Source organism: Trichomycterus rosablanca, chromosome 5 (genome assembly GCF_030014385.1).
Source record: "Trichomycterus rosablanca isolate fTriRos1 chromosome 5, fTriRos1.hap1, whole genome shotgun sequence".
In the NCBI taxonomy this organism is placed as follows: Eukaryota; Metazoa; Chordata; class Actinopteri; order Siluriformes; family Trichomycteridae; genus Trichomycterus; species Trichomycterus rosablanca.
In genome coordinates, this window is record NC_085992.1 from 40,781,198 (window position 1) to 40,847,204 (window position 66,007).

General features: G+C 37.6%; 3 protein-coding genes and 1 non-coding gene across 4 annotated transcripts; 2 read left to right on the forward strand and 2 right to left on the reverse strand.

The window, feature by feature from the left end:
- Positions 1–1,022: 1,022 nt before the first annotated feature.
- Positions 1,023–17,660, reverse strand: vstm4a (V-set and transmembrane domain containing 4a). The gene is made up of 8 exons (XM_062995209.1): positions 17,585–17,660; positions 15,690–16,085; positions 8,407–8,460; positions 6,210–6,317; positions 6,077–6,110; positions 5,869–5,987; positions 2,814–2,878; positions 1,023–1,294 (listed from the first exon to the last, which is right to left on the reverse strand). Exons 1-8 carry the CDS (start codon positions 17,634–17,636, stop codon positions 1,133–1,135), a joined length of 990 nt encoding a protein of 329 aa, XP_062851279.1. The 5' UTR covers positions 17,637–17,660; the 3' UTR covers positions 1,023–1,132.
- Positions 17,661–38,836: 21,176 nt separating this feature from the next.
- Positions 38,837–48,154, forward strand: LOC134315285 (uncharacterized). Its single transcript, XM_062996372.1, has 3 exons — positions 38,837–40,338; positions 43,519–43,591; positions 44,399–48,154. The coding sequence occupies exons 1-3, from the start codon at positions 38,837–38,839 to the stop codon at positions 47,870–47,872; spliced, it is 5,049 nt and encodes a 1,682-aa protein (XP_062852442.1). The 3' UTR covers positions 47,873–48,154.
- Positions 48,155–53,713: 5,559 nt separating this feature from the next.
- Positions 53,714–53,875, forward strand: LOC134315494 (U1 spliceosomal RNA). Its single transcript, XR_010012565.1, has one exon. It is a non-coding gene; the product is annotated as a U1 spliceosomal RNA (small nuclear RNA).
- A 3,283-nt stretch (positions 53,876–57,158) lies between these two features.
- Positions 57,159–65,292, reverse strand: drgx (dorsal root ganglia homeobox). Its single transcript, XM_062995210.1, has 6 exons — positions 65,235–65,292; positions 64,130–64,230; positions 63,045–63,146; positions 60,030–60,196; positions 59,811–59,923; positions 57,159–57,867 (listed from the first exon to the last, which is right to left on the reverse strand). The coding sequence occupies exons 1-6, from the start codon at positions 65,290–65,292 to the stop codon at positions 57,539–57,541; spliced, it is 870 nt and encodes a 289-aa protein (XP_062851280.1). The 3' UTR covers positions 57,159–57,538.
- Positions 65,293–66,007: the final 715 nt, after the last annotated feature.

Here is a 66,007-nt window from a genome sequence, read left to right on the forward strand (position 1 = left end):
TGCTGGATTATTCATTCTTTCTTTAATTGCCTGTTTTACCACCACTTTATTCTATTCAGGGTTTTGGTGGGTACAATTTACCCGCCGAAATGCAGGAAACACCCCAGACATGTGGCCAGTCCATCACAAAGGTTTTTAAACCAGCATTTTTGTGTTTTTCTTTGTAATGTCTTTCAATTAATAGTACATTTTTATGTTATCTTTGGGTTTTATTTTTTTCCCCATTTAGACTGACTATAGGTTGTGCTTATCACAGTGTGATAATGCAGGTGTGCAGGACAGCCATGCTGAGGAAGAATGCAACAGTGCTCTAGTTCCTCATTTCTAAACAATTATTATTATTATTATTATTTTTTTTTTTTATAGTTGATTTACGGCCAGGCTGGACAGAACACATCTCAGAAAACCTACACTTTTAATCACAGTTTATTACTTGGTAATACTTCGCCCAGAGGTTCAAACATTTTTCCAGCCTGAAATGTGCGTATATAATTCATATATTTAATTAAGACATTAAATTGCAATAGTTGGTGTGATATTAGCTTAGAAGGAATGTGTTTCTGTACTGGCAGTGGGCATGAAAATGTGTATATTGTACAAATTACATCAGCATGGGACTGTTACATCAGCATGGTGGCAGTAGTAAAACTGCTCTTCCAGTTGCAGTCGTCCCTCTATACAGCTTTAATACATATTCTACACCTAAGATATAATCACTTTAGTAATAGCTGCTGTCTCATTATAAATCAATAACTTAATGAAACCCTACTGCAGATCATTTACAGGACTCGAGGGGGCATAAAACTGCTTATAACAAAAATTACATATTTTTATTACACATATTACTATACACAATCATATAAACATAATTAAATACACACATTGGATTATTTCCAATGGTAATTTAGCTATTATTTTCTTTGTTAAAATTGGAAAAATATATAGACATATTTAAAATGTTCACAGGCACAATGATGATAGTACCTAATCAAAAAATGAAAAGCTTTAATGCCAGATGCCCTGAATAACGTTCTGTTATACTAGAAATAATGTTTTACAGATTCACAATACCAGATGCTTATAATCTCAATAATATTTTAAATAAATTTGATACAAACAGTTTTCACTTAAGTTATACTTGGTTTTCCACAAAGAGAATCTGGGCGTATACAGTTCCTGTGCAGTTTGCTGTGGTCTCCAGGTGTGCAGTTACTAAGTTGCCTTGTTTAACCTTAGGCGCTTGCTTGACCAGCTCCAGCTCGGCGTATGTCAGGCTGTCATCTGTCACCCGCGGCTTTGGGCAGAAAAACAAGAGAAATAAGTGGTTCAGTGTGGTGAAGGCTACTGTGTGTGGTCAGGAGTCTGGAAATGCTGGAAATACATTCGATAATTCGGGAATGCAATGGATGGATCAACATGAAATTACTCATTCAGTTTAGAGCTGGCTTTATTTAATATATATACACCGATCAGGCATAACATTATGACCACCTCCTTGTTTCTACACTCATTTTATCAGCTCCACTTACCATACAGAAGCACTTTGTAGTTCTACAATCACTGACTGTAGTCCATCTATTTATCTATATACTTTTTTAACCTGCTTTCACCCTGTTCTTCAATGGTCAGGACCACAGGACCACCACAGGGCAGGTATTATTTATGTGGTGGATCATTCTCAGCACTGCAGTGACACTGACATGGTGGTGGTGTGTTAGTGTGTGTTGTGCTGGTATGAGATGATAAGACACAGCAATGCTGATGGAGTTTTTAAACACAACACTGTCACTGCTGGACTGAGAATAGTTCACCAACCATCCTATGGCCCTTGATGAAGGTCTAGAAGATGACCAACTCAAACAGCAGCAATAGATGAGCGATCGTCACTCTGACTTTACATCTACAAGGTGGACCAACTAGGTAGGAGTGTCTAATAGAGTGGACAGTGAGTGGACACGGTATTTAAAAACTCCAGCAGCGCTGCTGTGTCTGATCCATTCATACCAGCACAACACACACTAACACACCACCACCATGTCAGTGTCACTGCAGTGCTGAGAATGATCCACCACCTAAATAATACCTGCTCTGTGGTGGTCCTGTGAGGGTCCTGACCACTGAAGAACAGCATGAAAGGGGGCTAACAAAGTATGTAGAGAAACAGATGGACTACAGTCAGTAATTGTAGAACTACAAAATGCTTTTATATGGTAAGTGGAGCTGATAAAATGGACACTGAGTGTAGAAACAAGGAGGTGATTTTAGCCACAGGTGCTAACAAAGGAATACAATCATAAAATAAACTTTACATTTTCAATTTTGTGACAACAGTTTAAGCAAAGCAATGTGCTCCTGTGTATAAAGCTAAAGTTAAAGTTAAAAAGACGTGGTTTGATTAGAAAATCAATTACATTCATTCATGTCTTTTAAAATACAGCTTTTCCTACAGATAAGGTTCAGTATTTCATAATATTTTTTTCCAGCACTGATGGCTTTCTGTAATCTTCCACTGAGTGGGGATATAATAAGAATATAGCTTGTTATAGAAATAATTGTGTTTCAAAAAGCAATAAAAGCAAATAAAATCATAAGTCACACAAATACTGAATAATACAGCAATATCAACAATATTTCTTCAAGTTATAATTTAGTTGACCAGAATTCATATGGGAGGTTTATTACAAAGTAAATATACAATTTGTGCAAATGTGATCATTCACTGTAAATTATGTTATTAATAAATGATCAGCTAAGAATAGCATATAGAAATATAACAATAATCTCATTACAACTGGCATAAAATAAAGACTTACCATGTGTGATTTTCTAGGTTGGACTTTTAAAAGTTTGGTTCTTCGAGGCTTATTTGGAATGGGAGCTGTAAAAATAAACAATAAAGAAATATTAACAAATATTAATAATATGTATTATAGTATATATTAGTGTGTACAATGGTACCTTGAAACTCAACATTAATTGGTTCTGGAAATGGCGTTGAGTTTAAAAGGCATTGAGTTTCAAGGTATTTTTTCCCATAAGGATGTATGGGGAAACCTGTTAATGTGCTCCATGGTCCTGTGGAACTGCATATATTTTAGGCTAATGTAAAATAATGGGTTTTTTTTTTTGACACTTATACACCAAAACTAACACAAATATAATATAAAAACACTGAAATACAACTGAAAACAGTTTTAAAAAAAATGAAAAATACAATAAAACCTGCACTTTACCTTTACTTCTTTATTGTTTCCTTATGCTTCTTAATCGTGAAGATGCCTGATTTTGGAATACCATATTCTGTGCTGGTGCACAAAGCTTAATGGACTTACTGTACTTAAATAAACTATGAATTTTTTAGTGGAGAGTGGGCAGCACGGTGGCTCGGTGGGTAGCACAGTCGCCTCACAGCAAGAAGGCCCTGGGTTCGATCCCCAGGTGGGCCGGTCCGGGTCCTTTCTGTGTGGAGTTTGCATGTTTCCCCCGTGTCTGCGTGGGTTTCCTCCGGGAGCTCCGGTTTCCTCCCACAGTCCAAAGACATGCAAGTGCGGTGAATTGGAGACACTAAATTGTCCAGGACTGTGTTCGATATAACCTTGTGAACTGATGAACCTTGTGTAATGAGTAACTACTGTTCCTGTCATGAATGTCACCAAAGTGTAAAACATGACGTTAAAATCCTAATAAACAAACAATTTTAGTGGAGAGAACTTATGAGCAGTAATAATTAAGAGAGGTCTAGTGTTTCTATGTCGTTCTTTTAATATATTAAGTCACGTTAAGCTTGTTTTTAGCGATAAGCGTTTTAGACTCTCTGAAAAGCTGATTCTTACAATTTCTCAGCACCCCAAGCTATAACACAAGTTTAAAAGTGAAACAGGAGGAAAATCCAGCTAAACACAGATACATGTGAATGCTTTTAGAGTGGATTTGATGGTTATTTCACACAAATGCAGATTCGTCTCATATGCGCACTTTGATGATGTTTTACCGCACTGCTCAACACTCAAGCCAAGCACTGAACAAAGCAGCTGTTCGTATACATATATAGTATATATAATAGTTTACGGCCTTTATTGGCTGCTGCTTGTTTTTACACTTCAGCTCAAGCAACCTCTCTGGGCAGATTAATGTGGCTTGAGGAAGGTACTAATTGCTCTCTTTATTAGTTGTAAACTCACCGACATTGAATACTGGCTTGTGTTAGTCTAAATAATAGTGGAAGCTATATTAACATTATTACCAGTTAGAAAAAAATGGCCAATTATGTTTTCTTGGACTCCCAACTGTGAATGGGATCTTAAAAAATTGAACTTTAGGGATTGATATTTTATTCTTTTTATAATATATCCTGCTTTGTGAACGGATCCCTGGTTTGTTTTAAATGCTGCTTTGACTTCATAAAGATTTTTTTTATTGCCTCTACCATATGGATAGGCATTTTCTTTAAATGATAAATTATGTCTTTTTTATTTTTAGAATATTTTTTTGCTAATCATGCACACTGTGTATTAACAAGACAATACTTTTAAGTATAAATTAATTTACATTTGCAAAATAACATTGGAAGCACTTGGGTGGTACAAAGTAATGATCCAGGAATTAAATCCCCAGCAGTGCTATCGGTCAGTTTGGCACCTACATACAGATATGATTGGCTGTGTCTGAGGGGGGATGGATGGCCAAGGTTCCATGATGATTTGACATTCTGTCTGGGGTGTTTAACTACATTGTGCCCAGTAATTCTACAGAAGCCAAACTGAATCCATTTCTAACCAGGATAAGGTGGTAGTAAAACATAAAACATCAATTACTATAGTGGACCAATAAAATATTCAGCAAACAAAAGTTTAGTGAAGATAACATGGAGAAAACCTACTTAAGGTAAAAACTAACTTTTTTACAAAATTAATTAGGTTAAAAAACAGAATGTTTTAAATTACAGTAGACCCTTGACTTACGAACGGTTTACCATACGAACATTTCGGGTTACGAACGATCTTTTTCAACTTAACGTACGAACAAATTTCGGATTACGAACCAAAATTCGTGAAACACGTGACGTCACGAACAAGTTAACTCCGACCGTCTCTCTCTCTATATATATATACAATGAGCGAACATTCGGACAGTGGACAGTGTTTTTCCGGTGTTTTCTTTATATTTTGTAAAATACTATATTAAAATGTCCACAAAGAATGTGCAGAAAAACCTTAGTGTTGAAAAATTAAAAAATCTATTACATTTGTTGTTGTACAGTATAATTACTCCTGCCAGTAGATATCATGGTGTATCAGACAGAGGGGCATCGAGTAAGAGAAAAGAAGGAAATCGCTGAGTAAAGTATTCTTTCTTTCATGCAGTTACACCTACAAAATACAACACTATTGAAATAAAGAAGGAAATAATAGAGAAATATGAGAGTTATTGTTGTTTCTGGTAGATACATTTTATATAAAAAGAAGGAAATTTAGTATGGCGTATAGTACAGCACACGTACTATACTGAAATGTGATGTGTGTTTATTTTATGTACAGTACTACAGTGTATTGTTGTTTATTATTGTTTATTACAGGAATGTCTATTCTATAATTTAAGATTAAGGGAAAATATACTTGTACTTATAACAAAAAAGACCATTTAAGACATTAGAAAAGTTAGGTAAGGGGGTGGTTTGGCGCGTCTGGCATGGATTAATTCTATTTACATTATTCCTTATGGGAAAAATAGGTTTAACTAACGAACATTTTGACTTAAGAACAGCCCCTCGGAATCAGTTAAATTTGTAAGTCAGGGGTCTACTGTATAGTACCTTTTAATGGTCTGTGTCATCTCTACCCATTTCATTCAAATGACAGGAAGCCCTACCTTTTACTGGTATCTCTGGTGCTTGTGTTGTGATGTGCTTGGATGGTGCTTTGTGTCTCTTCTCTTTCCTGTGAATTCCAGGAGAAGAGCTGGTCACACTGGTAACTGTTTCTCCAGAGCTACATTCAACCATACAAAGCACATCTAAAATTAGCCATCAAGTATATGCATGCAGTAATCTCAGAGGTTAGGTCTTTCCATAGCTTACCTGCTCTCAGGGCTCTTCACCAAATTGTAACTGGCTAAATAAATATAGAAAATGATATTTTCTATTAGACAAGGTATTTAAGTTATGCTTAACATTAAAATAGACTAAACAAAACTGATAGAAATCTCATCACCGTTCAGTCTTTGTTTCCGCTGTTTGTTTTTACATGCCATTATCACAAGGAAGATCAGCATTGATAGTAGACCAACAGAGCAGATTAGCACGGCACACAGATACAGGTCTAAAAAGTAAATACAGAAATTAGGGTCAGTATTGGTGTCGACTGAGGGTGGGCTAATTAGGAGCATACTCAACATTTAACAGTGACATATCATGACTTTTAATTGTTATGGTGGGCAGCGAGGTGGTACTGATGGTAAAGTGGCTGCCACACAGCAACATGAGTTAGAAATTTGAGATATTGCTATTGGTTAAACTTCATTGGCATTACAACAGGCATGAGTAATAGTAAGATTTTAGATGATTTTGGAAAAGCTAACCAAATTCTACATATTTATGGGCAGTGAGGGTATGGAGGAAATGGCAAGAACATGCAGTGGCAGTAACCCTAGGTAAGGATCAAACCCAGCTCCTCAGAACCTACGTTGCTTTGTGGCAGCAATATGAACTAGTCAAGAAACAGTTAGTTTGCATGTAAGCAGCCAGCTTGTTAGCTTTGGCTAACGGTTAGCTACTATGCATTTTTAATATATGTATATACACTGATCAGCCATAACATTAAAACCGCCTCCTGTCCATTTTATCAGCTCCACTGACCATATAGAAGCACTTTGTAGTTCTGCAATTACTGACTGTAGTTCATCTGTTTCTCTGCATGCTTTGTTAGCCCCCCTTCATGCTGTTCTTCAATGGTCAGGACTCTCACAGGACCATTATAAGGCAGATATTATTTGGGCGGTGGATCATTTTCAGCACTGCAGTGACACTTACATGATGGTGGTGTGTTAGTGTGTGTTGTGCTGGTATGAGTGGATAAGACAGTCGGGCACTGATGGAGTGCTGTCACTGCTGGACTGAGAATAGTCCACCAACCAAAAATATCCAGCCAACAGCACCCTGTGGGCAGCATCCTGTGACCACTGATAAAGGTCTAGAAGATGACCAACTCAAACAGCAGCAATAGATGAGCAATCGTCTCTGACTTTACATCTACAAGGTGGACCAACTAGGTAGGAGTGTCTAATAGAGGGGACAGTGAGTGGACACGGCATTTAAAAACTCCAGCAGCGCTGTTGTGTCTGATCCACTCATACCAGCACAGCACACACTAACACACCACCACCATGTCAGTGTCACTGCAGTGCTGAGAATGATCCAACACCTGAATAATACCTACTCTGTGGTGGTCCTGACCATTGAAGAACAGGGTGAAAGCAGGCTAAAAAAAGTATGTAGAGAAACAGATGTACTACAGTCAGTAATTGTAGAACTACAAAGTGCTTCTATATGGTAAGTGGAGCTGATAAAATGGACAGTGAGTGTAGAAACAAGGAGGTGGTCATAATGTTATGGCTGATCAATGAATAGGGACATTGGTACTAAAATGTAACTTTAGTGAACTTTTTGTGAACATGCGCCTCATAGCAAGAAGCTCCTGGGTTTGATCCCCAGTTGGGGCGGTCTGGGTCCTTTCTGTGTGGAGTTTGCATGTTCTCTCCGTGTCTGTGTGGGTTTCCTTCAGGAGCTCCAGTTTCCTCCCACAGTCCAGTGAGGTGTCCCTAACTGTGTATGGCATTGAACTTGTGAACTGATGAATCTTGTGTAACTAGTAACTACAGTTTCTGTCATGAATGTAACCAAAGTGTGTAAAACATGACTTTAAAATCCTAATAAATAAACAAATAGTTACTAATAAATCACTAAGAACATAGAAATATGGATCAAGACATAAATACTGAATCCTAATAGTTTCCACCTCTAAAAATATTGACACATGCAAACATAATTCAAGGGTTTTTTCTTAAATGTAATATAAATAATCTTTGACTGCATTGCTGTTATAAATAAATCAATAAGTAATACTGTGTTTTTGTTGGAACAGAAAGGAAACTGGAGAACACTCCGTGCTCCCCTGCAACCCCACAAGTGCTTTCATATAAGGGTGGATAGTGTTCTCATGGGAAAGGGTTGGCCAAAGAAATAGGCCAAAGAAGAGCTGCTTTTGGATATGTGTCATATTTTCCTAATAAAGCGCCTTTAAGGAACTGTCTCGCACTTTCCCAAGCTAGATAAATGTTCCCGACCAGAGAGCAGACTTCATATTCACTGTATTACAGTCTATGTAAATTAAAACCATATGCACTCCATACCTTGAATCCAGCGCCATATATAATCAGTGCTCTCAGAGACTTCTACGTAGTGCACTGGGATCATAAAGGGAGAAACAGGTTAATAACCATAAATAAAGCCACACCTACTAGTAATATCACATTGCTTTTGGTTGGCTACAGATGCTGAAGTTGCCTCCTAAGTGTACTAAAATAAAAACCCATCTCTCGCTCAAGCGCAAGCATTTTATTGAAAAATAATTTAGAACCTGCATTTTACAACAAACATTTCATATCTCATTACATTAATCTGTTAACCCCCCAAACACAGTAACTTAATAATGATTATACTGCGCACATAAACACATATTTAACTTTTTATTAGTACATTGAAGATGGCGCAGAGTATGGCTGCTGTGTAGTGAGCTTTCTCCAGTTTTTGTAGTTTGTTGTTAATTTTATGTATATACACTGATCAGCCATAACATTAAAACCACCTCCTTGTTTCTACACTCACTGTCCATTTTATCAGCTCCACTTACCATATAGAAGCACTTTGTTGTTCTACAATTACTTACTGTAGTCCATCTGTTTCTCTACATACTTTTTTAGCCTGCTTTCACCCTGTTCTTTAATGGTCAGGACCCCCACAGGACCACCACAGAGCAGGTATTATTTGGGTGGTGGATCATTCTCAGCCCTGCAGTGACACTGACATGGTGGTGGTGTGCTAGTGTGTGTTGTGCTGGTATGAGTGGATCAGACAAAGCAGCGCTGCTGGAGTTTTTATATACCGTGTCCACTTACTGTTCACTCTATTAGACCCTCCTACCTGGTTTGTTCACCTTGTAGATGGTCATTTTCTAGACCTTCATCAGTGGTCACAGGACACTGCCCATGGGGTGCTGTTGGCTGGATATTTTTGGTTGGTGGACTATTCTCAGTCCAGCAGTGACAGTGAGGTGTTTAAAAACTCCATCAGCACTGATGTATCTTATCCACTCATACCAGCACAACACACACTAACACACCACCACCATGTCAGTGTCACTGTAGTGCTGAGAATGATCCACCACCAAAATAATACCTGCTCTGTGGTGGTCCTGGGAGAGTCCTGACCATTGAAGAACAGCAGGAAAGAGGGCTAACAAAGCATGCAGAGAAACAGATGGACTACAGTCAGTAATTGTAGAACTACAAAGTGCTTCTATATGGTAAGTGGAGCTGATAAAATGGACAGTGAATATAAAAACAAGGAGGTGGTTTTAATGTTATGGCTGATCGGCGTACATTAAAACAGTTAATAAGACTTTTTTCTTTCTCATGACTAAAGCTTTTATTGGCTTCTGCTCTTGGCCCTAATAGAACGAGGTGTGCATCCCTGTTTATGACCCATGTGTTGTTCATTAGCAGTGGCTCCAGCTCAAATAAAGACCAGACCGGTGCTAATAACAATCTTTATTCGAAGCAGGTATATAAACTCACATGTGATCTGCACATGCTGTTTGAAGGGTAATGTAAAGCCAGCCAGACTGCGCTTTAATCTGCTTTTCCACTATGTCTGCGGAAAAGTACTGAAAGCACAGTTTAAAAGAATGTGGCAACATCAGTATGAAGTCTGATGTGATGGAACTGGATTTCTTTGTGTCCTGACTATGTTTGTGAGAAAAAAGAGAAAGCTTCTAAAAAATCCTTATTTCGATTAGATCAACACTAAACAATCTGAACTAGAAACCGTGCTCGGTATAATTATTCTAATAAAAAGCCAGAATTGCTAAACTACATTACATTATAGTGCTTACATAGTTTACTACTTTAGAGGCTATTGTGCTGTATTAAATGTAATCCATTTATGTAGATAGTAGGGAGCAATTGAGCAGCCCTCCTGAGGTAAACCAAAAATGCACACAAGCCATGCAACATGCAAAATGTTACCTGTTCTTTTTGTCTTAGTTCAAATAAAATGTGGAGAAAAATAGTTATTGTCAAATGTTACAGAGATTTCAAATCTGATTCTGAGATTAAAGATTAAAGCTTTGACATTCCAGGTCTCTCCCTATTTTAATCAATATCCTAGTCATGTATAGCTTTTTATTACTCTATGTTTGTCTCGTACAGAGCCCCTTAGGGGTCACTAACGAAAAAAAAAAATGTGAAGAGCAAAATCCGTACCCTCAGTTTAGTAATCCGTATGCACGGATTTGTAAACAGTAGCCATGGTTTAGTAATCCGTACCCACGGATTTGTAAACTGTACCCTCAGTTTTAAAATCCGACCGCAGTCACACTATCTGCACCAAAGGTTTTACTGTGCATCTAAACCCTGTTTTATGGTAATACAGTTGCGAAGCATTGAAAAGACTAAAGCATCTCTTTACAGTTTCATATACAAAACTTACCAAGTTTTGATGCATAAAAATGTACCAAAAAGAAAAGTTACAATCTATATGTAGATCTAAAATAAAGGATGTATAACGAGTAGGTAGGAAAGTGATTTTTAAAAATGCATAGATTTTATTAAAAACAGAGAAGGTCTGAATTTCCAACTTTTTAGATCTACATATAGATTGTAACCCACAAAGTTGAATCAGTTCTGGACACAAGTTTGTTGTAGAGATACGTTTCGCCACTCAATCCAAGTGACTTCTTCAGTCTGAGCTGGTGTTGAATACCCCAACCTTATATGCAGCCGATTTGCATAACGACCGATCACAGCTCATTGCATAACAATGGAACCGGTGATCAGGTCCATATGCAACTCACAATGACCATTAATTACAATGGCCATGTGTGCCTTTCACACATGATTGGGGTATAGCTTCTATTACGGCATTGTAAGATGGCTAGAGATGTACTCTCAGGTCCCCTCCCCGGTTCAGAGATGGTCGTTCCCTCTTCACATGGCCTCTTTGACTCCCCGTTCAAACCAGCGTTCCTCCTTGTCAAGGATTTGCACATCGTCATCATTAAATGAGTGGCCGCTGGCTTGCAGGTGAGTGTAAACCACAGAGTCCTGGCCAGAAGAGGTTAATCTTCTATGTTGGGCCATCCGTTTAGCCAGTGGCTGTTTAGTTTCCCCAATGAACAGTTCCCGGCTATCCTCCCGGCACCTAACAGCATACACTACGTTACTATGTTTGTGTCGATCACTAAACGTGCGTACGGATTACTAAACTGAGGGCATGGATTTTGCTCTTTACATATTTATTTTCGGTAGTGACCCCTAAGGGGCTCCATAGTCTCGGGCATCTGTAAACTTACGTTCATAAAACAGGCAGTTCATACACTCTTCCAAACCTATTAATTTGCATTAAACATTACATAAAATAAGTATAAAAAGAGTCAGGTTGGTTCTAATTGTTTTGGAGAACGCACACGCTGGCACTCATCCTCTCAGTTTGGTAGTAACCGTATAAAGGAGAGACAATGAACACAGAATATATGTCCTCTTAAAATATTTCCTAGATGGAAACTTCCTTTCATTTTACAAATGTCTCACAACACTTATCTGACTTGTGGCAGGATGTCAGCTGTGCCCACTGTTTGTCAGATGATGTGCAGCGTCAAACCCCCAAAAAATTACTCAACAACCCTGTAGTCTGTACATAGAACTAAGATTAAGAAATACAGTGGTGCAGCAGGTAAAGTGTGTGCCGCACAGCAAATGGTCCTGAAGGCTTGTGTTCAAAGCCATCACTAGTTACTGTCTGTGAGAAGTTTTGCAAGTTTTCCCCATGTCTGTGTGGGTGCTCTGTTTCCCTTTTACCTTAAGAATATGTATAAAGCAAGCAATTGGTACATCTTTAAATTTCCTCTTGTTATAAGTAAATTTGTGCATTGCTGTGTGTTGGATTGCTGTTTCATCCAGCATGTAATCCTTTCTTACACCTAATGTTTCTGGGCAGAGCAAAACTCACCACATCCCTGACCAGGGTGCAGTTGTTCGTTAAAATAAGTAAAAGACTGAATAAAAAAACAAAATTACAGTTTGCAGTTCCAGGTTGAAAAAAGTTTGAACTGCTCCTCTGCTGGCTGTTTTAAAGCATGTCTGAGCTGCTTGTTCTTTTTGATCTATATCTTTAACAGCTGTTACAGCTGTTTTTAGCTTTGAGGCAAACCATGTTACCTACTTCCTCTCTCATTAGTTTGTATCTGGTGCATATAGGGATTACATGGCTGTCTAAATTTGCTACCAAAACAGTAAATATCTTCAGTTGCATCTGTCTGTCTGTCTGTCTGTCTGTCTGTCTGTCTGTCTGTCTGTCTGTCTATCAAAACTCTAGCAGTGCTGCTGTGTCTGATCCACTCATACCAGCACAACACACACTAACACACCACCACTATGTCATTGTCACTGCAGTGCTGAAAATTATCCACCACCCAAATAATACCTGCTCTGTGGTGGTCCTGTGGGGGTCCTGACCATTGAAGAACAGGTTGAAAGCAGATGGACTAAAGTCAGTAATTGTATTGTATATATATATATATATATGAAGAGTCTTTGTAACTAATATCTGTGTGCAATACTTCTTGTTATTAAAATAGCTTATCTAGTATACAGAAAGCATATGAAATCTGTCATACTTGCTCTCATAGTGATATGAGAAAACTCCTAAAGCAGCCAGAGTAAATGTTTTTTGTCAAATGCTTGCCAATCCTCTCTGCTTGGTCGTCTAAGCAAGTCCAGATCTCTCACATTTACAGCTCCATGCTCTGTTATTGCTGGCATCGAATGTATTTTACTAAAAATGATGTATATGTGCAAGGGTGGGGTCACAAACCATATGTTCTCCCTAAAGGTATTTTGTGAGGTAACACCTAAAATACAGTAGAAGCTAATTAGAATTGTATGCTCAATATATATAAAAAGTATACTGAGTGGTACTCAGACTGTGGCTCAAGAATGTTTTGGATTTCAGTATGTGAATCTTCAAATAACACCTAGTTTCAGCTAACTGAATAACTGTCTTCTGACACCTTTCTTATGGAATCTTTAGTCATTTTTTCTCATGCAAAAGCTTCCAGCTCATTAATGTTTGATGGCTTTCATGTTGTAACTGCTTTCTTCAAACATTTTGTATGGTAATTAAATCTGGAGACTGTGAAGTAAATTTCAGGCTAGCTCATGACCGATTCCTTAAATAAGCTCTGGTTAACTTAGAAGTCTGCTTGGGATCATTGTCTTTCTGGAAAGTTGCCACTGGTTGCTACTAATTTATGACCTTTATTGCAGTAACACAGGGGTTTTTCTTTTTTGTCCTGATGAGATTGTGAAGGCCTTAAGATAACATTTTGGGCTTTGTCCCACAGCCAAGTGGGTTTGCTGCTGCAGTGTAAGTTCAGATTTTTGGACAATACTCTCAATGGTGTCTAATTGAATGTTCTATGTTTTGGAAATGTTCTTATACCCACTGATATAATGGTGCAATGAAACGACCTTCTGTCTTAGCTTTTGTGACAGCTCCTTAGTGTTTGTTCACCATGTTTGCAACATACTTGAACACATTTCTGGGTGCTATTTATATCACACCTGAAGATGTTAATGGTCTTTATTCCTTTCCAGTGGTTAACCATGTTTTATCCCAACTTCAGGTCATACAGAGTAGCAGTAGATTTAAATATTATGTAGCAGATGAATATTTGTGACCTGACAGTATTAGCAAAAGATCCTGCTACTAAAATGGTGACCTGCACAAAGCCCTTATTAACCCCACTGACACTGTTTGTATGAATTACAGAGTCGACTGTGACTCTATTTTAAGCCAATAGCAGTGTCTGATCTCAGAAATGCTTTTTTGACTGAAAGGGAACAAGTTCCCACAGACACAATTCAAAGCCTTATCAGAGAATGAAGGCTGTCAAAACCCCCAAGGTGTTAACTCTATATTAAGGCACCTGGTTTGAAAAAAAAAATTTTTTTGGCAATACAGTGGACCCTTGACTTACGAACTTAATTGGTTCCGAGGGGCTGTTCTTAAGTCAAAATGTTTGTTAGTTAAACCTATTTTTCCCATAAGAAATAATGTAAATAGAATTAATCTGTGCCAGACCTCCCAAACCACCCCCTTACCTAACCTTTCTAATGTCTTAAATTGTCTTTTTTGTTATAAATACAAGTATATTTTCCCTTAAATCTTAAATTATAGAATAGACATTCATGTAATAAATAATAATAAACAACAAGTAGCACTGTACATAAAAGACACACCACATTTCAGTACGCATGCTTTACTATACACCATAATAAATTTCTGTCTTATTTCATAAAATGTATCTACCAGAAACAACAATAACTCATATTTCTCTATAATTTCCTTCTTTATTTCAACAGTGTTGTATTTTGTAGGTGTAATTGCACGAAAGAAAGAATACTTTACTCAGCGATTTCCTTCTTCTCTCTCACTCACTGTCCCCTCTGTCTAATACACAGTGACAGCTACTGGCAGGAGAAATTATACAACAAATGTAATAGATATATTCATTTTCTCAGCACTGCGCTTCCTCTGCACATTCTTTGGGGCCATTTTAATATAGAATTTTACAAAATATAACAAAACACTGGAAAAACACTGTCCGCTGTCCGAATGTTCGCTGTATATATATAGAAAGAGAGACGGTTGGAGTGAACTTGTTCGTGACGTCACGTGTTTCGTGAATTTTGGTTCGTAATCCGAAATTTGTTTGTACGTTAAGTTGAAAAAGATCGTTCGTAACCCGAAATGTTCATATGGTAAACCGTTCATAACTCAAGGGTCCACTGTAAAGTGAATATGCAAATTAGTCTAATTCTATGGTAAAATAAATAATCCATAATGTATCAAAATAATTTATGGAATATTAAAGATGTTGGATTAGTGTGGATAAAAACAAATCTGAAATATTATAAAAAAAATAAGTGTAAGGTAAAATTATTCTTTTTGTTCCTTTTCATTCTTACTGTTCTAAAATGTGTTACTCCTTTATTGTTTATTGGCTGACTTTTTATTTAAATAACAAGTGCTTTGATGAAGTTTTTGGTCATTTAACGCACCTGGCATCAGTATTTTGGACACGTGCTAATAGTCAAGCATTATCAGCTACATTTTACTCTTAGGGCTAGAGTAGCAAGTTAAAGGAAACAGCTGTTGTGTGGTTAGCCTTGACCTTGACGGGCTACCATGTTCCCCCACCCTTCATTCCCCAAAACAAACACACAAAGCTGCCTGGAAATAGGAATTTAGCATTAAACCAATTTCTTGATTGCTACCAGGACCTCTGGGGTTAAAAGCTAAGGCATGACATATTTTGACACATGTGTATTAACATAGCAACATCAAACATTTTTACCTCGTAGCTCAATGCTCCCTGTGCCATTTGACGAGGACCTCAACTTGTTTTTGTACTGGTGGATCTCTTGTACTTTACAGCTGTAGTTGCCTCTGTCTTCTTTGGACACGTTATAAATCTGCAAGTTGTATGTCTGTCCCTCAACCTCTTCCCACAGGTAAAATTTGGTCTGGATAAAGCTTTGGCTGTAGTTTCCATAGAACTTAATCTTCCTGTAGTTCATCTTTACAACCAGGCGCTCGTCCTCAGGTGTTGGGAAGTAGAGCCAGCGCAGAACAAGCATGCTGTTGTTTCTTTTTTTATTAGACACCAGGCATGACATTGTGACATTCTCTCCTTCCAAACATGTAGTTACCGGTCCAGGGATCACCGTCACGTTCAGAGCCTTGGTCAACTCTAAGGGGTAGAAGAGTAGGGGAGAGTGAGATATAAAAGTGTACTTAGCCTAGTTATGCCTACGGCTTTTTATATGCTAATATTTTTTATAAGCCCCCTTTTAAAATTTACTGTAATTTTCATATAAAATCATAATAGGAATATACACTGATTAGGCATAACATTAAAACCACCTCCTTGTTCCTTCCTACACTCACTGTCCATTTTATCAGCTCCACTTACCATATAGAAGCATTTTGTAGTTCTACAATTACTGACTGTAGTCCATCTGTTTCTCTGCATGCTTTGTTAGCCTGTTCTTTAATGGTCAGGACTCTCCAAGGACTACTACAGAGCAGGTATTATTTAGGTGGTGGATCATTCTCAGCCCTGCAGTGACACTGACATTGTGGTGGTTTGTTAGTGTGTGTTGTGCTGGTATGAGTGGATCAGACACAACAGCGCTGCTGGAGTTTTTAAATGCCGTGTCCACTCACTGTCCACTCTATTAGACACTCCTACCTAGTTGGTCCACCTTGTAAATGTAAAGTCAGAGACGATCGCTCATCTATTGCTGCTGTTTGAGTTGGTCATCTTCTAGACCTTCATCAGTGGTCACAGGCCACTGCCCACGGGGCACTGTTGGCTGGATATATTTGGTTGGTGGACTATTCTCAGTCCAGCAGCGACAGTGAGGTGTTTAAAAACTTCATCAGCATCAGGACTAATCCTTGGCATAGATGGAGCAGTAGGATAGTAGGATCATTTAAAGCTACTGTTTAAAAAGGTGCTCAGATTATGCCACTAGCTCGTCTATGCTAAGGCCTGAGTCTCAGCAGTCTCAACAGGCAAATGGGGAGTCAGTGTCTTGCCACGATAACAGGGATTAATTAGGGGAGTGTAGCATGAGCCTCCATATGTGTATGGGCTCTATGTGAAATGATTAATGTCAGTTAGTCAGTTGTATAGATTTTTTTCAATAACTTGTAGCAAGTGTGGCAAAATGCAACACAGTTTTTCACAAATTCATCCATAACATAACATTTCTGCATGCTCAACAGACAAACTACAGGTGGAAGAAATTTTCCTGCCTTCTTACACCAAGGCTTTGAGAACACAACAGAAAATGAAATGCAGCTGTTGGAAATCTTTGTTGCATTAATGTTTGGTTTCCATTACTTAGATCTTTCACTGATTAGCTTGGTCACTGTTCTCAGTATAAAAACCACATCACACAAGACCACATTTCATGACTGACTGAGTCACGCTGCAAAAGTTCTTCAACTATTGTTCTGAGAAACCTCAGTGCAACATTTCATGTTATGTCTGTTGTTGAAACAACAAGAATAAAAAAAGAGATGGATGTTATCAAGAACTGAGACATTTTTGAAGACTATCCTTCTGCTATTGCTATAGCTGTAGTCTAAGTCAAACTTTTAAGTTCCCCTAATAATCAGTTTTGCCACATTCAGCTCTACAGGTAAACATGAGGCTCATCAAAAACAGCTGTGATTACTTACCTGTCATAAAAGTCCTAGTCAGGAGAACTATCACAACAGACGAGAGTTTCATGTTGTAGACACAAAAGCTCCATACATTCAGCTAAACAAACAGAAGAACTAAGTGTCTAGGATTTTCTCCCTCTGCTTTCTTCGTCTCACCGTTCGTATGTCTTGTGTGGATAATATGAAACAGTACTTGCTCTGTTCCCAGAAACACCCCTTTCCCCGACTCTTTCTTTTCTCTGACTGCTCCTTCCCTCTGCTTTAATCACTCCCCTCTTCACTAGAGTTTGTAGGAAATGTCATTTCCTGACAGAAGGTTGGGAGGTTGCATAGATTTCCAGCTGAACTTACAGTGCTTGAAAAGCAAAAGTTGCATCCAGGTGCCTAGATGATGACTAAAGATAGTAAGCTGTTTACATAATGTCTGTGCTGTGAGGGAAACTCCACCAAAGTATACACTCGACTCCTGAAAAACGTGTCCACTCATGTTCAGTAATAACACGCTGTGGAAAGAAGCAGACTATTGTAACGATTGCATTTCCAGAAAACAGGTTTCTCTCAAATTAAAATGTGTATTTATTTACACTGATCAGCCATAACATTAAAACCACCTCCTTGTCCTCACTAGACTCACTGTCCATTTTATCAGCTCCACTTACCATATAGAAGCACTTCGTAGTTCTACAATTACTGACTGTAGTCCATCTGTTTCTCTGCATGCTTTGTTAGCCCCCTTTCACACTGTTCTTCAATGGTCAGGAATCTCCCAGGACCACTACAGAGCAGGTATTATTTGGTTGGTGGATCATTCTCAGCACTGCAGTGACACTGACATGGTGATGGTGTGTTAGTGTGTGTTGTGCTGGTATGAGTGGATAAGACACAGCAATGCTGATGGAGTTTTTAAACACCTCTCTGTCCCTGCTTGACTGAGAATAGTCCATCAACCAAATATATCCAGCCAACAGCGCCCCGTGGGCAGCAGCCTGTGACCACTGATGAAGGTCTAGAAGATGACCAACTCAAACAGCAGCAATAGATAAGCGATCGTCTCTGACTGTACATCTACAAGGTGGACCAACTAGGTAGGAGTGTCTAATAGAGTGGACAGTGGGTGGACATAAAAAAAAAATGACTCATACCAGCACAACACAGTGCTGAGAATGATCCACCACCTAAATAATACCTGCTCTGTAGTGGTCCTGTGGGGGTCCTGACCATTGAAGAAAAGGGTGAAAGTAGGCTAAAAAAGTATTTAGAGAAACAGATGGACTACAGTCAGTAATTGTAGAACTACAAAGTGCTTCTATATGGTAAATAAAACTGATAAACTGGATAGTGAGTGTAGAAACAAGGAAGTGGTTATAATGTTATGGCTGATCAGTGTATTTCATAATGATAAGGCTGGTCATCAAGCATGGCTATCCTCAGTCCAGATTGTAGGGTAGGAAATTATTGCTTTGACTAATGGTTTTTAGAATTATGTAAACTTTAAAACGTTTAAGTTGAATTTAAACACTAAAGCTGGTTAAGTAAGCTAAGGCTTGAGCAGCAACAGTGAGTAATTGTTGTAAAGATATGTCTCGATTTGCATAACCTATTATTTTTTGTATTAACGTTTATACCTACAAACCCTGTTGTCACAAAAGTTAAGATGTGAAGTTAAACTCAACAGTTTTTTTAACTCATAGAAGTAGAACAAAAGGTTGCCAATGTCTTCACTAATTTCATTGTAACACATTGAAAATTTGATGCCTGCAAAAAAGTTGGGACAGAGGCATGTTTACAACTGTCTTTCTTTATCTTTGTTATTAATAAGACTTTTGTTTGGGAACTGAGTTTTCATATAGTAAAATAAGTTTTCTCCATTTTTCCTTGATACGAGACTTCAGCTGCTTACAGTTTGTGGTCACCATAGTCTAATTTTCCTCTTCATGCTGCACCATACATTTCAATAGGAGACAGATATGGACTACAGACAGGCCAGCCAAGCACACACACACTCTGTGCCTATGGTTGTAGTGCATACAGAATGAGACCTGGTATCATCTTGCTGAAATAACCATGGACTTCCCAGAAAAAGAGGTCACCTTGATGGCAGCATGTTTATCTCTAAAATCTCAATATACAGGGTGGGCCATTTATATGGATACACCTAAATAAAATGGGAATGGTTGGTGATATTAACTTCCTGTTTGTGGCACATTAGTATATGGGAGGGGGGGAAACTTTTCAAGATGGGTGGTGACCATGGCGGCCATTTTGAAGTCGGCCATTTTTGATCCAACTTTAGTTTTTTCAATGGGAAGAGGGTCATGTGACACATCAAACTTATTGAGAATTTCACAAGAAAAACAATGGTGTGCTTGGTTTTAACGTAACTTTATTCTTTCATGAGTTATTTACAAGTTTCTGACCACTTATAAAATGTGTTCAAAGTGCTGCCCATTGTGTTGGATTGTCAATGTAACCCTCTTCTCCCACTCTTCACACACTGATAGCAACACCGCAGAAGAAATGCTAGCATAGGCTTCCAGTATCCATAGTTTCAGGTGCTGCACATCTCGTATCTTCACAGCATAGACAATTGCCTTCAGATGACCCCAAAGATACAAGTCTAAGGGGGTCAGATCGGGAGACCTTGGGGGCCATTCAACTGGCCCACGACGACCAATCCACTTTCCAGGAAACTGTTCATCTAGGAATGCTCGGACCTGACACCCATAATGTGGTGGTGCACCATCTTGCTGGAAAAACTCAGGGAACGTGCCAGCTTCAGTGCATAAAGAGGGAAACACATCATCATGTAGCAATTTCAAATATCCAGTGGCCTTGAGGTTTTCATTGATGAAGAATGGCCCCACTATCTTTGTACCCCATATACCACACCATACCATCAATTTTTGTGTTCCAACAGTCTTGGAGGGATCTATCCAATGTGGGTTAGTGTCAGACCAATAGCGGTGGTTTTGTTTGTTAACTTCACCAGTCACATAAAAGTTTGCCTCATCACTGAACAAAATGTTCTGTGTAAACTGAGGGTCCTGTTCCAATTTTTGTTTTGCCCATTCTGCAAATTCAGTGCGCCGATCTGGGTCATCCTCGTTGAGATGCTGCAGCAGCTGGAGTTTGTAAGGGTGCCATTTGTGAGTAGCTAATATCCGCCGAAGGGATGTTCGACTGATGCCACTCTCCAGTGACATGCGGCGAGTGCTACGCTGTGGGCTCTTGCTGAATGAAGCTAGGACAGCCACTGATGTTTCTTCATTAGTGACAGTTTTCATGCGTCCACATTTTGGCAAATCCAACACTGAACCAGTTTCACGAAACTTGGCAAGCAGTTTGCTAACTGTAGCATGGGAGATGGGTGGTCTCGTAGGGTGTCTTGCATTGAAATCTGCTGCAATGACCGGGTACTGCGTTCACCAGACATCAACACAATTTCTATCCGCTCCTCACGTGTTAACCTCTGCGACATGTCAATGGCTGTAAACAAAGAGAAGCTTGTAAATAACTCATGAAAGAATAAAGTTACGTTAAAACCAAGCACACCATTGTTTTTCTTGTGAAATTCTCAATAAGTTTGATGTGTCACATGACCCTCTTCCCATTGAAAAAACTAAAGTTGGATCTAAAATGGCCACCATGGTCACCACCCATCTTGAAAAGTTTCCCCCCTCCCATATACTAATGTGCCACAAACAGGAAGTTAATATCACCAACCATTCCCATTTTATTTAGGTGTATCCATATAAATGGCCCACCCTGTACATCAATTGTACCTTTACACATACGCAGATCATCCCTACCGTGGTCACTGATTCATCTCACATATACCATCACATATGCTGGCTTTTGCCAACTGATAACTGATGTCTGGATGGTCCTTTTCATCTTTGACAAAGACAAATCGACAGCACATGTTTCTGCTGTCCTTGGACCATCTGAGATGAGCTTGTGCCCAGAGAACTGCATAGATTTGATGTTTCATTTCTTAATCTGGTGTTAGACTCTGTTAAGTGACAATGGTTTTCTGAAGTACTCCCAAGCCTATGTGTTTATACGTATCCCAGAATCATGATGGCTTCTCAGGCAATGCCGTCTAAGAGACAAAGGTCACGCACATTCAGTAGTGGTTTCTGGCTTTTTCCCAGATCTTCCAGACGTCCTGAATCTTTTCACAATATTATAAACAGTAAACAGGAAAAATTAATGTGTTTGCAATTATTTGCAATTATTTCCTTAATTTCCTTTGGGATTAATAAAGTATCTATCTAAGGTCATGTACATTCAGTAGTGGTTTCTGGCTTTTCTCTACATGGACTGAGATCTCTCCAGACGCCCTGAATCTTTTTTACAATATTATGCACAGTAGACAGGGAAGACTAATTTTTTTTGCAGTCTTGCATTGAGAAATGTCCTTTTTGAACTGATTGATAATTCTATCCTGAAGTTTGGCACAAAGTGGTCAGACACTATCCATGATTGCTTGTAAAGACAGATCCATTGATGGATCCTCAATTATAATTCTCTTGCCTGTTACCAACTCACATGTTTACTGTGGAACCCTGTAATGCTTAAATTTTCTATAAACTTTACACTCTTATTTTGCTTCAGTCCCAACTTTTTTGGAGTGTCATGCAGGCATCAAATTCTAAATGTCTTTCTATTTAAAAAATAAATGAAGCTGATCAGTGGAAACATTGGAAATCAAATAAAAGGTAAATAAAGATTCAATTTCAATTTTCTGAAAATGTCCCAACTTTTTTTTGGAAAATGGGTTTGTTCAATACTGACATTTAAAAAAATATGGGAAAACATGTATTCATGAGCATGAGGAATGTGTCCACCTTCCTTGACTTTTCACTCTGTTATGCATGTAGTGCTTGTCCAGCCGTCTCTGTGGTTAGAAGCATAACCGTTTATTAGGCAATGCAATGTGCTGAGCTGGTTCTTTCCATGACTGTGGAGTACTGCCAAGGGGAATCACACAACGTGCTTATGTATAGCAACACTGAGAGGAATCACATGCTTGAGCATAGCAACACAGTAAGAAATCACCAAGCAGGAAAGAGCTGAAAGTTATGACTGGCAGCAGTGTAAATTTGTTAATGAGTTAATAACGACTCAGTATGTCTTATCTTAAACAGTAATCTCAAAACCTGTCATAACTCATGACTAGTCACATCCATTGAGTATTTGAAAAAGAATGTGAAAAAGTCTACTAAAACCATAACCACAAGCAAGTGTCTTATGACCCTTAAGCAGCTTGTTTCATGTACAATCATAACATGTATTTACCATCCTCTGTATGTATTTATTTATGTATGTATGAATGAATGCATGTTTTATTTTGGCATATTTATTAACTGCTATAACCTGGTAAGAGTCATTCATGATGAATAAAAGCCCTTCCACCTAATGTGAATTAATGGTCGAACAGGCGCAGGTGACTGTTGGTTAAGAGAAACTAAAACATAATTCACCTGTGCCTCCATGCTTCCTCTGCCAGCCATTAAGGCAAGGCAGGAAGACATTACTCTGTCCTATCCATGACAGGTAGGCCTGTTAGACCCTAGTATGTGTTTCCAAATTATTTTTTTAACTGCAATGCTCATGTCTTTTCCTTTTTCCATTAACTTTTGCATTTTTAAATGCATATGGGCAGTGTAAAATGTAATTGAATTAATGTTAACTGGAATTTCCCCAACTTTGATTTACATTGTAAAAAAAAAAAATTTAATTAATAAATAAAAAAGAAAAACTGAGAATAAATAATGAAAAGAAAAACAAATATACTGTATTCATTGTGTTGTTTTTAATAAAAGTCCATTGTTATGTAATATAAGTAATCAATATATATATATACTGTATATATACGTATATATATATATACAGTGTATCACAAAAGTGAGTACACCCCTCACATTTCTGCAAATATTTCATTATATCTTTTCATGGGACAACACTATAGACATGAAACTTGGATATAAGTTAGAGTAGTCAGTGTACAGCTTGTATAGCAGTGTAGATTTACTGTCTTCTGAAAATAACTCAACACACAGCCATTAATGTCTAAATAGCTGGCAACATAAGTGAGTACACCCCACAGTGAACATGTCCAAATTGTGCCCAAATGTGTCGTTGTCCCTCCCTGGTGTCATGTGTCAAGGTCCCAGGTGTAAATGGGGAGCAGGGCTGTTAAATTTGGTGTTTTGGGTACAATTCTCTCATACTGGCCACTGGATATTCAACATGGCACCTCATGGCAAAGAACTCTCTGAGGATGTGAGAAATAGAATTGTTGCTCTCCACAAAGATGGCCTGGGCTATAAGAACATTGCTAACACCCTGAAACTGAGCTACATCATGGTGGCCAAGGTCATACAGCGGTTTTCCAGGACAGGTTCCACTCGGAACAGGCTTCGCCAGGGTCGACCAAAGAAGTTGAGTCCACGTGTTCGGCGTCATATCCAGTTGGCTTTAAAAAATAGACACATGAGTGCTGCCAGCATTGCTGCAGAGGTTGAAGACGTGGGAGGTCAGCCTGTCAGTGCTCAGACCATACGCCGCACACTGCATCAACTCGGTCTGCATGGTCGTCATCCCAGAAGGAAGCTGACGCACAAGAAAGCCCGCAAACAGTTTGCTGAAGACAAGCAGTCCAAGAACATGGATTACTGGAATGCCCTGTGGTCTGACGAGACCAAGATAAACTTGTTTGGCTCAGATGGTGTCCAGCATGTGTGGCGGCGCCCTGGTGAGAAGTACCAAGACAACTGTATCTTGCCTACAGTCAAGCATGGTGGTGGTAGCATCATGGTCTTGGGCTGCATGAGTGTTGCTGGCACTGGGGAGCTGCAGTTCATTGAGGGAAACATGAATTCCAACATGTACTGTGACATTCTGAAACAGAGCATGATCCCCTCCCTTCGAAAACTGGGCCTCATGGCAGTTTTCCAACAGGATAACGACCCCAAACACAACCTCCAAGATGACAACTGCCTTGCTGAGGAAGCTGAAGGTAAAGGTGATGGACTAAACCCAATTGAGCACCTGTGGTGCATCCTCAAGTGGAAGGTGGAGGAGTTCAAGGTGTCTAACATCCACCAGCTCCGTGATGTCATCATGGAGGAGTGGAAGAGGATTCCAGTAGCAACCTGTGCAGCTCTGGTGAATTCCATGCCCAGGAGGGTTAAGGCAGTGCTGGATAATAATGGTGGTCACACAAAATATTGACACTTTGGGCACAATTTGGACATGTTCACTGTGGGGTGTACTCACTTATGTTGCCAGCCATTTAGACATTAATGGCTGTGTGTTGAGTTATTTTCAGAAGACAGTAAATCTACACTGCTATACAAGTTGTACACTGACTACTCTAAGTTATATCCAAGTTTCATGTCTATAGTGTTGTCCCATGAAAAGATATAATTAAATATTTGCAGAAATGTGAGGGGTGTACTCACTTTTGTGATACACTGTATATATATATATATATATATATATATATATATATATATATATATATATATGTATATATATGTGTGTTCCCTACCAATATCTAATTATATTTATATTATTTATAATACCATACTATGACTATTACTATAATTATATAAAAACTATAATGTGAAGACTGCATTGACAAAATATCTACATATGCAGTTCAAAACTACACGTGTAGTTATATAAATAATACACTGATCATCCATAACATTAAAACCACCTCCTTGTTTCTCATTGTCTATTTTATCAGCTCCACTGACCATATAGAATCACTTTGTATTTCTACAATTACTGACTGTAGTCCATCTGTGTTAGTGTGTGTTGTGCTGGTATGAGTGGATAAAACACAGCAGCACTGATGGAGTTTTAAACACCTCACTGTCACTGCTGGACTGAGAATAGTCCACCAACCAAAAACATCCAGCCAACAGCACCCTGTGGGCAGCGTCCTGTGACCGCTGATGAAGGTCTCAAAGATGACCAACTCAAACAGCAGCAATAGATGAGCGATCGTCTCTGACTTTACATCTACAAGGTGGACCAACTAGGTAGGAGTGTCTAATAGAGTGGACAGTGAGTGGACACGGTATTTAAAAACTCCAGTAGCATTGCTGTGTCTGATCCACTCATACCAGCACAACACACACTAACACACCATCACCATGTCAGTGTCACTGCAGTGCTGAGAATGATCCACCACCCAAATAATACCTGCTCTGTAGTGGTCCTGGAAGAGTCCTGACCATTGAAGAACAGCATGAAAGGGGTCTAACAAAGAATGCAGAGAAACAGATGGACTACAATCAGTAATTGTTGAATTACAAAGTGCTCCTATATGGTCAGTGGAGCTGATAAAATGGACAGTAAGTGTAGAAACAAGGAGGTGGTTTTAATGTTATCGCTGATCGGTGTATATTGATTGCTTTTTTTGTGCAGTTTAGATGGTTGAATAATTAATGTAATTAAATTGAACTTGAACTGAATTCAACTGCTGCAACTCTGATTAGGATGAAGCGGTTAATGAAAACATATTTGCCAAAATAAATATAATTGTTAACTTCTAATGGGAAATAAATCAGTAATCAAAGATATTGTAATATGGTTTATACATGAGCCCTATGAATAATAGAAGAAGAATGTTTTATTTGGCATATATACATATACATGTGTATAGTACAATTAAATAATTTTTCTGCATATCCCATTTTGTTTGGAAGCTGGGGTCAGAGTGCAGGGTCAGTCATTTTTATGACGGCTTTGGAGCAAACAGGGTTAAGGGTTTTGCTCAAGGTTCCAACAGTGGCTGCATAGAAGAATCTGGATTTTGAATCTTCTGACTGATAGCCCAAATATCTATACACTAAGCTACCACTATACCTATTTACTTACGTATGTCTAAAAATGAATACATGCCTAAATGAAATAAAGGTTACTTAGAGAATCATATACAATTTACATTTCAGATTTAGTCAAGCAAACTAATACTTGTGAATCTGGAAGGGGATGTGCTAACTCTCCTCAGCACTGTAATCAGTAATCGCTCTGCATTGAAATTACCTTCCTACAGCAGGACTCTACAGTGACACCCGCTGGTTACCATTTGCATGAAGACACACTACTGGACATGGACAGCAGCGTGAGGCATTTCTGGAAAGGAGTAAAAATAATCATCAGTTAAAATTTACGATCAAATCATTGCTAGTAAATATAACAAGACACTCCAATTGATTCTTTTCCTTATTTAATTAAAGCCTAAGACATAGCCCACCCGCAGATCCGACGCCTGCAGTGAAATCTAGCATTTCATATGAGTGCAGATTAAAAGAGCTCATGGCGAGAAGCCTTCCGTCAATGAGTAAACGACTCGTTAATGTAATACATGAGTCAGCGGGAGATACAGTACAATAACACAAAGGCATCTTATGTAAGTTACGTCCTTTTTTGTAAGCTTCGCAGGTCTTACTGTCACACTCCAGACACTCCAGACATCCAGCCAGGCCGGGGGGTGGTTAAGTACAGGAACAGGCTACAGGGACATTTTTTTCTTTTTATTTTGAAGTTGAGAATCAGGGGAAATCAAAGCAAACGCACTTTCATACGTTCATACGTAGCATCATCCTGTGGGTGTACTTGGATCTTGTTAAACTCATGTGGGCCACACACAAGGCAACAAAACCCTCCTCCATTAAATCACTCACTCAGTTTGCTTGTTTATTGGCTCTGCCATTAGAGCAAATTATTTTCACTCAATTGGTTTTGTAATTATCCTGGTAAATGTGCAAAAGACCTTCGTAGCAGTACTGTCACACATTGGAAGAAATGCTTTGAGGACTCAGATACCCTGTATTATTTATTTATTTATTAGGATTTTAATGTCATTTTGGTTACATTCATGACAGAAACGGTAGTTATTCATTAAACAAGATTAATCAGCTCACAATTTTAATCTCAAACACAGTCATGGACAATTTAGTATCTCCAATTCACCTCACTTGCATGTCTGACTTTGGGAGGAAACCGAAGCTCCCGGAGGACACCCACGTAGACATGGGGAGAACATGCAAACTCCACACAGAAAGGACCCGGACCGCCCCACCTTGGGATCGAACCCAGGGCCTTCTTGCTGTGAGGCCACCGTGCCACCCCAGATACCCTAAAAAGAAATGAAAAGCTTTCTCCAGGTCTACCCCTTACAAAATCCCCTTACAGTGGAGACCTGAGCAGTATTTTATTGGTCAAAACCATTCCAAAACCATGTGTATTAATCCACCCCTCCCCCACCCTCCATACACAGCACCACACACACACACACACAGACACACACACACACACACACGTTTGACTGGGAATTTGTGCCCATAAATGCATTTGTGAGTTCAGAAAAAATGTTGACGTAGAAGACCTGGCTCACATTTAATTTTGCAATATATCCTGAGGTAGTATGATGGTGTCGATCTGGGGAGTACTGGGGAGTTGTAGCCTAGTGGTTAAGGTGCAGGACTAGTAATCGAAAGGTCACTGGTTCAAGCCCCACCACTGTAGGTTGCCACTGTTGGGCCCTTGAACAAGGCCCTTAACCCTCAATTGCTTAGACTGTATACTGTCACAGTGCTGTAAGTCACTTTGGATTAAAGCGTCTGCTAAATGCCAAAAATGTAAATTTGTCGATGTTAGGGCACTGGAAGCCATTGGAGTTACTTCACAGCAAATCCGTTAAACCAGGTGTTTATAGGGCTCACTTTGTAGATAGATGTAGCCATGCTGTTACAGAGCCTTTCCTACACTGTGGAAGCATGTCACAAATTCAGCCCCTCTGTGCTCCTGGAGAGTGCCTATGTGCCACACCCCTCTCTCCTTTTTTGTCTAATGTCTCCAGACAACACCCATTTTGTGATTGGTCTCTCTAATTAGCCACAGCTGTACCTAATAAGCTCATGGCATTTAAGATGGGAGCTTGGGATCAGTCGATTGGAGACTATTTTGGATTTTGACTTTGTCATGTTGGTTTGACTCTGTCCGTTTGCCTGTTGACCTTCGCCTTGTTTTAGTCTAGTTCTTGTTTAGCTTAGGATTGATGTTAGCTTGGTTTAGGGTTTAGGTTTAGTTAGGTTCATGTTTCATGTGTTTAAATTAGCTTTAGCATTAGTGTTAGCATTTAGCTTAGTGTTTTGCAATATATCCTGAGTTAGTATAATGGTGTTGATGTTAGGACACTGGAAGCCATTGGAGTTACTTTACAGCAAATTCATTAAACCAGGTGTTTATGGGGCTCACTTTGTAGATAGATGTAGCCATGCTATTACAGAGCCTTTCCTACACTGTGGAAGCAAGTCATGGATTCAGCCCCTCTGTGCTCCTGGAGAGTGCCTATGTGCCACGCCCCTTTCTCCAGGAGCACTATCTCATGGCATTTAAGAAGGGAGCTTGGGATGATTCAGACTTTATGTCTTTGTTTGCCCTGTTTGTCCTGTTAGCTCCTGTCTGTTTGTTAATGTTCATGTCTTGTTTTGTTTCTGTTTTATATTTACGTTTTTGGCATTTAGCAGACACCTTTATCCAAAGCGACTTGCATTACAGTTACAGTACACAGTTACACTTGTTAAGGGCCTTGCTTAACCAGGTGGGGCTTGAACCAGTGACCTGATTACTAGTCCAATACCTTAACCACTAGGCTATGGCTTACCCATAGTCTAATTCTTGTTTAGCTTAGGATTCATGTTAGCTTGGCTTAGGGTTTAGATTTAGTTAGGTTCATGTTTAGTCTAATTCTTGTTTAGCTTAGGATTCATGTTAGCTTGGCTTAGGGTTTAGATTTAGTTAGGTTCATGTTTATTCTAATTCTTGTTTAGCTTAGGATTCATGTTAGCTTGGCTTAGGGTTTAGATTTAGTTAGGTTCATGTTTCATGTGTTTAAATTAGCTTTAGCATTAGCATTTAGCTTAGCGTTTAGCATAGGTTGTGTGTGTATGACTTGTTCTAACCCGTCTTGTTCACAACCTTGCCTTGTCTTTTGTTATTATTAAATCCTTGTTCAACATCTCTTGTGTGTCTGCCTCCTCTTGCCTTGTCTAGCCCAAAAACGTTACAAAGCATAAATTTACTTGACTTTGTGTGGCTAAAACACTTTTTTTATTGAGTAAAAGGGGTGTGTACTTTTGAACATGAAGTATATGAAATCATTTAGAAAGGCATATATAACCATCCACAAAAAAGCCCTTTGATGGATTGGTGTCCTATTCAGAGTATTCCTGCCTTGTGGTGTAACTTTTACCTGCTAAATTGAGTATGTGAGTAAGTTACAAGTCAAAAACATGCTTCACAACTAGAAAATCTGACATGCACACAAAAATGTTTAATTTTGCAAAAATATAAGGCAAACAGAAATATATAATCACTGCACAACAAGACTTAACAGGATCAATAATAAACACAAAGAATGAAGACGAATGTTAAAGTTCCAAGAAGAGCAGCCAACCACAGATAAGATGTAATGTAATAGAAGAGCTACTGACAATTCTTTCTTTATCATTCATTGCAGTACTTTAATGAAGGGAGACATAATTCAGCTCTCCCGGGGGAGAGCAATTTAGCACAGGCTTTATTCATGAAAGGCGGGGTCTAATTAACAAGTCATGTACTGACTAATATCCCAGATGTAATCAATATTTCTTAGCAACACTGGCGTTCTCAGTGGCTTCCGGCAAATGCAAAAATGTACATATGACAAATATGGAATGACTTAAATAGTTGTTTATGTTATGAGCTTGTTTGTCTGTTGCAATAAACTGTGCTAAGTTTATAACCACAGCACCAAGTCGAGAAGTCTGCCATAGTCACAGTGGTGTATGGTTGGGTAAATAAATAATACTGGTGCTGCTAGGATTACTGGGTTAACTGGGATTTCGATACTCATCAAAATAAAAAAAATCTGATTGTTGTCATTTTATGGCTGATTCATTTTTCCTATTTTATTTATGCATCGTCTCCCATTTTCTCCCAATTTAGCGTAGTCAGTTTGTCTTCCGCTGCTGGGGGATCCCTGATTGCAGTTGAGGTGGGTATATTGCTTCTCACGCCTCCTCCGACCTACGTGCAGCCCTTAGCGGAACCCTTTTTCACCTATGCACTCTGCACAGGCGACCTCTCTATCTACCAATCAGGGTCCTTACACAGCGTTTGAAGACCCCACCCACATAGTCCGGTCATCCCACCCTAGCAGAGACATGTCTGCTACAGGCACTGTCAATTATGCCCGCTAGATGGCGCCCAGCCGACCGATTCGAACCGAGGAGTTCAGAAAGTACATGTTTTAAGAAACATTAGGCACTGATCCAGATAATATGATCCTGAGATCCAGATATCCAGACATTATTGCACATGCATTTTTATTTATTACTTAAAAATTATTTCATAAATACATATGTATCAAATTATGCAGCACTTTTAGTGTATAATAAAATATTTTAACCCTTAAGAACTTGCACATTTTCGCACCTCATTTTTGCTACTTTGTAGCACAATCTTTATATGCTGCTATTATTATTATTGACTGTATGTTTTATGTCTGTGTCATTGTGTGTTGTTTTTTCTTGTTGCTGTTGTTTTTCTTTCTTTTTTATATGATTCATTTATGTTGAGAAGTACCGCACAGTATTTCATTGTACTATGTACAATGACAAAGTTTCTATTCTATTCTGTTCTATTTTAGGTGTTTTTACAATGTCCCAAAATGTTAAGTGGTACAACTGTCTGACCACAGAATATCCAGATAATACAAACTGTAATATATACACATTTAGTCACATACAAACTTAAATTAAATACTTAATCATGATTCTGTGTTAGAAACATAATACAAATCTAAGAATATGTGCATAAATTGTCTCATACACTGATCAGTCATAACATTAAAACCACCTCCTTGTTTCTACACTCACTGTCCATTTTATCAGCTCCATTTACCATATAGAAGCACTTTGAAGTTCTACAATTACTGATTGTAGTTCATCTGTTTCTCTACATACCTTTTTAGCCTGCTTTCACCCTGTTCTTCAATGGTCAGGAACCCCACAGGACCACCACAGAGCAGGTATTATTTAGGTGGTGGATCATTCTCAGCACTGCAGTGATGATGACATGGTGGTGGTGTGTTAGTGTGTGTTGTGCTGGTATTAGTGGATCAGACACAGCAGCACTGCTGGAGTTTTTAAATACTGTGTTCGGGTTTTACCGGGTTTTAATGTTATGGCTAATCGGTGTATTTACTGTATGAAAATGGTTTAATGTTTGCAAATCTGAAATCCAAAAAAATGGGACAAAAAGTAAATATTTACTTATTTTACATTTGCTTCCTTTTTTTATCAGCCAGTCAGCATTGCGTTCATGGTAATTCAATAGGCATTTTCAACTGAGGTTATTGGATCAAATAATGCTCCTAGGACATGAGATTGCAGCATTCAGAAGAAACCAACAAACAAAAACAGGACAGGAATAAAAAAACTGCTCCCACTGAGTATGGTATTGATGTGTTATGGACTAAAAGAACAAGATTATAAAACTAGCTATGTATAAAGTATGTATTTGTACATTCTGTGCCAGTGATTTGGCCAAGTGTAACTGTAAAGCTGTGCTTGTTACCTCTGACATTCAGGTTTGTTTTACAGAATGTGTTTGAGGTCTGACTAACGAAGATACTGAAGACTTTATGTTGCAAGAACCAGTGTTGGGCATCTTAAATTGAAAATATTGTGCAACTGTAAATGAAGCACATGAAGTTGTGGAAAAGGCTGGAGTTCATGAAGTACAAAAACAGGCAATAAATATAATCTACAACTGTTTTTAAAAGGCTGTATGTACCTAAACCAAACTCCTACTAAATTCCTGTAAAACAACCAGTTAACTCAGCTGCTTTTCCATAGACAATAATAAATGGTAAGTAAATTGTAAGTTTGTCACTGCAATCGTAGCCATTAGGCAATCCAGAGGATCCAGATCTACTGCTTTAAATACACCTTAGAAACAGTAAGAAGCAGGGAGGAGGGTTTCGGTGAATCATAGCCGACCCTGCTGTTCTCACTGCCCATGTGTGAGTGTCCATCAATTAGAGGCAGCCAGCATTTGGCTGCAGCCAGACCTCCTGGGAAAGTATCCCCTGCACCCATCTCCTATTATAGCAGTGCACGGGTAAAGCTGGGGTGAAGTGACTTAGTGGTAGGGGCTAGTTGTAAATGGAACTGCTGGGTTCCATTTCCTACTGCCCTGTGAGATTTATTATCCTTAGCTAAATAATCACATGAGGAACAATAATATAATGAAAATATGTTGTTTTTTAATCTTATTCAATTTATAAAGTTATGAATTTATGAATGTTACAAGTGCATTGTTTGCTGTAATACAATAATACAATTTTAAAACTACATAAGTATACAGTAAAAGCTACAGTGTGCTTAAATCTCAGACAGCAGATCTGAGCACATTTGTTAACAAGTCTGAAGCACTTCACTCGACTACCAAAAAGTGAGTGACACTTATAAGTGAAGCAACAGGCTATTTTTACACTGGGCAAATGTACCCGGGCTGAGAGAACTGCTAACTTCCACAACAACTCCACCAGAGCATATGCTCACTTTACTGGAATCCATGAAATAAAAGGTAAAATAAGATAACTCATTGACTAAGGTTTGATCATGACACCAGCTGCAGCATGACTATTTCATTACTTTGTCACTTGACACCGAATGATGAGCTTTTAGCCTGTTACTCTCAGCTCCAGCTCTCACTCTCTGAAGTCACTGCTATTTCAGTGGATTTTCTGGTCTACCGTTGGCTTGCCATTGGAGTAGGGGTCTTGGTGGTAACTTCACTTCGCTTTTACTCTTTTCTCGTTTCCTTTCAGGAACAAGGATTAGCACACATGCTGCAACAGAGTAAAGTGACCGCATAACACATGGAATAACAAATTGGACCCTACCATGGATTTTTTGTAGACTGTCATCTGGTTAAGGAGCTCCTAGAACATGGAATACCAAGTAAAATGGTAAGAATAGTATACATTTTAATAAAATTTGGAAATAAACTGATATGGACACAAATTAAATAAAAAAATAAAAAAGATTAATTAATTAATAATTAATAAAATATTTTATATAACCATAAAATGCAATGCATAATACATATTAATATATAATGTATATTACATGAAAATACATACAGTATAATACATGAAAAGCACTGCATGTCTATAATAGTTGCCAATAGTCTGCTTCTTTGTGACATTATATGTTAGTGTGAACCAAGTGATAAAAGAGCCACCTTGCCGCCCGGAGCACATAATATTATGGGGCTGCTTTTCAACAAATTCCACATCACTATAGAAATACGAATGGAGCAATGCACTACAACATACGAATTTAGCCTTAAAACAACATTGGATGCTTCAACAAATCAAAAAATCTTAAATAAAAAGCAAAAAAAGATTAACGTGCAAATTGTCTTTAAGTCAATCAACCTGAATCCCATTAAAAATGTTAAAAATGTATAAAGGACAATTTGCTATGAGAAATGTGTCAAAATCACAGGACTGCAGAAATGTTAAAATTTTTTTTTACCACAGTAGTATTAAAGCTGTTTTTTCTCTAAACTTCAAGATTGCTCTACACAGACTGCTAATTTTCTGGTTTTCCTGAATGTTGTCTCAATATTATGTATGACCAATTTTTTGCAACTTCGTTTCCTAGCAAAGGTTTTTGGTGTGGTTTATGAGGTTTGCTTTCATGCTGTTGTTCACTGTGTAACTGTTGTTTCTGCTGCTTTCAGGTTGACGTGTGTCTCTTTTTAAGTAAAATGTTGGCCTCTTACTAAAATTATCTTATCATTAGTATTAATGCACATTGTGACATCTTACGTGGCAGGGCAATTTATGATTCCATGAACACTCCACTTGCGGTTTATTTAAATTAATATTTTTTCCTTGAGAACTTTAAGAAGCTCCCTCAACTTTAATATCACATTGCATAAAACCTTCCAAATTAATGGAAACAAGTTCTCAAGGGAAAGAATACCATTGCAATTTAAATGAAAACTTAAATATTTGACAATAATACATAAATATCGGAATTTCTTAGTATTTGGTGAGAAATTTCTATTAGCTTAACCACCCATGTTCTATTTGGGGTCCCTGAGACCACAGAGCTTCTTTAACAACAAATCTCTAGCTCAATACTTCATTCATTTTTAATCAGCTTGATACTTCATGACTTCTTCAAATTTTATGAAAACTGCAAATAAACAATATTTTTATATTGATAATGTGTTACAAACTCCTCCAAATTTATACACTTCTGTTTGGGGTCTCAGAGACCCCGGCTGGAATAGATGAATAAAGGCAACAAATTTTCATATGTTTTTAGTTTCTGTCTGATGCTGAGGGTTCAGCTAACACACACACATACACACACACACACACACACACACACACAAAATCCCTTTACAAAATCTCCCATCTCTCTCTCTCTCTCTCTCTCTCTCTCTCTCTCTCTCTCTCTCTCTCCAGTTAATTTGGTTAATTCATTTGGCTAATTTTTAACTCAATGTAATTTTATTTTACCCACACAACAGTGGGATCTCTGGAACCACAAATAACAAGGTAGTAAAGTAAATGTCAACAGAACTCAGGGGTTAAATGAGTTTTTGATCAGTAGATCAAATCCACCTGTTCAAAGTTGTCTGAGCATGTGCTTCAGAGGAAGGGATAAGGCTCAAGTCTAAAACAGTCTCACAAACGTGTTCACTTGATTTTTAGTACTGCCAAAGACATTCTGTTATTGATGGATTTTCAAGAGATAAAAATGTACAGATTTGTAATAGTAAACATTGTATAAACATTTTATAAACTGCTGAATGAAAGCATGTTCACTGGTTTTAAACTTTTGGTCACTACCACAACAAATTGGTATATTAGTACAGTACAGATTAATTGACTTAATTACTTAATAATTTGAAGTCTAAATGTAAAACAAAAAAACTATATATTTTATTTTAGGTGCCACTACATGTTAAAATAACCATACAGTAATAATAAAATTTTGGAATAGGCCAGACATACAAGGTATGATTTTATTTGTTTGTTTGATTTGATTTAACTCTAAAACTATATAATGTTTTAAATCATATACATTTCAGTATTTTAAGTTGTAGAATGTATTGTTTTGGAATTTAAAATTGTAGCACAAATAAACGTAAATACATTTATGTTTCTAATATGTGATGTTGCACCTACAGTAAATCTAACCCAGCAGACTTGATGCTGATTCAATGTATACCTTTGTAAATACTTTAAATATTATTATTTTGCTAAATTTACCATATATTACAGCCTAAACTAGTTTTATAAAATAGGCAGGATTTTATATTTAATGTTATTTTTAATTTAGATGTTATAAATAATTTTGGTATTAAACCTGGGACCCATATTGCTACTCTAAAAATAATTCAGTTATGCAAGTTACAGTCTTCCCTGTGCTTAGCAACAGTAAGTCCCTACTAGCCACATGGCATGAAGTTTAAACGGGGAGAACAAAATCTTACTAATATAAAAACCTAATTTCCAAAAAAGTTGGGGCATTTTGTAAAATGTAATAAAAAAGAAGAATCTGTTATGTTCATTTTCTTGATTCTTTATTTAACCTGCAAAAGTAAAAAAAAAAAAAAGCTTCTCAATGTTTTCACTGATTAACTTCATTGTATTTTAAATAAAAATACATTAATACATTTAAAATGTAATGCCTATAAAACACTTTAAAATTCGAGTGAAAAGTTACAATTACAATTTCTTTAAACATTTCACAATCTTGTTCCTCAGCCTTTGTCCCGTTTCTCGGTTACGGGGTCGGCATTTCCGGCTTCTTCCCGTTAGGGGTCGCCAGTGGGATTTGGCACAGTTTTTACGCCGGATGCCCTTCCTGACACAACCCTCCCTATTCATCCGGGCTTGGGACCGGCACTACAATGCACTGGTCTGTGCATCGCAGCGGCTAGGTAACTATGGGACAATTCAGTGTCTCCAATTAGCCTAGCGGCATGTCTTTGGACTGTGGGAGGAAACCGGAGCACCCGGAGGAAACCCACACAGACACGGGGAGAACATGCAAACTCCGCACAGAAAGGACCCGGACCGCCCCACCCGGGGATCGAACCCAGGACCTTCTCGCTGTGAGGCGACAGTGCTACCTTTAAACATTTCACAATAAGCAGATGAATTGGTTACAGTTGAAGAAATCATGATTGACTATAAAAGGAGGATCCACCAAAGGATCAGTCTTTATATTTTTCATACATACTTTTACATTTCTCAATGCAAAATTGCAAATATTTGAAGTTTGCACCATCTATCGTACATAATATTGTGAAAACATTCAGGGAATACAGAAAAATAGCTTGTGTAGGGAAGCCGGAACCCATTGCTAAAAGTGCGTGACATTTGAACCCTCATCGTCATGCTACTGTGCTAAATATAGCCACATGGGCTCAGAGGTTACACAAGAAAAAAGTCGTACATCACACTGTTGCTCCTAAAAAGACAGCAGATAAACCCTTCTACCAGACCTGGATCAGGACATCAGTAATCTCCTGGACAGTCTGTGGTACTTCTTGGCGGCATCAGATTCACCAATAAATAATGTCCCAAAAATTCTCAACTGGACTCAGGAATTCAATTCAGGGGTTTGATTAATTCTGTCTGTTGCATTTGTGTTGAATTGTAAGAAACCACTTGTTATATTAGTTTTGTTGAGCTATTTAAGTTGTTCTTCTTTGATTGGTTGGAGCTGTTGTTAATAAACCTAATTTGCAAAGGGGGTTAAATAATTTTGATTGCAATTGTAATTGCTTATTTGACTTATAACTGGACAGACTGAAATCCCTAAAGTTGAACTTTCTTGTTGTTACACTGCGATGATTACATGTTTCCTTAATTATTTGAGCAGTGTATTATTATGATTTACAGAATTTAGCAAACGCTTTGATCCAAAGCAGCTGACATATGTGGCTGAATACAATGCAACCAACTAAGAGTTAAGCCTTACTAAGGAGCCCAACAGTAAAAATCTTGTCAGTGGTGGGATCTGACCTGCTGATAAATAGTCCAGCACCCTAACCACTAGGCTCCTACTGCCTAAACTGTTATTTGTAGTAATTTACAAATATGCATTGTTAATTTATTCATGTTGTTAATTGTTTTAACAAACCCTTTAACAAACTTTGAACAAAATAAAATTGATCACTTTATTCAGCCATTTAGAGAAGGTCTTTAAAAGGGCTATATTGCTTCATGAGATTGGTAAGAAATGCAAAGCTAAACCATTAACATATTTAATATCTAAAGCAAGAATTTGCAGTTAATGCAGGGCTTAAATTGTGCTTAAGATACAATTGTTATTTATTATAAAATGATACCAAGGCATGTTATGTCTTCACTGGTGGGGAAGGCCGTATGTGGACATGCCCACATGGCAGGAAGAATGTGAACAAGCCAGCCTGGGTCTGTGTTTATTAAATGCTTCAGTTTTATGATATAATGGCACTTTTTAGACAATTTCACAGTACTCTCTTAATATTTTTCACCTTATTTGCAATAAGAAAAAAGATTAGATTAAATTCAACTTTATTGTCATTGTGCAGAGTAAACAAGTTCAAAGCCAACAAAATGCAGTAGCCTCTAACCAGAAGTGCAAGATAGAGATTATTTACATATATTACAGTTAAAGTGCAGAAGTGACAAGATAAGTGAAGTGATGAGACATATAAGAATATTAAGAATATTAAACAGATGATGTTGATATTAAACAGATAATGATGATGGTAAAAAATGTAATAAGTAATGTAAATGTAATGTAATAAAACTGGTAAACTGTGGGTAAATGCTTTAGTAAAAACGTAACCTGGCGTATATTGAAGAGACAGCAAGTCAACCATAAATAGTTAGTCAATTAAAAGGTTATGAATTTTTATAATGAAGGGATATCATGTTTTCTTTTGACTATGCTTTTCAATTAATAGTATGCATTTTTAAAATGTTATCTGTTTAAGATTAAAATTGGTCAGAAATTGTTGCTATATCCAGATTTTTGACATTATTGTTTGATTGTGTTGCAGGAAAGAATGGCAGATTTTTCACCTTTTAAAAGGTGAACTACTGAAAAGCAAGACACCATAAGTAAACAATCCCAGAGACAGATAAAGCCAACTGCATGCTCAAGTGAAATGAGCTCTCTGGAAAAGCGTCACACGGGCCGACGTGGAAGCACACACGGCCATCATAAATGCTCTGATGGCTTCAGTGACACATCGAGTGTGGGAAGCTTGATGGATGAGACAGACAGGGAGGTGAGCAACCTTACAGATCGTGCCTTTAGAAGCCTCTGTATTGGAGAGGATGCTATCTACAATGACTTGGAGGTCTCTACTCCAACTGAATGCCAAACAGCCTTTGTTCAAGAAGGCGAGCAAAAGAAAGATCTAAAGCTAACACACCAGGAGAATGCTTCTCATGGTGTTCAGTATTCAACATTTCAGCATTCCTGTCAGGATGTAGCACAAGAGCAAGGACTTAGAGATGAGAGCTTGGCTTATGTCAGCAATGGATCTATAGAGGCAACATATCAACAGAGGAGAAGCTCTTCCAGTGTTTCATCCCTTATTAAGGCCTTTAGTGATAATGGAGCTCCTGATGTTCAACAATCAAAGGACAAATACAAAGATGATTCATGGGACAAATCAGCTTTGTTAAGTATTCAAAGTGAACTGTCTGAGTTCTCCTCTGCGTACCATCATAACTTTAAGTCTTATGGAAATCATTATCATCAAGAGTCAACTTCCCTTATGACATCATCAAAAATAAAGTTCAAGTCACTGAATTACACAAACTTCTTTTGCCACAGTGAATTCAGCCCTTTCCAGTTGTGGAAGGACTATAACCGGTTCCCATTTGAAAGGGAGCAAGCTTCAGGATTCATCTCAGCCAGTGACTTTCCCAGATGGTACAATTCTCCTCTCTACAAAGAACTGACAGCCTCTCACAGAATTACTGCCTCACCATTTGAAAGCCGGCAGCTTGACCACAGGCAAATTGAGGATATTGCTTCATCCCAGCACTCCAGGTTCACAGTAATCCAAAAGGCCTCTGCCATCGAGAAAAGATGTGAGTCTGAGTTGGCTTCTAACTGTCCCCCATGGAAAAGGAATAATAACTTAGTAAGAAACAAACTGCCAAGCAACAGGCCTTCTACTGTCTCACCAACCAATGAGAAGGCACACAGGCCGGATTCTAGTTTGCTTTATTATAGTAAGAATACATACGACATCCAACAACAAGTGCGCAAAGTGAGCAGCAGTGAGATCTCCAGTAGTTCCACCCCATTCAATATCACTCAGCTTCTGACTCCTGTGATTCATAAAAGACAGGACACAGAAACGTCTGAAATTCTGCAACTTGCACATACACCTCTGGTTTCTGATTATTCTCCCCAGCGAGAAACGGACAGAAAATCCCTGCCTGATGTTAAACAACTGCGTGACAGCTACAAATCCAAAGCACCAAGTCTGTTGTTCAACCTTAAAGACAACAGAAAACGTGTAAAGAGTACATACAGTCCTCCAAAATTTAAAGGTTTAGAGTTATCAGATAGGAACAGGCAGTCTTCAAAACTAGAAGATCTTGCAGATACTGCACTATTTAAAGAGAACCAGCAGGAACAATATGCAGGGTCTGATCCTTCTGAAAATTGTTACTCAGTTCTAAAAACTGTAGAGCACACTGAGTATGCTAATAGAACATACAATAATATGACATTAATATCTCACTACGGACCTTCTAAGCATAATGCCCCTTATGCAGACTCACACGATACCTCAGTTCATCCAGATAAGCTTTCTAACAAAGAGAATGATCAGTATAGATATGAACCACATATTAATTCACCACTCAGGAACAGAAGTAGAAGTCTAGATGCTGATAGAAGCATTGATGCTTTAAGTCCTGGAATAAGAAACCATTTTTTCAATGCACATCCAACAAAACAACAGTTGGCTCCAGTGTCAGAAAAGCATATTTATAGTAGAAGGGAAGATGCAGGTTATCATAGTCTCAAAGAGGAAAATGATTTAAGGAAACAAAGTTTTGGATATATTAAACATCAGGCTACTGAAGAAAAACCTTCAGGGCAGGAAACGAGACCTGTAGTTACCCCAAACAAGGAAACATTTAAGGGGGAAATAGCTGCACTGATTAAAATGGACAAACAGAGAAAAGCAACTGCTAAACAGTATCTACCCTCAGCCAATGAGACCTGCACTATGAGAAAAGAAACATACATAAATAAAGTAAATGAGAGCATGAAACAAGGTTGGCTTCCAAAAGTGAATGAAAATCACACAACCTCTATGGAGGACAAGCGTCAAATGAATGAAGGATCTGTTACATATCAACCCTACAAATATGATTCAAACAAAAAGTGGTATATTGCAACAACTGAGAGTAGACACATTGTAGATGAATCAGGTATGTCAAAAGAAGTCTTTGTACCTGAAAATATTTTAGAGCAACAAAGAAAAACAAGTTCTACAGAAAACCTTTTGAAAACATCTTATATTCCTCAGCAAGCTACTACACATTCAGTAAAAACATCACAAAGAACTGTGATAGGACAGGAAAGTTTAAGAACTGAAGAACAAAGGCAAGACATTAGAGGACAATCTGTTCAAAATACTAATACAAGTTCTAAAAACTATCAAACAAGAGAGGGACGATTCAACATTAATGACATTCTGTTCATCAGAGACAATGAACAAGCAAAAAGACTTCGAGAAAAATGCAGTCCCAATGCTAGTGTTACTGACTCAACTAAGCTACAACACCTAACTTCTCCAGTTATATCTGACATAGCTGACAACAAAGCAATTCCATCTAAAGTCAAACAGGAACAAACTCCACAAGATCAATACTCCCACTACAAACCTGAAAATGCAAACATATCTCCTGGAAATATTATAAGAGATTTACAAGAGGTTTTGAGTAAAGAGAACAATAAGATATCACGCAGAGCAAGAGGACAAACCAAGCAGGAGATACTCACCTCGAAATTGAAAGCGCACGCTCAGAAGGAGATATCTGCGATAAAAGAAAAGGGGCTCGCTAAACAAAATATTCCATCAAGAAATCATGTAAAGCAAAGCACAACTGTTAACAATGAAAAGGGACAAATAAACCAGGTTGAGTCGTTAAAGAAAGAAATCACTGCTGAAAAACTAAATCATCTTTTTCAAGATATCACTTATTCAAGTGTATCCTTAAATAATGATGAAATTAGCCCGAAATATGAATCTGTACAGAATTCAGAAGTGAGATTATCTAAAAGAGACAGGAAATCTCCATGCATAGTTGCAGTTACTGACAAAAACAAAGAAGCTAGGATCAATATTGAGAAAGATATGTTTCAGAATCAAGCAACAGAACATACACAAGACAAGGTTACAGTGGGAGAAATGAAAAAATATCAGGTTCAGACGAATGAACAGCCACATGTTCAGTCTAATGAGAATCTACCTAGCCGGTCTAGCAGATACAATCATAAAGAATTGTCTACAAATGGCACTTTAAATGTTAATGAGGATGGACCAGTCTCAGTCAAACCTCTCTTAAGCTCTTCAGTGCCTAATTTTGTCAGCAAAGAGAAATACGTTGTAAAGACAGAAGATCAGACCTCACACCTTTCTATAATGCACAGCGCAAATAATACAGAGCACTTAAAACCTGCCATAAAGAAAAAGGACAGTCCAAATCATGAGACCTTTGTAACACCCCTAACTAGCCATAAACAACCAGCCAACATTTTAAAGCAAGCTGAACCCCTGGATCAAAACATAAGCCAAACAAATGTTAGACCGCAATACCGCAACAGCAATACAGAAATAACTAGACTCACAGAGAAAACCTTAAACCAGGAAGGTCAAAGCAATGCTAAAAAAGAAACACCTAAGAACTTGGCAACTGCAAAACATCATGAGATAATCAAGTTTCCAACAGACTGGAGAAAATCAAAAGATGAGGGATTTACAGTTATTACATCTGGTCAGCATACTAAACATACAACAAATCCTCTAAAAGGCAAAGAAGGGTTCAAAAGTGAGGTTAACGATCATATCACCTCTTCTAAGAGTAGTGTACAAAAAGTCAGTGATCAGGCATATGTTAAGAACAATCCACAAGACAAAGATAAAGACAATAAACCACAAACAGGCAGCACAGCTAAAACAAACAAAGACCCTTTTGTACAACAACTTAATGATAAAACCACAGAAAATAGTCATAAAAACAAAGAATCAGCATGTAAAACGTCAAAGCCAAATATGGAAGAAAGATTAAAACCTGCATCTTCTGATGAGAACAGTTACGTATTGCTACAAGAGGTTAAAACAAAGGCTTATGAACTTCCACAAAATGTCCTTTCATTAAAGCTTAAAGACAGAGATGCAAATGATTTAAATGATCAAATAAAAAGGTCTGATACAGTAACAAATACCACTAGTCAGCTTCAACAAGAAAGACCAAAAAACGGAACAAATCTGTCCGAAATGGCAAAAGATCAGCATGAAGAGACAGAAAAGACATCCACAATAAAAACAGAGAAACAATCAAATAAAGACAGCACAGAAACAAACAAAAGTGGCTCTGAGTCCATAATTACTAAAAATAAGGAGTTAGATGAGACGATTTCTACACCAATCATTATAAAAAACAATAACGATCAACAGATAAGCTCCTCTGATTTAGACATATGTGCTGACATTGTAAAACCTGAATCTGAAAGCCATATCATACACATTGCTAGCAAGGAAGACAGTGCCCAGGCAAATGAGCCTATCATATATAATATTTGTGTTTCTAGCACAACAGATGTTATTACAGAGGATGAACCTGTGATCTTTAGCATCTCCATATCAAGTTTATCTGATACTTCTGTGAGTCAAGATTCTATAAACCAAAATAAAAGTAATTTAGGTCAAGCATTGGTTTCAGTGGAGCAAGTAGAGAAAGATGAACAAGAAAAAAATGAAAGAGAGGCAGAAAAGCTTTTAAAGGAGCAAGTAAAGGCAGAAGAAGAAACTTTGGGTGGTATTAAAGAAGAAACACAAAAAGAAAGTCCAGAAAATAAATCAGATAATAGTAAAAAGGCAGAACAAGAAACTGTGAAGAGAAAATGTGACTCTCCTGAAAGCAAATATAAACCTGATTGTAACGGATCAACTGAGCTGGACAATATTAGTTTAGCTTATGAGAAGCTTTTGGTCAAATATGGGCTTCGTAATTCAGATATAGTTTTAAAATCAGAGCAAGAGCAGGACGCAACACATGCAAATACTGAGGAAAAACCTACATGTAACCATTCACCAAAACCACAAAACCACACAAGAGATGATCATGAATCTAGAGAGAAATTGTTGGCGTCTGTTGATATCAACACTAAACATGCTCAGGCTATTAGAAAATCAAATTCTCCAAAAGAAGCAACTAAAATTTCAAAGCAAGAGGAAAATATTAAAGAACGTGTTATGCCATTAATAGAGAAGAATCACACAGTTAATTCTAATAGGGATGGCGTGGAAAGAACTGTTGGACAGATGGGAAATTTTGAAAAACAAAATAAGGAACCGCTGAATGCTGAAAACAAAATAAAGGATTCAGATATTTTAGTAAATAAAACTGTATTAAATTGTGCACCAACTTCTGAGAACAATCTGAATATACGGTTGACTGTTGCTTCAAAGCCAGACACAACAAAAGTTCAATTAGAGGAAAATAAGCAAGTTAGACAGGAAGGACAAACAATTCAGAAAGAACTGAAAAAGAACGGTGATGAGAGAGCACTTCACAAAAATGTTGAGAACGAGATAGTGCAAGTAAAGTGTAAGAATGATAAGCAGCTTTTACCAGGAATCAATCCTGATGACACCAATGAAAGGTCTACAGTAACTGGCAATACTTTACACAACAATCCACCTCATTTCAACTCTAAAATCTCTGTGACTGTTTCAGAAGAAACTAAAACCAAGGTCAGAGGTCAGGACAAAAGAGTACAAGATGTACCGCTAATCCAAAACAGTCAGATATCAAGTAATCAAAGAATTAACACAGCTGATTCAAAACTGCAATACAGAACACAAGAGGCATGTGCAAGAGATGCTGTTAAACCAGAGAAACCAAGCAAAGATCCAAATCTAACCAAAGATAACAATACTTCACAAAACAATAGAACGGATACCATCTGCAATAAGGAATCTTTAGAACAGGAACAAGCCAAATTAATGATAAGCAAAGAAACAAAACACATCAGGAATGAAGCTTCTACCCTTGCTTATAAACAGATCAAAGGGACTGTGGACTGTTCTGGTAATGAGAATGTGATCACAAATGTATCTGTTGCTCAAAATACTCACCAGGGAGTACTTCCAGTTTTAAAACTAGATAAACACATCCTCCAAAATAATTCTGTCAATGTCCAGAATAAAACAATTAATCCAAGAGCTACAGCTGATCTGCCTAAAAATGCAGATAAAAATGCAATATCAATACCAAGCAAAACCAAAGATAGCACACAAAGATTAGAAAATGAGAAATGGAAAAGTGAAGAGAGTAAAAATGAGAGAAATGAAATCAGTACAGTAAATAAAGAGAATGCACTGAGGGCATTATCCTTAAATAAAACTGAGAAAGTTGCTGAATGTGAATTCACTAAAAGTGTTAACAGAAAAGAAACAATAGCAAAGCCACAAGACGAAAACAAGCCCTGCTATGACCAGCCCGCTATGATAAATACTGACCAAGCTAGAAAAGACACTAGACAAAGAACTGAGGTTAGAGCTAATAAAGATGAACACAGTACTAATATTAATGTATACCAGTACCATCCACTAAAAGGCTTTATTCCAGAAATTAAAGAAAATATACATGATAAAGTAACCTCTACGGGATCTAATCATGATACAGTGCTTAAAAAGCAAGAGGGTACCCTAATTAAAACTAAAGATACACAAAATGAAAGAAAAGCAATCAAGCCTGAGATCTCAGCCTTAGCTGACTATGCTAGACTGAAAGTTATATCAGCAGAAGCTGATAGCAGTACTGAGAAGGACATACTCCTAAAAATGAACAGCAATCACAAGTATAATCTCTCAGTGGGGGAACCACAGAATCTACCCACAGAGCAAATTAAAAAGACGACTGCAAATAAATATGAGAGTGAAAGCGAAACAACAATGCCTTTACAAGTCCATGAAAGACATAATCATACATTTAAAAGAGACAAAATTAAGGAGGGGTTGCTTGAGGGACACAATGAGTGCCCACCCAGGGACAAGATCATCCCTCATCCGAAATCTAGATCACTGGCCAAAACATCGGATGATGGACAATTTGCTGTTAGAAATAGAGATATTTCCAGAGCAGGACATGCTGAATCAAACACTGCAACTCATTCAAATGAAAAATGCTATGGAGACCCAAATAACCATAAAACTAATCCAACCCAGAATACCCATGTTGCTCAAAATTCAGTACTACAGGTGGAGGTTAAGAGCAAGAATGATGCCTTACCAAAGTTAAAACAACCAGTTAACGTCAAAACCATAGGAAAGGATGTAAATACAGAATCTTCATCTCAAAGCTCAATGGACAGCATACATAATAATAAAATCAATATACAAGAAGATAGACGAGCACATGTGCCACCAGAAACGAAGGATGGAGAAACAACAGAAGAGCTTCAATACTACATTGTCAATGCACTGGAAAAGGAGCCAAAACCAAAAGTTACACATGAACCAGTTCCATTAAGACAAAAAGTTGATTCAAAGAAAGCACCGGAAATTCCTGCTACAGGGCCACGATCCAACACCTCCTCTCCAGCCATGGGAAAGCCCATCATGTTCAAAGTAAAAGACAACACAAACAAAACATCCTCGGTTACTAAAACTGTGAGGCCAAGGTTTCACAGATCATTTTCTCAAGAACTCAGAGTCTCTTCACCAAATGAGGTTTGGTGTGGTGCAGAAAAGAACAGATTTGATCAGGAGCGTGAGCATGATCCAAAAATATCTGCTAACCATTCAGTCTTGCATGAGCCATCAGTTGCGTTATATAGAGTCCCAAAAGCAAAGGAAATCCAGTCCAGGAATAATCTGTTCTCACCAGGAGCCAAAGAACTAAAGAGCTACAACAAAAGGTCCCAAGTGGTTGAAGATGACACTCGCTCAGTCATCAGCACGATGTCAGAAGATGTGGAAAGTCGTGCTGCTAGTACAGTAATTATGGCAGATGCTACAACTTCACAAGGTTTTGACATTGATAGAAGAAATACATATGCAAGACCAGAGTCATCTTGCTATGAAAGACCTGAATCAGTCTGCTATGACAGACCTGAATCAGCCTGCTATGAAAGACCTGAATCAGCTTGTAGTGACATGAGATCACTGAGCAAGCCACCTGTCGTTCCTCCCAAAACTGACAAGGCCCTCCGTCGTGCCCAAAAACTCACAACAAGGAGGATTAAAAAAGCAGAGGTCAAGATGGCATCTGATACCCGAGGACAAACTGAGACCACGCCCATTCGAAATGTGTCCAGCATGCCATCTTCACCTATGGAGCACATGGTAACACATCAACCAGCACAGGCCTCCCCTCCAATATCCCACTACCATGTTCAACCTAATTATGCATCTCCAGCATCTAGCCTTATGGCTCATTCTTTCCCAATAACTCAAAGAAAGCTCTTACAAGATCCAAACTCAGGGCAGTACTTCATGGTGGACATGCCAATGCAGGTCAAGACAAAGACCTTTTTTGACCCCGAGACCGGTAAATACTTACAGCTCAATGTGCGGCAAAACCCCCAGAGTACTCAGTCAACCCCTGTGGAGGTCTTGGGTCACTCATATGTGGTGTACCCTGGTTTTCTGCCCATGTCGGTTTCTGTGTCATCTGTACCCTCTTTAAGGTCATCATCCCAAATGTCAGCACCAGCCACAATACAAGAGGAACAGAACAAGCTAGAAGCAGGCTGTGAACCAAATGAACAGGAAAATTACCAGACAGAAGACCACAGAAACGTTCAGCAGTACAATGTGCCTATGTATGGGACACATGAACAAAAAATGCATAGTGGAAATAATGTCAGACTGACTCCAAGGCGTACGCATATCATAACAATGAGTGAACTGGAGGATTTCGCAGTCGAGAACACCTGACTAACGCAGGATAGCTAGACCTTTGAATACAGAGTTATTCAGTGGTTAATTAAATGCACTTTTATGCTGGGGGTAACTTTTAAGACTTGCTGTGAAACTGCATTTTTAGGTGTGGTATTTATATGATTAAATTATAATGGGGTCACTGGTTTTCAGCCACAATGCTTTTTATATATATTTGGAAATAAAAACAATATGTTGTCTCTGTGGTACCCCAAGTACTGTAAACAAGAGAGAAATGTACAGGGATGATAGGTGAAATGCAATAAATTATCCAAATTATGTCAGTGATGTTTAAATGGATGAATGTATTGTGTTGGGGTGTGACAGGAAAAATGTTATGAATAAATCAATAGAATTTAAAACTGTAATATTTAGCTTAAATACTACAAGAAACGTCCTTAAAAATCACTGATGCTCCCTTTAAAGCATCCAAACATTGTGATTAGCTGTTAGAAAACCGCATGCATAAATTTCTCATGATGATTATAAAAGTTCCCCTGTACTCAAAAAATACTTTAAAAAAGTAACATTTAATTGTATAGTTTTAAAGAAATACGTAGACAGAGCAACATCCATTTAATTCAAGTTCCTGGAAGTTCTGGAACATTTTTCTTGCTAAGGCTAATTAGCCATGCTGTTGTTAGCTGTGCGCTAATGTAACCTACACACAATTTGACGTTTGATTTTAACTAAATAATTCAATGAAGATATACCAAAGTAAATCAACACTACTACTAGTACTACTACTAGTAAGAGCAGGAATTAGCTTGTAAACTGTCAGCAACCTGTATCAAATTTTTTCAGCTGCTAAATACAGTCAGATAAAAGGACAAAAGTCAATGGAACATTTAGAGCTAGCTAGTTAGCTAGCATGCTGTCTAACTAGCCTGAAAGCTGTGTGTTAATTTATAATATCCAAAAGTCAATGGAACATTTAGAGCTAGCTAGTAAAACAGTAAAACTGTTGTACTGTTGAAACATTGTCACTCCTCCTAACTCCACTTAAATTCATTACAGGGTAATAATATATTGAATAATAACAGTTTCAATACTTCTGCCTAAATGTGTTCATTACAGGCACTGCTCAACAGACCACTCTAGTGGTTTCACACAGTATTGTACCATGTTCAGTGACTAGACCAGCCACGTCAAAATCAGGTCCTAAAAGACTGCAGGCAGCCAAATGAGATTTGTGTTTTCTGTCTTTAACCCTTTAATGATCTGCTCAACCATTTGGTTAAGCTTACTTTGAGTCTAAATACTTGGGTAAAAATATACTGTATTTAAACAATCTTGTTTGGGCCATATCTACTCCTTGGTTGACCTGTGTTAACCTCAAAAATATTGGTTGATGGTTTTAAGAAAACAGCCTTTCTGATCTATATGTCAACTTGAAGTTAGCAGCTGAAAAATCATCCATGAAAGTTGCATCATTTTTGTGATCATCTCAATTGTTTGGTAGACCATTAAAGGGTTAAACACAATAAAATTAGTCCATGAAGGCCTTTGTAATTAGCTGATGAGTTTGATCTGATAAGTTGATGTGGTAAATAAGGAAGAATGTTTAACCCAGCAGTGTTGGGATTTTGAGGACAGTATACTAAGCTCTACATGATAAATATTAAACATACTGAAATAAGGTCATATTACAAATATTACATTTTGTTATTTTACCATTGCCTGTGCAGCAGGCCGGTATTTCAAAACTGAGTTTGAATATAACTTTACTGACAATGGAACACTAATGCAACAAAAAACCTATAACCACTGACAAAACATATAACAATGCGTTTCGTAAGGTCATATTGCAAATATTACATTTTGTCAATATTACATAATATTTTACTTTTTTTTTTTACATTATTTTACATTTATATATTACTACATATATAAAATTAACCATATTACTTATTAAGACAATTCTGTAAAATGTTCTTTTACATTGTAATGAACTGGTAAAGAACTGTATGTACACCGATCAGCCATAACATTAAAACCACCTCCTTGTTTCTACACTCAATGTCCATGTTATAAGCTCCACTTACCATATAGAAGCACTGTGTAGTTCTACAATTAATGACTGTAGTCCATCTGTTCAAGGACGGATTAAGGATAGTCTGGGCCCCTGGGCAAAAAGTCAAGGAGCCATGGTAAACGACTTCTATGGAAGTCAAGGGCCCCATAGCAGGGGTCCTCGTGATCAAGGGCCCTCTAATGGTATGCCCTGCTCCTCTCTAGGGCCCCCTGGTAGGGGCTCTCATAACCAGGGCCCTCTAAAAATATGCCCCCCTCTTTCCTAGGACCCCTAATAGCCAGAAGTCGAAGTCAGAGCAGTGCCACAACGCCTCATCCATTTTCATAAGGGGCCCAAAAGCATGGCTAGGGCCCAAAAGCATGGCTAGGTCCCCCAAAAGCATGGCTAGGGCCCAAAAGCATGGCTAGGGACCCCAAAAGGATGGCTAGGGCCCCCAAGAGGCCCTGGGGTCAAAGTCCCTAATAGTCAGAGGATCCTTAAAATGGAGGGCCCTCGGAAATAAAAATATATTGTATCATAAATGTTGATAGGCATCGCAAAATGTTTTGGGCCAGGGCCCCCCCGGGGCCCCCTGACCTCAAGGGCCCCTGGGCGCTGGCCCCACTGGCCCGGTCAGTAATCCAGCCATGCATCTGTTTCTCTGCATGCTTTGTTAGCTCCTTTTCATGCTGTTCTTCAATGGTCAGGACTCTCCCAGGACCACTACAGAGTAGGTATTATTTGGGTGGTGGATCATTCTCAGCACTGCAGAAACACTGACATGGTGGTGGTGTGTTAGTGTGTGTTGTGCTGGTATGAGTGGATAAGACACAGCAGCACTGCTGGAGTCTTTAATCACCTCACTCTCACTGCTGGACTGAGAATAGTCCATCAACCAAAAATATCCAGCCAACAGCACCTTGTGGGCAGCATCCTGTGACCACTGATGAAGGTCTAGAAGATGATCAACTCAAACAGCAGCAATAGATGAGCGATCGTCTCTGACTTTACATCTACAAGGTGGACCAACTAGGTAGGAGTGTCTAATAGAGTGGACAGTGAGTGGACATGGTATTTAAAAACGATGATCCACCACCTAAATAATAATACCTATCCTGCGGTGGTCCTGGGAGAGCCCTGACAAACGAGGAACAGGGTGAAAGCAGGCTAAAGAAAGCATGCAGAGAAACAGATGGACTACAGTCAGTAATTGTAGAACTACAAAGTAGTTAAAATATGGTAAGTGGAGCTGATGAAATGGACAGTGAGTGTAGAAACAAGGAGGTGGTTTTAATGTTATAGCTGATCTGTGTATACATATCAGCTCAGTACTATCTTTAATATATACATATTCAAAGATCTGAAAATGTATTCAATTTAACTACCTCAGCATATTAGGGAGGCACTTATTTTTCCACTTTTTCTAGGTTGATATGGGTATTGTATGACAAAATGTACCTGGCTACAAAGGTATTTTTACTTCAGTTCCATCTGTGCAATACAGTTTGTTTAATGAATACATTAATGCATGACCTTTAATTAAATACACATTAGTAAGCAAATGATGTAGGACCTATTTTATAGGTATATGTTTAATAATAAAGGTCATTACATGTACATTACATTTTTTTTCTCTGAGTAAGGCATAAGGAAGCATGACAGTATTGTCAGGTTTATTAATAAGTATTTAACCACAGATAAAACACATTGATTACGTTATTGCTCTAATGCAGGAAAGGGCAATTATGACACATGCAAACAGCCTTATCATTGCCTGTGCAGCAGGCCGGCATCTCAAAACTGAGTTTGAATATAGCTTTACTGACAATGGAACACTAATGAAACAAAAAACCCATTACCACTGACAAAACACAATTTGGAAAATATTGTATTATCTTCTTTTTCTAGGTTTTGGCTCATCTCCAGTTAATTTAATATAACAATGCTTTTCACAATGAATTAGAAGAATGCTGGAATGCATGTAATGACACTGAATAATCAATAATCCACATGAACCTTAAAACCTTTTTTCAAATGAACAATTCTTGATTGTTTAATTTAAAAAAATAATAATGTATGTCTTAAGACTGCAATAACACATTGGAAGTATTCCTGAACACAAAACATGTTTTTAAAAAGTGAAAAATAACTTTATAGCTAGGGTGTGACCAAAACGTTAACTGCATCTGATATTTAAATCACAATGACTTTACAATTCCGTAGACTTGTGCTTATGCAAATATATGGTAGGGCTGTGTGTTAAACATTGAAAATGATTTGTTATTGGGTGCTTTTGGGAGTACTGATTATGTGAGATTATTAGAAATAAGCACCAAATTGTCCAGATTGTGCAAATTGTGAAAATAGATCCCTGGTAACACAGTTTTTCAAAGTTACTAACAGAAAGAAATACAGTACATGGCTTGTACTCACTAATGTTTGTTTGTTTATTAGGATTTTAACGTCATGTTTTACACTTTGGTTACATTCATGACAGGAACGGTAGTTACTCGTTACACAAGATTCATCAGTTCACAAGGTTATATCGAACACAGTCATGGACAATTTTGTATTTCCAATTCACCTCACTTGCATGTCTTTGGACTGTGGGATTTTCTTATCCGCTTATCCAGTTAGGGTCGCGGGGGGGGGGTGCTGGAGCCTATCCCAGCTTTTCAATGGGCGCAAGGCACACAGTAACAACCTGGACGGGACGCCAGTCCATTGCAGGGCAGACACACATACAGACACACACACACACCCATTCACTTATAGAGCAATTCAGTGTCTCCAATTAACCTGACTGCATATTTTTGGACTGTGGGAGGAAACCAGAGCACCCGGAGTAAACTCACGCAGACACGGGGAGAACATGCAAACTCCACACAGAAAGGGCCCGGACTGCACCACCAGGGGATCGAACCCAGGACCTTCTTGCTGTAAAGCGACAGTGCCCACTTAGCCACTGTGTCGCCCTGTACTAACTAATGAAAACGTTTTTAGGGATGGGAAGGGATTATTTAAGCATTAATAATTGCTTTCTTAATCACTTTATTATTTTACTTGCAATTTTAGCAAGTTCATCATAAAATTCAACATGTATGTTATTTTCTTTGAAATTAGAAAGCATTAATATTTGGGTATACAATTCCAGGAGAAACATGTCAGTATCAGGTAAGGATAACATTTTTTAAAAATCCTGTGTCACCCAACATGTCAGCAGCACATCACACTACATTGTTCAGTTTCAGTCTGTCTTACAGCAAACAGTGCCTGAGTTTGATTCCCTAGCTAAGCGGGTCAGGGTCCTTTTTGTGTGGAGTTTGTATGTTCTCCCACGTGTCTATGTGGGTTTTCCTCTAGGTGCTACGGATACCTCCCAAAGACATGCAGTCAGGCCAGTTGGAGATACTAAAGATTATCTTAAGTGTGAGTGAGTGTGTGTGTATGTGAATTTGTGCATGTGTGTGTGTGTGTGTGTGTGTGTGTGTGTGTTTGCCTTGTGATTGACTGAAAATTTGATTGACTGTGTTTCCTGTCTTTCACCCTATGAAGAAGACCCGCTGTGACCCTGACCAGGATATAGTGTGGTAATATAGTGAATTAATGAATGAATTAATGATTAGATCATTTATACAATAAACAATTTAAATGATTTGTGTTCATTATGTTAGGTAGCTTTTAGTAGCAGCTTGCTAACCTGCTGACTAACATAGAATTGTATTAATCCCTAGCACTGCACTTTTCCTTTTTTCTTTCTTTTCAAATTTAACCAATAAACATTCCGGAAACTTTATATAACTAATTCACTAATTAATCCTTTGATACTTACCTGGCAGGGGCGAGACCATGATCAAGAAGGTGGTTCACCCAGGGTGAGGCTCAGCCATTGCACTCCAGTTGTGCTGACCCCTGCAAATTCCCCAAATGTGGGAATCTCAACTGCATAATTTCTGATAGTGGGGACTGTGTTTGCGCTCTCCCCTGATCGTTTGGACAGTGGTAGCCTAGTGAGTAGAGTTTTGGCCTATGAACTGAAAGGTTGAGAGTTCAAATCCCAGCTCTGCCATGCAGCCACTGTTGGGCCCTTGAGCAAGGCCCTTATCTGTATATGTATATATGACAAATAAAGGCATTCTATTCATTCTATTTGTTGCAGTTTCACTATAATATTACTCAGTCATTTTGAACTAAGATGAATTTGTGTGACTTTGGAGTTTATTGTCATATGCATGGAGAAGCAAACAACTGCTCTATAAAATAAAATTCTTACTTCACGCTACCTCAAGTAGCTACAAGTTACAAACAATGTACTAAGAACGAACAGACATAGAACAGGAGAAGAATTGTGTATACTGTATACACAAACATACACATAAGGATTATGTACATTGTGCTATTTTAGTGCGAATGAGAGTGTAAATACTTTTAACCTAAAATAACCTTTTCTAACTGCAAAAGAAACTTCCACATAATAAAAAGTTGAGCAGTTGAGTCATAAGATAAAAAATGTTCTACCATCAGACAGCTTTTCTGGCATTATTGGGCTCTGCCATGTCAGTAGGGTGTTGCATCATGAATTATTAAGACAGTACTTTGTGATGATACATAATTCCATATCAATTATTTATGCTAATGTGTGTGTGTAGTTTACTTAATTGTTATTGACTCGCAAAAGTAATTTCTTGAAAATCCTTGAGGACATGGATTTAATCAGTTTAAGTTTTTTTGGATTTGGGCTTCCTGAATGCTGCATGTTCACATAGCCATAATGGATAATTTTGTGATAAATGTATTTAGGAACATGATGTTTGTCCATATGTTTAATTTTCACCAAGACAAAATGCTCTGAAGTGGATTGTAGGCAATAGACTATGGATGGATGTAGGATTTATTGTTACTTAATTTCTTAATTAAGATATTTTACGATCTACATTCCATAACATTATTAAAAGGTTTACAAAATACGGCGAAATCTATGTCTTAAGGGCATGGTGGAAAACTGATATTGAATGTGTGTGACCTTTGATCCCTCAGACAGCACTGCATTAACAAAACACTTACTTAATCAATATATCCACATGAGTTTAGGAAAACTCTTTTCAGTAAACACAGTCGCTGCTGCATCTAAAATGTGTGTTAAGTGAAGCTGTATAGAAGCCATATAATCAGCAGCCACTTTTGGGCCCTTGAGCAAGGCCCCTAACCCTTTCTGCGCCGTATGATAGCTCACCCTGCGCTCTGACCCCAGCTTCCAAACAAGCTGGGATATGCAAAGAAAGAATTTCATTGTACTGTACAAGTGTATATGTATATATGACAAATAAAGGCATTCTATCTTTCTATTTTCTATCTTTAAATGCTACTGACTTCTATGGGCTCAAGCTCATCTGAGATGGATGGACGCACTGTGAAAATGTGTGCTGTGCGATTTTTTTAATTGTTTTTAAAAATAAAGGACGCAATGTTTTCTGGGCTTAAGAGGAAAATGACCATCCTGATTGTTACCTATGCAAAGTTCAAACACCAGCACCTGTTATGGTGTGTTATTGCCAATCTCTTAGGCACATCTATGAAGGCAACATCAAAGATATTTACACATTTTGGAGCAACATATGCTTCTGTCTAGACAACATCTTTTTAGGAGTGTACCTACTTGTTACTGTAAGACTGTTCCAAGACACATTCCATATGTTACAACAGTGCAGCCACATAGTAAGAGAGTGGAAGAATGCTAAACTGGTATGGTTTTTAATTCAATGCACGTCAAAAGGATCTCTAGTTTTTCTATTTTGTTATTAGTGACATTGTGGCACAGCAGGTAATGTGGGGCTTAAATGTTCCAGGTTCCTGGGGACCTGGGTTTAATGTTGTGTCTATGTAGGTTTTCTTTTGATTTCCTTTCTGAAAAAAAGATAGCTGTAGGTGTGTTGGCTACTCTGCATGACATGGGTGTGTGGATGAATGAGTAAATGAGTGTGTTATGCTCTGTGGTACATTAGAACCCTGTACCCAGGATGCGTTCCTGCCTTGTACCTGATGTTTTCGCTCTAAACTATTAACTCTATACCATGACACTTATAAGATTAAAACAGTTGATTCATTAGGATTAGTTATTTTGTGCTGAAATTGAACCTTGGTGATAATTGGACTTTCCAGTAAATCACTGATTCAGGCACTACGCTGCTAACTGTACATGAGAATATGTTTTTACCTCACCTATCATTTACTCAGTACCATGTACTGGCCAACACTACTCTTGTCTCTAGTCTTGTTTCCCTCAGTTACATTTAGATTAGAAATGTGTTTTGTATTATTGTAGGTCTTTGTATTTATTGTACTGTTTTTATCTGCACTGTGTATATTGTCTTGTATTTTTGTTCTGTGTTGCACCCTGGTCCTGGAGGAACATTGTTTTGTTTCAATATGTACTTGTATATAGCTGAAATGACAATAAAACCTCTCTTAAGACCTTGAACTTGAACACTTCCAAGTCAAGCAAGGCCTGTTTAAAGAATCCATCCTGGAATATAATGAAGTGGCCTTCTCAGTCCTGGGATAGTAAATCTTTGGTGGGATTTAAAGAAAACAGTTGCTGCATGAAAGCATCAAACCTCAATGAGCTAAAAGCTTTTGGAGGAGAATAATGGGTGAAGATTCCACAAGAGCTTTTACCAAACATTGGGGTTAAATAATCGTGCACGTGGTTATTTGTCAAGAGAACTAGATGCTTTTCATTTGAACACAAATCATGTCAGCCTACCCTAAGTCTATCAAAGCTGCTTGGACGTTATCAATAAATATTATTTCTCCAAAGATGTACACTACACTGTCCTTATGAGCACCTACTCAGTCTTATGGCTTACGGCACCGTAAAAACAGAGGCTGTACGTCAAATGTGAACGAGTCAGAGGTTTAGTTTAAACTAAATAAATAATAAGACCAGCGCCTGTTTCCGGATTTCAGCTGTACGTTTTCTATACAAGGAAGTCTATGAATAATTGATCAGAGCCAGATGGTGTGTAAGAGGAAACAGGAGATGTTTACATGTTTAATTGTTTTAAAGAGCATGTCAAAACAGGACCAGAGTGAGAACACTCCCAGTTTGTCATTGCCTTGCAGTTGTGATGACAAGACAAGTGTCACATCCTCAGTGAGTCAAATTTGCTTTACCAAAAAAAAAACAAGACAGAAATATGCATATTATTTCACATTAGGTTTTTATATTAATGCATGGCATATTTTACATTAAGAAATTATTCTTGACACAATGCAATTTCTCACATCACCTGACTTCACAGTATACAGGCATCTTACATCAAAGTGGTCTAGATTTATAAAATATATGAATTCACATTGGCAGCCAGGGTAAATTCTTCCCACACACAGTCTGTTCACCACCAACACCAGTTATAGTGCCGAAAAAAAAGTATATGGGCAATATATCATTCATAATAATGGGTAAAATGTAACAATGATAGATAAATAACAATTGAATAAATAGCTCGATGCACCCACACTCAAATTATAATACAAGAGTAGAATACACTGAACACCTTGTCCTGTTCTTTTCACCGCATCTCAAGAAGATTGGAGCAGGCGTTCATTAGGAAATTGTAAATCCTCATGTCCAGGGGAAAAAATGCCCCTCATTTCTTATCCGGGCTCTCCTTTGAGCAGTGCAGCTGCTTGTCGGGGGTGGTTCCCTGAGCTGGAAGCTTTGAGGAAGCAGGGCCAGAGCTGGTGTCTCCCCCTCCCGCTGCATTGGTGATTTGACCCAGGCTAACAGCAGTTACTGCCCCTGGTGCTGGTATTGCCCCGAGTAGATTGGCTGACTGGAGCAGAGCCTCAGAGTGTTCCCTGGCCTTCATGCGCAGAGCTGCCACGCTTGCTGTCCGATTACTCTGGCAGCCGTAAGGAGGGAGGAAGGACAGGCCCATAGGGTCAGGCACACAGCATGAGCACAGTGGGTTTCCTGCTGTGAGATACAGTAAACAAGATGTGTGTCAGAAGAGGAAAGAAATAGCACTGTAAGGAACATTCTGTAAGGAATCATGAATGTTAAATCACATAGTAAAAGCAACAAAAGATTAATATACTGCAGTATTAAATAATTTGCAGCAGTTCTTAAGTCAGTATATGACCTTAAATCTGGAGTAACATCTAAAATTTGTTGAATGCTTAAGGCTTAAACGTCATAGTCATAACATACTAATCGTGCCGTCTGACTATTATGCCTAATCAGTTTTTCACTTGCATCAGATTAATCCACGCTCCAACTGATGGTGCAAAATGTTTTAGTATCTAAGCTGCTTAAAACAACACACTTCTCCCAGCATACTGCAGCTTTAAACCATAGACAATTTAACCAGCTGTTTTGTAAATGAAATAAATAATTGTTCAGATCTAATATATTTCTTCAATCATTGTTTTTAAAAAGAAATAGCCTGCTATGGATTGATGGCCAGTCTTGTGTGGGTTTCTGCCTTTCATCCATTGTATCAGCCCCACCGTGACCTTGATCAGAGTCAAAAAATAAATCCTGGCTTGACTTATTGCTACAATTAATTGGTTTAATGTTACAAGGATTATTATTGAGGATTCAAACAAATTCTGAAACTCCTATTTCAAATAAATCTATATTTTATATAAGTTTAAAATATGGCAGCATAAACACAATGCCATTATTTATGTATATCTTTTAGAAGACAATGGTTAGACTGTAATGTTTTGTGGTACATCTTTCTTTGGACTATAATATTTCCTTGTCTATAATAGTTAATCAATAAATTCTGTACTTTCTGTTTAGGTGTGGTTTCAGAACCGAAGAGCAAAGTGAAGGAAGAAAGAGCAAGGCACATCTACTTAGGTACTTAGGTAGATGTAGAGCTAAACTGTATAAAATCAATACTGTCACACACTGTCCACTATATAACAATTGAAGTTGGAAATTCTATATTAAAATAGTTTGTATTGCCCTGACATCAAAGTTCTGGTCTTTGGTCACCTACACTGAACAAAAATATAACTTTTCTTTAGACATTATACTGTAAATATGCTATGTAAAATTGCTTTCAGACAGCAAGGTGGGTAGCACTGCCAACTCATAGCAAAAAGGTCTGGAGTTTGCATGTTCTCCCTGTGCCTTGTGGGTTTCCTCCAGGTGCTCCGGTTTCCTCCCACAGTCCATAGACATGTAAGTTAGGTGAATAGGAGATACAAAATTTCCCTTGACGATGTTTGACACTGAACTTGAGCAGATGAATCATGTGTAACCTGTAACTACCTGTCCTGTCATGAATGTAACCAAAGTAAAACATGATGTTAAAATCCTGATAAAATAAATAAGTAAATAAAATTGATTTCTTTACCTTTCTAGCATTATAGAATGGCTAGACAAAAGGAGTTAAATATTTTTTTGGCTTCTCTTACACTGTCATTTCTTTTTCATTCTATTTTGGCAGCCTTAACTAATCAAGTAAATTGGTGTGACATGTTAGTTCAATCATGTACATGAATGGTTTTAGTAGAAAAAAAAGAAAAAGTCTTTTTTTTTATTAATTGCTATTATTTTTAAATGTGGAAATATTTATTTAAGTATAGCACATTTTTGTTTGGCTAAAGAAGCCTTTCTGGGGTGTTTATTTAAGAATTTTTTATTCTGCCACTATAAAGTCACTCCGCATAGAGCAATCCACATAATGTGAACATTTATGGTTCATTTATTGGTAGCAATAACCAGCAATTCAAAACACAGTTAATCCAAAGCATTTACTTAAAAATAAAAAAATAATAATCCTTGAAAGAGTACATGTGCTATTTCAATCGTAATTGTAATATTCAATATTACAATGTATATTTTTATTAAAAAATAATAGTATTTTTTAGTTTCAATACAGTTAGTAGTAAATGTTTTCTTACCTTTTAAAGTTGCCACCTGTGACAAAGCTTGGGCATAGGTCGCAGTGTTTAGAAGAGTCCCGGGTAAACATGATGGGAAAAAAGGCCCTCCAGGACCAACTGCTCTGTTAATACTGCACATTAAAGGGAGAACATTGAGTGACAGTTCATGTTTAATCATCACAGTATGTAGAAAATAAGGAGTGGCTTTATTGACATTGAGTTAAATGATCTGCTTACTTCTGCTGTGCGTCCAGAAGTTCTTTTTTGTTTCTGTTTTGTTCCACAGGAGACTGGTTAAGGTTTCTAGCAGGAGTGCCTTCACTCATTTGCTCCTTACCGCCATCCTGATCTGAGCTGCCTCGCTCTGTCTTCCTCCACTTTGCTCTTCGGTTCTGAAACCACACCTAAATAGAAAGTACAGAATTTATTGATTAACTATAATAGACAAGGAAATATTATAGCCCAAAGAAAGATGTAGCACAAAACATTACAGTCTAACCATTGTCTTCTAAAAGATATACACAAATAATGGCATTGTGTTTATGCTGCCATGTTAAAACTTATACTAGGTGAGTCAAAATTATGTTAACACTAATGGATCTATTCCCCATGACGTGTGTCCAGGCTTCAAATGGTACTGTTGCTCACTGGTTTTTGTGTGTTGAACATGATGGTAAACAGGTTGAGACTGTCCTGTAAATCATCTTACACATATGAAGTATGATTTGTGAATAAATGGTTTCCGCCATTCAAGTGTTAACATAAATTTGACTCACCCTGTATAAAATATAGATTCATTGCAAATAAGAGTTTCAGAATCTGTTTGTATCCTCAATAAAAAATCCTTGTAACATCAAACCAATTAATTGTAGCAATAAGTCAAGCCAGGATTTAGTTTTTGACTCCGGTCAAGGTCACGGTGGGTCTGGTGCCAACCAAATACAATGGATGCAAAGTGGAAACCCACACAAGAGAGTCCATCCATCTATAGCAGGCAGCACACACTCAATTATGCACTCCATGTACAAATGTACACCTAGTGACAATATACAGTACTAGTCTATACTGTGAGAAAAAGGACATCCAAAGTAGACCCAAAATTCCTATAGAGAAATGTATTAAATGAAAGTACCCAATGTTGTCGCATGGAACCCACTCCACCAACTGTCACTGTGCTTATATTGTCTCTACTTTAAAAATGTAATATATCTATTTTTAAATGCCTTTGGTGTTCTTCGGGTCATAGCACCTAACATTGTAAACCAGCCAAACAAAACCATTACTCAAAAAAACTGAACCTTGTCACTGCACCACAAAAGTAGCTTTAGATATTCTTTAAGACAAAATTATCTGTTTAGTATTTTTTTTTTTAAATAAGGCCAAAATTAAAGACCTGTTATCTTGATTGTTTTGCATGACATAATAAACTTAAACCTTGTAACTAAAGGGTTTTTTAATGATTGGAATATTTTAATGCTAATATTTTTCCATGGTTTAATATAATAATAATTTCAAAGGGTTTTACTTGGTTAGACAGGTGCACAACCTGATATTTTTGGTTTTGGGATGCCAAGATTAATATAATCCTGTTTCCCATATCTAGTGCAGATCTAAGACATTTGTATAAAACAATTTTAAAGGAGACAAAATGCACATCTTGCAGTTGACCCACATATAAAAGTTTACTCTGGCTTTACATTTTGTAGCATTTAATCACCAGACTCACATGAGTTGTTGGTGACTTATTTTAAACTTTATACACTGAACTGGCGAACATATGTGCTGCAAGTTCTTGCATCTTAATTGAATGAAGGTCATTGCCTGTAACAACATTTAATTGAGCAATTTTTCATTATCATTTTCTAATGACTTCCTACTGACAGTCTCCCTGCTTCTGAGAGGGAACAATGATGAAGTCGTTTATTTCCCTATTTAGTGATTGTTTGACAACATCAGATTCGATTAAGTCTGCACTCTCTAACGCATTAATCATATTTGAATAGGAAAGGGCCATAATAGAGCAGTATCTGCACTGCCCATATCTGCCAGCATTGTGTCAAGGTACAATCATGTCAACACAAAAAAGCTCTACACATTGTGCATTCGTTTCGAAATAATAGAAGACAACATTTTACTGGCAGGACAACAACATTCAGAGTGCAATTGTGGCAGCATTATCTCACCCTTGCACCTTCCAGCTAGGAGTCATGATCCCCCTGCACTGCATGCTCTATAATTGCACCATTCATCTCAATTTGCAGTTTGGTCTTAGTGCAACAAAGCCAATTGACACTTTCCAAAAGGAAGGGGGGGGGGGGGGGGGGGGGGGGCTGTAACCCTATACAACAAAAAAGAAAATTTATTTCCCAATAATAATGTAAGCTTAATATCCCCGCATGCTGCTACTGATTCATGTTCAGATTTAATAATGCGAATCTGGTAATCCGATTAGAGAGGCAATAATTTGTTTACACTCCCTAATTTACAGCAGTGAATGCCATTATCGCCGGGTTTAAGCGATAGTAAGATGACCCAGGGGAACACAAGGCCAACTCTTCCATCTCCTACAATTAGATCTAGGAAAGCCGATAGCAAATCTGGAATGCAGCAAATTGCATACGGGATATACATGGATTTAATTACACCTGGATGAATTTATAACAAACGTAATATGTGTAGCAAGGCTGTGAAACAAGACTGATGCTGCGTCTGGAAAATGGTTTTGCTTTTAGAAACATTTTCCAAAGAGACTGGATGAATGAAGGAAAGACACGAAAAAAAAAAGTCTAAGTAATTTTCCTTACCTTGGAGACGCGGACAAATTAGTGCAGGACATTATCACTAGTTAATTATGAATGACCGATTAATCAACCTAATCTAATATTGCCCATTATGTTGATGTTATTAAAGTGCGCCGCCCGAATGACTGAGAGCCTTAATTTACTGTCTTCGGCCAAACGTGCTTACAGCACTATAGTGAACAATATGCTCTTCCACAGTCTAATCTGCTAACAGATTAATACCACAGTAAGTCTGGACACTTTAAAATCAACTAGACCTACAACTTAAAGCAATAAAATAATGCAAACAAGAAAATACAAATTATTATTTGTTCTAAGTGAAAAATGCCAAAAAATGCTTTAAATGATGTTACTAAAACTTTAAATAATAGAAAACGTTTTGTCATATTATTGTGTGTCCCATAGGATCTGATGTCCTGTTATCGTAATAACTCTGTGGACTGGGCTTTACCTGAACACGGGCTTCTGTCAGATTAATCTTCATAGCCAGTTCTTCTCTTGTAAACACGTCTGGGTAATGGGTTTGGGCAAAAACAGCTTCAAGTGCTTCTAACTGAAAGATACAAAATATAATACACGTTTATAATTCTATAAGTCTGTAAGGTTAGACTAGGTTTAAGTTTTCCAAAATTTGGCTAAACAAAGTCACATCTTGATGGCTTAGCCTATCACAGATAAATAAAAATAAATCCATCCAATACCCTTACATTGTCCTGTATATTGTAACAAAATAGTTTGTGTACATAAATCAAATATCCACAGAATTAAGCAGAATTTAATTATATAAAGGCAAAAAAGGTTGCAACTAAATGGCCTAGCTTAGATTTAAATGTCTTCTTAATAATCAGTAAAAACAAAACAAAAACTCTTGAAATTAGGCTCCCTCAGCCATACAATGCAATATAAAGCAAAGTATATGGAAAATGTATGTTAATATAACCTTAAAGTTTAACATAAGATTAAATAAACTTAGAGTTTGCATTTTATAGATCACTCACTCATTGGTTTTCCAAATTATGTTGTGCATATAAAACAATAAACCTAGAAATTAGGCTAGTTTTCTATATTCAAATAAATAAGATTTTTTTATATATATAAAATAAATGTCCTGGGTATAAGGAATAAGGTTTCCCTTTTATATATATATATATATATATATATATATATATATATATATATATATATATATATATATATATATATATATATATATTTATATATATATAGGAAGACTATTCAAAATTGCTATCAAAATAGCCATTGATATAAAATGATTGACATTAAATGACAACCTATGAGTTAGGCTAGTTGTCCTTATTTAAATTATACAAAATAAAGTTTAAATTAAAAAAAGGCCTAAGCAAACCAAATAACCAATAGAAATATAAACCAAATAACCTGATCATTGGGATAATTTATTCTCAGTTCGAAGTAAGCAGTCGCAACCACATGACATAAACACCCACAACCCCCATGTTTTTCCTAAAATATTTATTCTTTAGGCTATAAAAACACATAAAGTGAGAATGAACTTACCTGTTGTAGGGTGAAGGTGGTTCTGTTTCTGCGTTGTTTCCTCCTGAGAAACCCGTCATCAAAGTCTCCAGAGGCATGATTCCCAAATCCGTTTGAGTTCACTAAGGTAGAAGTTAAGATTTTATTTATAATATCCTGATATGTAACAAACGTGGTTTATTTGTGAGATTTTATTTTGATAGATTGATGTCTGAGTGCGACTGTCTGCGCTGAACAGTGAGAAAGGCTAAAAGGCATGACATGAACCATCTGTGACCAAGCAGAAGGCTCCAAACAGCTTTGACTGCAGGGCACAACTGCCTGTCGTTAAACTTGTGGGAACACATTTGATACTTATTACTTATATTCTCATAGACATGCAGTGAAAAACTACATTAAAGACATTAATAATGCGGGGTGAAGGTCTGGTTTGTGTAGTTTGATATAACGAAGCAGTAAATGAACAAGTAAAATAGAGTAAATGTTACATACTGTATATTGTTTAATAAATATTGTCTGTAAGTCCAGCAGGGCACACATGATCACAGAAGTTATTTTAGCAGTGTGCATTTTGGTGTGTCTTTTAAAAACATGGTATTTATAAGAACAGAATGGAATAAATGCACACCAAAATTCCTGCTGTTTAATGAAGACTAGTAAATCAGAGGAACACAGCAAAAGTTAATTTAACAATTCAAATGGTAATTCAACATAGGAAATATTGTTGTGTAGATGTGTTTACAGTTATTGTGTTGCAGACATTATGCATTATTGTTTCCATAATCTGTTTGGGCTACAAATGGGTTTATTTAACAGTGGACAATTTAATTGGTTGTTTAAAGTGAAATACCTTTTTACAGAATAGAATTAAATAAGAATTAAGTACACAACGAAATCCACAGTAATTAATAAATACTGTTCATACAATTCCTGCAATGAGAATTACATATAACATTCAACTTTTATTTTGCTGTGTAGCTTTGATTTAATATTATTTTATTATTTTTAAGCCAGACTATGCAAGCCACTTGGGATCAAGTATTAGGATGATTAAAATAGCATCTATAAGCAATTCTTTACATTCAGGGTTTGATGGTAGAATCTGTGAATGGCAGGTAATACTCACATGTATTAGTTCTGCAACATTCCCCTTCCAGTTGTGGAGGACAGTGAAAGTAAAACATTCTGCTTGTCTTCTTTTAGCAAATAAAAAATAAAAAAAAAACAAGAAAGAGATTTACATTTACTAATGTTTACTAATGTTTACTAATGTGAATTGTTTGCCAGTGTGGTTTGTTATCCTTTTATAGAGATAACTAAAGGAACATCAGACAAAACTCTCAGTAAAAGGTTCTAAAGTAAACTCCAGTCAGTTGCACATCTGCATGAAGAATATTTTTCCTACCTTTAGTTGGTTTTAGTTGGTTTAGTAATTTTAAAATACTGGAGCGACCAGACTCGGAGCTTGTAAAGTACCAGACCCTTCAATTTAGGTTTAGATATCCCACTCGTTTCTCTTAGAATAACTCTCTTCTTCAGTATTGTACATTAGCAGGAAGTTTCCACGTGTCTTTCCAGCAGTCCAAGGATGTGTAATCTTCCTCCAGCAGCTCGGTTTTATAATCTCACTCGCAGTCGGAGTTAACCAGATTATGTGCTGCTCTCACTTCTGCGCTCTCTTGTTCGGGACGGGGTCCGGCTCGCCCCACCACACGGTCACGTGCTGCTGAGCGTCACGTTCTCTGCAGCGTCTCCCAATTGCAGCGCGCACCTTCACTTCAGCCGTCACGCGACCCTGCGCCTCCTTATTCCCAAACCTGCGCTTTCTGCACACACTCGCTTTTTATATTAAAAAATCCAGATGACTGCTTTTTGGATTTTAAATTGGCTGCCAGAGCA

Excerpts from the sequence above, each read along its gene's own strand:
- LOC134315285 (XM_062996372.1), top strand. The coding sequence starts at position 38,837 with ATGAGCTCTCTGGAAAAGCGTCACACGGGCCGACGTGGAAGCACACAC. Across the intron at positions 40,339-43,518 it reads CAGCAGGAACAATATGCAGG|CACAACAGATGTTATTACAG; the intron begins GTCTGATCCTTC and ends TTGTGTTTCTAG. Across the intron at positions 43,592-44,398 it reads CAAGTTTATCTGATACTTCT|CCAGACACAACAAAAGTTCA; the intron begins GTGAGTCAAGAT and ends GTTGCTTCAAAG.
- vstm4a (XM_062995209.1), bottom strand. The coding sequence starts at position 17,636 with ATGAAACTCTCGTCTGTTGTGATAGTTCTCCTGACTAGGACTTTTATG. Across the intron at positions 6,318-8,406 it reads TATATGGCGCTGGATTCAAG|ACCTGTATCTGTGTGCCGTG; the intron begins GTATGGAGTGCA and ends TTTACTTTTTAG. Across the intron at positions 2,879-5,868 it reads ACCAGAGATACCAGTAAAAG|CTCCCATTCCAAATAAGCCT; the intron begins GTAGGGCTTCCT and ends TTATTTTTACAG.
- drgx (XM_062995210.1), bottom strand. The coding sequence starts at position 65,292 with ATGTTTTACTTTCACTGTCCTCCACAACTGGAAGGGGAATGTTGCAGA. Across the intron at positions 63,147-64,129 it reads CCACCTTCACCCTACAACAG|TTAGAAGCACTTGAAGCTGT; the intron begins GTAAGTTCATTC and ends TGTATCTTTCAG. Across the intron at positions 60,197-63,044 it reads TGACAGAAGCCCGTGTTCAG|GTGTGGTTTCAGAACCGAAG; the intron begins GTAAAGCCCAGT and ends CTTTCTATTTAG.